This window comes from Lytechinus variegatus, chromosome 4 (assembly GCF_018143015.1).
Source record: "Lytechinus variegatus isolate NC3 chromosome 4, Lvar_3.0, whole genome shotgun sequence".
Taxonomy (NCBI): domain Eukaryota; kingdom Metazoa; phylum Echinodermata; class Echinoidea; order Temnopleuroida; family Toxopneustidae; genus Lytechinus; species Lytechinus variegatus.
Genome location: NC_054743.1, coordinates 50,478,171 through 50,550,259, shown reverse-complemented (window position 1 = coordinate 50,550,259; position 72,089 = coordinate 50,478,171). Strand labels below are relative to the sequence as shown.

At 36.0% G+C, this 72,089-nt stretch overlaps 2 protein-coding genes across 2 annotated transcripts in view; one reads left to right on the top strand and one right to left on the bottom strand.

The window, feature by feature from the left end:
• The window catches only part of LOC121413052, a 7,573-nt gene extending 5,440 nt beyond the window's left edge, over positions 1 to 2,133 (bottom strand). Inside the window, exon 1 of the mRNA XM_041605813.1 lies at positions 2,043 to 2,133. Within this exon, the coding sequence (XP_041461747.1) occupies positions 2,043 to 2,133 (91 nt within the window). The remainder of the gene's footprint in view (positions 1 to 2,042) is intronic.
• A 36,552-nt stretch (positions 2,134 to 38,685) lies between these two features.
• On the top strand, positions 38,686 to 48,085 carry LOC121414250 (beta-2 adrenergic receptor-like). The gene is made up of 2 exons (XM_041607366.1): positions 38,686 to 39,767; positions 47,872 to 48,085. The coding sequence occupies exons 1-2, from the start codon at positions 38,772 to 38,774 to the stop codon at positions 47,959 to 47,961; spliced, it is 1,086 nt and encodes a 361-aa protein (XP_041463300.1). The 5' UTR covers positions 38,686 to 38,771; the 3' UTR covers positions 47,962 to 48,085.
• Positions 48,086 to 72,089: the final 24,004 nt, after the last annotated feature.

Sequence of the window (72,089 nt, the reverse complement as noted above, 5' to 3'; positions counted from 1 at the left end):
ATTGACAAGTAAAAAAAAAGTTAAAAAGAGGGGACACACGTCGGTTTTCTTTGCATTTTTACTTCTCAAAAGGAGTGGTGGGGTGGGGGGACATCCCCTCCATCAGTTGTGACTCGTCAGGGAACGTAAATTGTATGCAAACTATTATTTGCTTTAGATAACTTTTCTAATTTGTTAAGCCTCGGGCACAACAGGATTCCGATTCCACATTGAGGAGAGTATAAATGTTTTCCCCGCTTTAGCAAGGATCGCTGCTTTTGCAAGGAACCTCCTTTACCAGAGGGCTATTCAAGTCTTACAAATAAGCCCTGATAGTCAGAGGCCACCACTATTCTGTCATATTATTATTACTATTACATTGTGAGGACTCTCATTTTAAGCATTTCACGCATGAGCTAAACATCACCAGTCAATCATTACAAGTCAACCCTCAAAACAATGAATTTTACCAACGTATACTGTACATTCTGGCATTGTCGCATATTGACCAAGACTGCGAATTCCATGAGAGTATGTTTAAAAAAATACCATAATAATGCTTGGTTTGAATGCCATGTATTTACATACGATTATGAAGTGGTGAGAAATTGATAACCTCCAACCTTGAGTTGGCGAATAATTTTGGAGGGGGTAATTTCTATAATTGAAACTTATTTTATATCGATAATATACAGCTCCTCCCTAACTTATAAAATTTTAATTCACAACATTATGATATAAATGTCAAAGGAACGACAGATATCAAATTTATGTTTTTCAAAACCAGATAAGTTTTTTTTACAGCCATTTGTTGATATACCGACCTGTTACAGTGTTACCAGTAACTTCAGTGACTTCATGGTTAATGCAATCGAAGCTATCCTCAGTCTCAACACATGAACTAGGATGAGGGCATGGATTTGGCATACAATCTGCAAAAGAATTTTAGTTCTGTTTTGCATCTCCATGTAAATTGTGAACTAAGTTATCTATCTTATACGTAGGCTTAAATATGCCGGGGACTAACGTTGTCAGCAGGGCAGGTATATTGGTGGTAAAAGAGGAACATCTTCACACTCACGCGCAACCTATTTCCCCTCGCGCATATTTACACGACACAATCTTGTTATTTGACTATTATAATAGTCAAAGTGAGGAAGAGTGTTGCCGTATCATGCACCCCCAAAATATAACTTTATTAATCCACTACCAAGACTTATTTCCGGCAAATATAAGCATGCTTTCCTGAAACCAGGGATGATTCATATCACTCTGCATACATCTTTTTTTCTAAATAATGCGTTAAACTAGATGAAACGGTTAAAAATATTTCATTTCATTTATTGGTTTCTGCAACACTTTTTCACAAACACATTAACAAAGAAAATAAAATAATGATGTACGTATAACTGTCAAGCAAAACATTGATCAAAATTGCATTTTCTATTAAAATATATCGATTTTTAGAAGGTTGCAGGGGCTGTCATTATAAGCTAAGCTTGACTGCGTGGCAACCCCATTGGCATTATTATCTGGACGGGGGACGTTCCCGGTTGATGGATATTTTTTTTTTAATAGAAGTAGCTCATTACAGAACTTACACACACGTGCAACAAAAAAGTGTAACCAGGCTAAACACACAAAAGCACGCACACACACATTATTATCCCTTATACCCTAAACACAACTCTCATCCTCATCAGCACCTATAACCTCCGTCTATCCCCTCTATAACGCACACACCCCCACACAAACTTACACGCACATACATACACACCCACACCCCACACACGCCCTTCTCATACTCCTACACCACAGCGAAGTTTATTATTCTATTGCAATGCAATTTGGCTGAAAAATCATTATTTTTAATTATTTTCGTTGATGGTTTAAATGTCTCCGTTAGTAAGTACCTGGAAAGCGGCATACAAATATTCTCAGATTGCTTGCTCGCCCTGGACAGGAAGTGATAGACGTCCATCTCTGGATCAATTTCAGAATAGTTTGGACTGATTGGCCGTCGGATGTCTGTATAACGGGACAGAGATTCATGTTGACATCACCTTCATCTACGCGTTGAAGTTTCCCTTCTCTGTAAAGGTTGATTGGTTTCGAACAGGTCTGAAGTTTCGAGCTGAGTGACGGTGGTATCATCGTAACTATGTTTTAATGGGATAAGAAAAGAAACAAGGATATTTTTGTTCCTCTATGGCGTAAAGCTATGCTCCGGCAACGGTGGGCACGTTGGTTTTCCAGGATTCAAACGCCCACTGAAAAAAATGGGTGAAGGGAAGATGAAGATATTATCATACATTTACAGGCACTTGCGTAAATCCGGTCCGAGGAGTGGAGGAGGGGGGGATTGGATGAAAGCAATATACTGCCCTGACATTTACAATTTGGGGGCCACCCCACACATATATAAGGCTATTTATACGGGGAACGTTCGTGTACATAATCCTTTAATCTTTCAGTTTGTAAAGGCCTCTCATGATTGTTTTTCCAATGGCTATAATTGGAATGAATTTGTTGTGCTATAAACTACTTGACTACAGTTATTATCCAAATGCGAGCGAGCAAATTTTCACTAGTTGAAAGACATGATGACCAAAATCGTCTTTCATGAGGTGTGATTAGTGAGTGGATAATGCGGCGAGTAAGCATAGCGAGCGAGCAATTTATCAATAGGTGGAAGAAAGACACATCACGGGCTACATGTATAAGGGTATATAACTGCGTGGGTAATACCATTCTGTACTTGAAGGACGATCAAGATGTCTTTTTTCGATGGCTATATTGTAATGTATTTGTTGTGACGCAAACTTCCGGATTACAATTATATCCAAATGCGAGTGAGCGTAGTGAACGAGCAAATTTCCACAGACTTTCGAAGACAGAATGATAACCAAATCGTATTTCAGAGAGTTTAATAACATGAATAATGGGAGAACTTGAGGCGGTGAGCTTATAGCGAGCCTTTAAAAAGTTATTTTAATCGTTTAAAATGATGATGATAAGGGTAATATCAATAACGTAAACCTTAGAACAATGTGAACCAGAAATATATAAAAAAGAGCAAATAGGGATTAAATACTCAAGTTTTGTTCAATGAAAATTCATTTGCTCACTGGTTAAAGTGACATGAGAATGAAAACAAAAATAGAATCACGATTGTCTGAAATAAGGGTGCCGTATGAAATGATTATAGGCCATCACAGGCCACAATATAAACTTAAAAATAGTGTTAATATCACAACGAAATTGTATATGAAAAGAAAAAAATTCGAATGAGAGGATGAAACATTCGATATTTTGAGCAAAACTAGTGTTTCATTAACGGCATTCTTTTGATAAATGTTATCAGTGACTCATCTAATCGTAGGGATTTATTATGGCAGGAATCGATTAAGCACGGGAGCGGAGCGATCGCGCGAGAAATTTTGCAATTTAAAATTCAAAATTAGGCCAATGTTAGCACTTTTATAGCATTTAAAGATGAATCCACACATTAACAGAAGTATTAACCATTTGATGATTAAACAAATATTTTTTTCTTGATTGAAAAGTGTGGAGGGTTATATGCCACCCCCTTCTCCGAAAAGTATGGGGATGTAATGTACAATTTACGCCCGTGTAATTCCAGGAGTAAATTCTCAATATTTTGATGCAAATTGATATATTTCTCACTATCGCTAACATTTCAATAATTCAATTTCATGAAACTCGTTTACGCACAAACAGTTCGTGACTTTTGTTTGTTGTTAACATGACAACGAACCTTATTTATTTATATTTATTTTGTTTTATTTATTTTATACTGCAGGGTAGGCCTGTTCAGTTCTTAAAACTGCTTTACAAAGGCGCCCTGCAGTTTAAAATACATGTCAAGATAACTATAAAATATATCATAAAAAAACAATCAACGTCAAAAATACAAACTATTTAACATCAGAAACAATTAACATAAAAAAAATTTAGAGTGGGAAGTGACAATCTAAACATACAAGTACATAGCATTGTATAAATCAATGGAATATTATTTCGCTCTTCATCAATTCGTATGAAAGGTTTAGCATAATTTTTATAAAAACTAACAAGGAGGTACTCGTACAGGCTTGTAAATTTGAAGGAAGTGCATTAAATAATTTGGGTCCGAAATATGCGAAAGATTTTCTTTTTATATTCAGTTCTAGCTTTAGGAAGCTGAAGGGGGCATCGCAAAGAAAACCGTGTCCTGTATTTCACAGGCCGTTTACATACTAAAGGTTTTAAATAATTTGGAACTAAAGTGTTCATTATTTTATATACAAAAACAAAATACTGATATTTTATACGCTGATCTACTGATTGCCACTTCAGTGACTGCAACAAAGAAATTTGTGATGTATTATAATCTTATTTCAAAAGCATCCTGGCATATTTATTTTGAAGTTTTTGTATCTTATCTAAATGTATTTTTGCTCTGCTTCCCCAAGATGTACTACAGTAATCAATGTAAGGTAAAAATCATAGAAAAGTACAGCTTCTTCATGATATCAAAGGACAGTAAATGCTTAATCCGCCTTATACAACCTATTGCTCGAGATATTTTACAAACGATATTAGTAATATGTTCACACCAAGTCAAGCCCGGATCGAGCATGACACGTATTTAATCTTTTTTACATTTTCTAATTGTATATTCCTGAATTTCACTGGCAAATGAGCACCCCTCAACTTTTTCTTTTGACCAAATACCATGGCTTTTGTTTTTGCGGGTGTAAATGCATATTATTTAAGTCTAACCATTTACATATTGAATCAAAATCATATTGCAAATACTTTTGTACCTCCTTAATTGATTCACCGTGATTAAAAAAATGGCGGTATCATCAGCATAAAGAGACATTTTAGAATGTACATGCAATTTCAAATTACACATGTCATTAATAAAAATACAAAATATCAATGGACCCAATATAGATCCTTGTGGAACACCTGATTTTATCTTTAAAAATTCACTGCGACAATTGTTAATCATTACAAATTGCCTTGTCTGTTAAATACGATTCCATCCAGTTGTATTCATTGCCAGTAATACCATAATAGTACTTAAGTTTTGCAAGTATAAAATTGTGAGGAATAACATCAAAAGCTTTGCGTAGGTCCAAGAAAATACCACCAGTAACATGTTTTCGGTCCATTTTATCATACAAAAAGTCTGTAATCTCAGTTAGACAAGTGGCAGTGGATTAAAGACGGTCTGAAGCCAGACTGACAATTTGCAAGTATATCATTTACATTTAAGTACTTATACAATTGATCATGTACTGCTCTCTCTAGCATTTTGGACAGGACTGGGAGCACAGAAATTGGTCTATAATTGTCAATATCAAAAGATCCTCCCTTATGTACAGGAGTAATTCTTGCTGTCTTAAAAATCTTCTGGAATAACACTAGTTTGTAAAGTTGCATTAAATAAATTGGTTAAAGGTCCAGCTATACTCTCTGCTGCCAGCTTAAGAAACTTAGGGTAAATGCCATCTACTCCGACCGCTTTCGAACAATCAGTATGTAATAGCTCTTTCAAAACATACTCCTTTTTTGATTGCACAAAATTTAAATTCACAATCTGGAATAAAAAGAGTTTGTAAATTGTTTAATAAATCTTTCGAGAAATTATTCGAAGGGGATTGCAACCTTGAGCCGACTTCATTAAAGGCTTTGTCTAGAACGTGAGCTATTTCATTGTAAGGTATTTGATCATCATCAATTGTTAACTTAACATCATGACTCGTGGTTTTATTTGCATAGGTTGGTGTTAATTATTTCGTGCATGTGTGTCAGTGTGTGAGGGTGAGTGAGTGTGTGTGAGTGAGTGTGTGTGTGAGTGGGTGTGTATGTGTGTGAAGGTTTGTGGGCGGGCAGTGATAGTTTATACTATAACGGTGATATGTTGATTTTGGTGCAGGCATGCGCGTCAGTGTATCGTTGTGCATGGGAAAGATCCAGAGAGAGAGAGAGAGAAAGAGAGAGAAATAGAAAGAAGGGAGGGGAGAGAGAGGAGGGTAATTAGTACTTTTTATAAGATGCTCATAAAACATGATGAATTTTCATATCTTATATTTAGTAGTATTACAAACTAATTAACAGGAAGGATACTCCATATCATTTGTTTTTGTCAAGGCGACAACACAACACCATTATATCCATTACATTTATAAATACACAGAGAAAAAATAATAAAACAATAAGTACCCATAAAAAACAACCTTCTAGGCCAATTAGGCGGCTATAAACCCTTGCCCGCCATAAGACTTGAAGGCGCCATCATTAAATAATTCCAGTTAGCGCAACGAGGCTTCCAGCAGGCTCTGAGCCAACTTATTTACACCCCATAGGCGTTAAGTACAAATATATCAAAACGCACACCCACGCATACACACACCCACAACAATATCTATGAAATTCCTCAACATTTCAGATTTATATTGCAACTCGTCATCAATTCCTGTCCTATATGAGTCATCATTTTTGCTATTAAGCTTACCCGAAACACGTGTAGCTTCCCTCATCATGCTCATGTTAATTCAATAGACAGATGTGGGATTTAGACAAGGTATTTGTATCGTTGATATCAATAGTTTCGACCCACGAAGAAATGTCTCATTTTGAAAAGATTGAAATACATTTACTGGATTTTTCCCAATGTAACATTTTGAAATTCCAAGAGGTTTGTGAAAACTAAAACTCAAGTGATTTATTTTCAGAAACAAGTACTTGCACAACAAAGCCAAAGGCAGAATGCAAATGAGGGAACCCATTAAGGTCACAAACTCCCTTTTTTGTATTTCATTACTAGTATATGATATTTGAAGAGCTTGGATTGCTTCCCTTTTAAAAAGAAAATGAAACGCCATGGTTCATTACACCATATACAAATAGAATGGTCATTAGTGTAACATATTGTTAGGGGTGGGCAAAAACATTTTTTTTCGAAACGGGTGGATTTTCTGGCGATTTTGGCTGATGAACACAAATCCGACAACAATTTTGACCTGCGATGTAGTTTTATAATGGTTATTATATTGGCATTTTTGCCCTTTTTTCACACCAAACGGCATAAAAAGGGATGTGCAATATGTCTTTTTATATACATGTATTCATGGGTGCTGAGTTATAATATTATTATATCTAAGAGATTAGAGGATCAAGCATTATTATGGTGATGTACCAAATAAAAACAAGATATTTAAGGAAAGATTATGCAGAAAATACATGATTTGAGCCTATAGCATGAATGTGAATGGTGATCATTATTTGACATGTTTACTGTTATGAATTACAGTTATGCACACGAGACCAATGATTTATCTATCTGCAAGCCGCAGCTATATTATCATCAGATATTTTATTAGTTAATGCAATATATTTTCACTTTCCCCTTCTTTTAAAAGCCAGGAAGTAGTATCAATGCCTAATGAAAAGTTATGTTAGAACAGAGCTTTCTTCCAGAACATGCATACACATGTACTTACAGAATTTTTACTTTAAACACAGACCCAAAGCATTTGCTTTTAACATATCTGGAGAAAGGTATTTTTGTTGTTTACAGATATCACTCTATATTTATATCTCTGCCGTCAGAAGGGGCATCAACCCTCCCCCTCCATGGGGAGGGGGGTGTTTTATCAACATTTTAATTCGACAAATTGTCAGGTCTGACAGTTATCCTTGAGAATGGTTGGCTGTTACCATGGTAACTATGGGATAAAGGGTACCTGTCGGATAAAACCGTCTGACAGGTCCTTAAAAAAAAATGTTTCCCTGGATGGCAGAAAATATTAATAATTCAGTACCAACGTTTGAAAGGGTTCCGAGCCAAAAGAGCTTATTAATGTTACGGCTTGATTAATCAAAATTTTCATTAATTTAGTTTTCTGACATGTATCACAGACTCTCTATATTCATTCATTCATTCGTGCTGCTTTTATAATCAAGACAATGATAGAACTCCGGGGCATGAATAAAAATGGGGGATCAGGAAACTGTAGACAAAACAAGAATAAGAATGAAGATTTTCCTTTATCCCACATCATTTTGTTGAGTTTAAGAAGATTTTTTTTATGAATAAGCAGTAAATAGGCAGATGACTAAGACTGACTACTTCAGAAAATCAGACAATGATCATGACAATGGCACAACGCTCTTACGTGTATTATAGCTTTTGATACGAGTCGTAATTTTTTTTAAAGGTACACTGCACTGTTAAAGTTACCGATGGACCTCTTTCCAGGAACCATGTGCTTGTAAGAAGTGCATTTGAAAGCCAGGAGATATGAGATCTAGAAATGCTTGACTCACTGTCCTGAAGCGGAGGATGCATTATGATTACCGGTAAATATTTTAAACCCATTTGTTTAAATTTGCCTTCCAGTAGTTTCCTTTCATTGTCATGACTGTGTTTTTTTTTATCCTTGTGCCTTCCTGCTCCATGTAATTTTCTCTTATTTCCTTTTCGTAGCGCCTTAAGCACATAATCAATGTGGATTTGGCGCTTGAAAATACTCTATAATATTATTATCATTATTATTATATAGAATCAGACTTTCTTACAACTCTACAGTTGAACATGTATTAACGAAATACATGCAGCACATAGCAGGCGCGGATCCAGGATTTCGTAGGGAGGGGGGCCCAAATTCGACCTGATTTTGGCGCCCCTGTGTACTTTTCTGAAAAATGGCGACCCCCCTCCCCCAGGCAATCATAAGTGCCTTAAATGCATGTTAGATTATCTTATTTCATAGGCACATGAATCAGGGACGGATCCAGCCTTCGCCAATAAAGGGGCCCAGAATTTTTTTTCAGCCATATTTTCCCCGATCGGCCGCTCGAAGATGTTTTTTTTTCGTTTATTTCTTTGAAGGGGGTAGTCCTATAAGTCACTTCTTAGCTTTATTCTTTAAATCAACATAAATGTATAATATCATAATCCTTATTTTATAATGCCTGCGCGAAGCGCGAGCAATTTTTTTTAAATTGTATGTATTTTTTCCTAAAATTTGAACATTCCGAAGATGTGCCTGCAATAATTACTGCGAACGCGAAGTGCGAGTAGAAATTTTTGATAAACGTTTGAACTGATCGGAAAAGTAGGCCTACCAGTCCTGTTAAAGACTACATACAGTTAGCCATGAAGACGTTATATATTTCAACAATCAAATAATGCGAGCGCGAAGCGCAAGCTGAAAAATTTTGACATTTCTACATAAAGAATGGAAAAATTTAATCAGTTTTTGTAATCATGTACAGGATAGCTATACAGTATAACTAAACAATTGATGCGAGCGCGAAGTGCGAGCGGAAAAATTCTAGATTTAGACCTAGAACGGGACACTCTATTCATGTTTCCTAAATCATGAAAAAGATGAGTAAGAGGGGATCTTCCTACATTAATAATGCGAGCGCAAAGCGCGAGCAGAAAATGTTTGTATACGTTTTGAACTGATCGAAAAGTGCCTTTTAAGGACTGCTTGCATTTAGCCATGAAGACATTACATATTTCATCAATCAAATAATGCGAGCGCGAAGCGCGAGCTGAAAATTTTTGACATTTCTACATAAAGAATGGAAAAATTTAATCAGTTTTTGTAATCATGTACAGGATAGCTATACAGTATAACTAAACAATTGATGCGAGCGCGAAGTGCGAGCGGAAAAATCCTAGATTTAGACCTAGAACGGGACACTCTATTCACGTTTCCTAAATCATGAAAAAGATGAGTAAGAGGGGATCTTCCTATATTAATAATGCGAGCGCAAAGCGCGAGAAGAAAATGTTTGTATACGTTTTGAACTGATCGAAAAGTGCCTTTTAAGGACTGCTTGCATTTAGCCATGAAGACATTACATATTTCATCAATCAAATAATACGAGCGCGAAGCGCGAGCTGAAAATTTTTGACATTTCTACATAAAGAATGGAAAACTTTAATCAGTTTTTGTAATCATGAACAAGATAGCTATATAACTAAACAATCGATGCGAGCGCGAAGTGCGAGCGGAAAATTCTAGTTTTAGACCTAGAACGGGACACTCTATTCATGTTTCCTAAATCATGAAAAAGATGAGTAAGAGGGGATCTTCCTACATTAATAATGCGAGCGCAAAGCGCGAGCAGAAAATATTTATATACGTTTTGAACTGATCGAAAAGTGCCTTTTAAGGACTGCTTGCATTTAGCCATGAAGACATTCCATATTTCACAATCAAATTATGCGAGCGCGAAGCGCGAGCGTAAAAAAAATCGAGATTTCGACCTTGAACGGGATACTCTATTCATGTTTTGTAAATCATGAAAAGGATGAGAAAAGGGATCTTCCGACATTAATAATACGAGCACAAAGGGCGAGCAGAATTTTTTGATATTGTGATCTGAAACTGGATAACTGAATGAAAATACGCTCGCGTGTTTCAGATTTAGACCTAGAATCTAGGCATTCTAAACAATCTTTTATCATGAAAATAAAAGCGAGCGCGAAGCGCGAGCTTAAAATATTTGATATTCCGATCTGATATTTCAAACATTGTGTAGGAAAATTGTAAGGTGGATATAAATCGCACTTAATAAAGAGCTGATATGCTTTATTTTGAGACATAGGACCTTGACATGTTATCATATGAATATGATGACTATATATCTTCCTATTCATCTTGCTAAGCGCGAGATAAAACAAAAGTGACAATTTAATCATTAAATTGATATCTTCGTATTAAAGCATAATGAGGGCGCGGAATCTGATGATATCATGGCCTGAACACTGAACATTCCAAGCATCTTTTTATTTATGAATAGGATGCATCATTAATTAGTTGATATATTTTTAACCATTAATGCGAGCGCAAATCGCGAGCCGAAATTTTTGATAAACTGTAATGAAAAGGGAATTTTAAGTAGTTTGTTATACAATCAATATTGAGACATACATAATCCGCCAATCAAAAATGCAAGCATAGCAGCGCTAGCTGATGCGTTTTGACAATCAGACCTGAAAAGGTATATTTTGAAAACTTTATGGAATACATGAAAATAATAGGTACCTGATAAATCAAAATTCGCGAACGCGCAGCGCAATTGGAAAATGTTAATATTCAGACCATAAAAATGACATTTTTACAGAGCACTTTTTAAAAATCAATATGTAAATCACAAAAATTAATGAAAGTTCGATTTCCAAGGAGAAATATGTTTTGTATACTGACTTCCAAACTTGATATTTAAGCTCCGTGTTGAACAAGATATGTGGATCGCTTAACAGGCAATGCGAGCGCGAAGCGCGAGCAAAAATTTTATATAGTGACATACAATATTTTGTCCAAGTCTTCCTCTCATCTAATTTTATTCATTCGTCTTCCTTCTTTTCTTTTTTTTCTTTTCTTTTCCTTCCTTTTTTGTTTCTTTCCCCCTTTTTTGCTCTACCAATAGGGGAGTCCGGGCCCCTCAGGTCCCCACCTGGATCCGCCTATGCATGAAGAAGAGGCAATTGAATAATGGTTTTATAATGATGTATTCATGAATAAATGTAAAATCACTTTAAAAAATAATCAATGCGAGCGGGAAACTCGAGCGATTTCTATTTTAACCATTTGATGCTTTCAATTTCGTTTAACTTCTCATCAGAATAGGCCCTGCTAGAATTATGTGAGCGGGAGCCAGGCGCGGAGCCAGGATTTCTTAGGGGGCCCTAATTTCAAGTCAAGTAATAATCGTGCCGAAATATTGACTCCCATTGCCGAATGGGTAATGTCTAGTTCAGTTACTTCTCACAGAAACCTCTAGGCATTCTTCGTTCTTGTGGGTACTCCAATTTTTTTTTCTTTTCTACTTTTTGCTTCAGGGGTTGCAAAATTTTACGGGGATGACGCCTCTGTATCGCCGCGTATGAAAACTGGTTGTGCAATAACTAAATTGCATATTCTGCATGAAAGAAAATTAATATTTTATTTTGGGTAAGATATTCTTGGAAAGATATACATTTACATTCTTTTTATTATATAGTTGAGGTAGACTCAGTAGTCAGCATTTACTAATTGGGAGTGCACTGCCTACTTAGATCTGTAAGTGTTTGGATATATTATATAATATTTTGTTATTCGCTTGAAATCCATTCAAAAGAGTGAGTTGTCTTGTCAATCCTTATCAACAAACATTGGCTCTTCCGCTCTTGCAACAATCATATAAAGTATCAAAAGGTTATGTATCTTATAATCTTGCTCAAATTTTATATACTCCAAATAGATTTTCAAAAGAAACAGAATGCGTGTAAACGGTGTATATAAAAGAATATAAGATACTAAAGATAAATGTACTGTAAAAATATACTTTATTGTCAGTGTCTTTATAAATATGAAAACAATGCTCTTAAGTTCGCATCATTTTGGACGATAAGTTCTTATCTCTCTCTTTCATACAATACTAGTGAAACATGAATTCCAAGGTCCCATGTATCTTGTATACATCAACTATTTCAAGATGTAACAATAAATGTAAATGATAGCAATGCAGTTTAGGCCTGAGTAAATCCAGGTAATAGTTTGAGTGGAATTCGTTTAAAAAAATAAAACGTGATTTCCCACTGTAGGTTGGAAACGAAAAGGTGTCGTATCATCGACTGTATATAGCTGTCTTTTACGCATTGCTACATGAAACAAAAATATAGGAACGATATAAACCATAGAGTTATGTCAGTTATTTGAGTATCTGACGATTCGTCAAAAAATAAAAAACGCATCCGAAACTTTCACCATTACAATGAAAGTTTCATTTATTCTATTACATATTGCACACTAAGAAATAAAGGTTCAAAATTGAACCCCGCAAGCTCCATGCAAAATCAGCACCCTATGAGTTTAAAAATTGAACCCCTGATTTGGGTACAAAAATTGAGCCCTGCGGTTGGGTTCATTTTTGCACCCTGCGGGTTCAAAACTGCACCCCTAAATTTCAAACTGAAGCCCTAGGGGTGCAATTTTGAACCCGTAGGGTGCAAAAATGAACCCCAATCGCAGGGTTCAATTTTTGAACCCATAGGGTGCTGATTTTGAATCAACCTTTCGGGGTTCAAATCTGAACATTTATTTCTTAGTGTGTGCAAGTAAACTTCAAAATTTCTGTAAATAATATATATCAATATATCCATCAGTGTTGTAGTCAAGGCTCAAACCTCCAAGGCCAAGGCTTTAATACCCAAGGCCAAGGCATGGAAACCCAAGGCCTAAAAACCTCAAGGCCAAGGCATTTCAAACTTATGGAACAATGAGCCAACAACAAGGTGGCAGTTCGAATATCAGTTCGGCGCCCCTACATGTAGGTCGATCATCAATTTGCCCCCCCCCCCGTTCGAACATAAATTCGGCCCCCAGTTCGGACATCATTTTGGCATCCCTTCGAATTCAATTTGTCTTCCCTAGTTCGAATATCATTCCCCCTCCCCCTAGCTCGAGTATCAATTTTGCGCCCCCTAGTTTGAACATCAATTCGGCGCCCCCTAGTTTGAGTATCAATTTGGCGCCCCCTACCTCGAACATCGATTCGGCCCCCCTCCCTAGTTCGAGTATCAATTTTGCGCCCCCATTTCGAACATCATTTCGGCGCCCCTACATGTAGGTCCAACATCAATTTGGCGCCCCTAGTTGAATATCTATTTGGCGCCCCTACATGTAGGTCGCTCATCAATTCGCCCCCCCCCCGTTCGAACATAAATTCGGCCCCCAGTTCGAACATCATTTTGACATCCCTTCGAATTCAATTTGTCTTCCCTAGTTCGAATATCATTCCCCCTCCCCCTAGCTCGAGTATCAATTTTGCGCCCCCCTAGTTTGAACATCAATTCGGCGCCCCCTAGTTTGAGTATCAATTTGGCGCCCCCTACCTCGAACATCGATTCGGCCCCCTCCCTAGTTCGAGTATCAATTTAGCGCCACCATTTCGAACATCATTTTGGCGCCCTCCTAGTTCGAATATCGATTCGGCGCCCCTACATGTAGGTCCAACATCAATTTGGCGCCCCTAGTTGAATATCTATTTGGCGCCCCTACATGTAGGTCGCTCATCAATTCGCCCCCCGTTCGAACATAAATTCGGCCCCCAGTTCGAACATCATTTTGGCATCCCTTCGAATTTAATTTGTCTTCCCTAGTTCAAATATCATTTCCCCTCCCCCTAGCTCGAGTATCAATTTTGCGCCCCCCTAGTTTGAACATCAATTCGGCGCCCCCTAGTTTGAGTATCAATTTGGCGCCCCCTACCTCGAACATCGATTCGGCCCCCCTCCCTAGTTCGAGTATCAATTTTGCACCCCCATTTCGAACATCATTTCGGCGCCCCTACATGTAGGTCCAACATCAATTTGGCGCCCCTAGTTGAATATCTATTTGGCGCCCCTACATGTAGGTCGCTCATCAATTCGCCCCCCCCCCGTTCGAACATAAATTCGGCCCCCAGTTCGAACATCATTTTGGCATCCCTTCGAATTCAATTTGTCTTCCCTAGTTCAAATATCATTTCCCCTCCCCCTAGCTCGAGTATCAATTTTGCGCCCTCCTAGTTTGAACATCAATTCGGCGCCCCTAGTTTGAGTATCAATTTGGCGCCCCCTACCTCGAACATCGATTCGGCCCCCCTCCCTAGTTCGAGTATCAATTTTGCACCCCCATTTCGAACATCATTTCGGCGCCCCTACATGTAGGTCCAACATCAATTTGGCGCCCCTAGTTGAATATCTATTTGGCGCCCCTACATGTAGGTCGCTCATCAATTCGCCCCCCCCCCGTTCGAACATAAATTCGGCCCCCAGTTCGAACATCATTTTGGCATCCCTTCGAATTCAATTTGTCTTCCCTAGTTCGAATATCATTCCCCCTCCCCCTAGCTCGAGTATCAATTTTGCGCCCCCCTAGTTTGAACATCAATTTGGCGCCCCCTACCTCGAACATCGATTCGGCCCCCTCCCTAGTTCGAGTATCAATTTAGCGCCCCCATTTCGAACATCATTTCGGCGCCCTCCTAGTTCGAATATCAATTCGGCGCCCCTACATGTAGGTCCAACATCAATTTGGCGCCCCTAGTTGAGTATCAATTTGGCGCCCCCTACCTCGAACATCGATTCGGCCCCCCTCCCTAGTTCGAGTATCAATTTAGCGCCCCCACTTCGAACACCATTTCGGCGCCCTCCTAGTTCGAATATCAATTCGGCGCCCCTACATGTAGGTCCAACATCAATCTGGCGCCCCTACATTTAGGTCGATCATCACTTCGGCCCCCCCGTTCGAACATCATTTTGGCATCATTTCGGCGCCCTCCTAGTTCGAATATCGATTCGGCGCCCCTTCATGTAGGTCCAACATCAATTTGGCGCCCCTAGTCCGAATACCATTTCGCCCCCCACTAGCTCGAGTATCAATTTGGCGCCCCCTAGTTCCAACATCAATATGGCGCCCCTACGTCGAACATCAATTCGCCCCCCCCCCACCGGTTAAAAAATTAATTCTGCCCCCAGTTCGAACAGCATTTTGACATTCCTTCGAACATCATTTCAGCGCCCTTTTGGTTCGAACATCATTTTCTTTCCTCCTCTTCCTCTTTTTTTTTCTTCTCGTCCTTCCCCTCTTCCTCTCCACTTTTCTTCTCTTCTTTCCCCCTTTCTCTCTTTCTTTTTTCTTCTCTTCTTTCTTCCCTCTTCCTCTTTCTCATTTTTTCCCCTCTTCCTCTCTCTTTTCACCCTCTTCCTCTGTTTTTCTCCCCTCCCCTCCCTTTTCTTCTCTTCATTCCCCTCTTCCTCTTTTTTCTCTTTCTTTCCCCTCTTCTTTTCCCCTTTTTTCTTTCCCCTCTTCTTTTTCTTCTCTTTCCCTTCTCTTTTTTTTCTTTCCTCCCTCTTCCTCTCTCTCCCTTTTCCCTTTTCTTTCCCCTCTTCCCTTTTCCCCCTCTCCCCTCCTTTTCTTGTCTTCCTTTCCCCTTTTCTTCTCTTTTTTTCTTTTCTTCCCCTTCTCTCTCTTTTTTCCTCTTCTTTCTTCCCTCTTCCTCTCTTTCCTTTTTTCTCCTTTTCCTCTCTCTTCCCCCTCTTCCTCTTTTTTCTTCTCCCTCCCCCTCCCTTTTTCTTCTCTTCCTTCCCCCTCTTCCTCTTTCTTTCCCCTCTTCTTCTCTTTTTTTTCTTTTTTTCTTTCCCTTCTTCTTTTCTTTCCCCTCTTTTTTTTCTTCTCTTCTTTCCTCCCTCTCCCTCCCCTTTTTTTTCTTCTCTTCCTCCTTTTCTTTCCTCTTTTTCCTCTCTCTCTTTTTCTTCTCTTCCTTTCCCCTCTTCCCCTCTCTCTCTTTTTTTTCTCCTTTTCCTTTCCCTCTCTTTTTCCTTCTCTTTCTTTCCCCTTTTCCTCTCTCTTTTCCTTCCCTTCCTCCCCCCTCTTTCCTTTTTCTTCTTTTCTTTCCCCCTTTCCTCTCTCTTTTCCCCCTCTTCTTCCTTCCCCCTCTTCCTCTCTCTTTTCCCCTCTTCTTTTCCCCCTCTCCTCTCTCTCTTTTCCTTTTTTCTTTCCCCCCTTTTCCTCTCTTTTTTCTTCTCTTCTTCCTTTCTTCTTTTTCTTCTTTTCTTTCCCCTCTTCCCCTCTTTTTCTCTTTCTTTCCCTCTCTCTTTTTTTTGCCGAAGGGGGGGGGGGCCAAGGCCCCTCGGCCCCCCCCATGGATCCGCGCCTGGCACATAGCACATGTAGAAGGAGGTATCTGATCATATGGCCCACTGACTAAAAATGTAAATATTGGCAGTTCTCTCACAACACGGTCCTTGGATGAAATTGTTAATCTTTTGCCCATGATACATGTAGCTCCATTATTATAAAGATAAGGAATGTGAAAGCTACTGATGAAATTCTGTTTAAAGGACAAGTCCACCACAACTAAATGTTGATTTCGAAAAAAGGAGAAAAATCCAACAAGCAAAACACTGAAAATTTCATTAAAATCGGAAGTAAAATAAGAAAGTTATGACATTTTAACCTTTCGCTTAATTTTACAAAACAGTTATATGCACATCCTGGTCAGTATGAAAATTGGCAGCATGATGACGTCACCCACTCACTATTTATTTTGTATTTTATCATATGAAACAGGAAAATTTCAATTTTTTTCTCCTTGCCTAGTGAAACAAAGTTTTGTTTCTCCCTGAACATGTGGAATTAACATTATTTTAACAGTTTATGTTTTTTAATGTTGGTCCTTATTGTCAAATCTGAAAAAAATGGATTTTGGTATTATTCAACAAAAAAAAAAAACAAAAACCCAAAGAAATAGGGAGTGATGGACATCAACGACCCTCTCATTTGCATATCGCTCAGTTGTGCATTTAACTGTTTTGGGAAAAATAAGCGAAACTTTAAAAATGTCATAACTTTCTTATTTGACATCCGATTTCGATGAAATGTCTGTTTGATTTTTCTCTTCCGATTCAAATCGACAATTTTCTCGGGTGGACTTGGCCTTTAAAGTAAAAAAAAGAATCTTTGAAGGGGCTGAAAGGTTCACCAAGAAACACACCTATATCAAAAGATAGTATCACTGAAGACATCAGTGCCTTGCTACTATAATGCGTACCAAATCATGAGTAAGCCTACAAATAGAATTATGGCAAAACTGAAATTTATTAAAACCCTTAAGTAATTCAACAGAATCAATGAAAATGTAAATTGTTTTCCCTAAAGTTTGACATGAAACACCCTCTGATATTTTGTGTTATTATTCATTGTTTTTATAATATGGGGATAATTTTCGAAGCACTGAAAATATCCTATACGTACAGCGATTTGAGTAATAGTTTCAAGACCTATCTGAAATCCTGCATAGAAATTTTTCTCTTTTTTTTCCTTTTTTTTTGGGGGGGGGGGGAAATATTTGGCAAAAAAATCCAGTCAAATACAGATTCTTTTAGTTCAGACAGCACAACTGATATATTTGAAGTTTGCCAGAAAGGACATTGTTGGAACAATTACAAGCCGTAGTTGCATGAATATTTTTAGTCTATTTTCAGTCATTTTTACCAAATATTGTGATTTTTCACAGAAAATAGACAGTAAATATGACCAAACATATTTGTATTTTTCTATTGTTGGATTCAGCAGCCATGAAATCATATATTAAGACATAAACAGACTACAGAAGAATAAGTATTAAAGGTTTTATGTACAAACATTGCGATTTGGGGGCAATTTTTACCAATAATGACCCCAAATGCTGTTTTTCATTTTAAAAGACTTACTTATCTGATTCATGTATTTTGTGTGCTTAGTGACCATGAAAACATATAGTTAGACACATTGCAAGCCTTATTTGTATAGTTATTCAAGGATTTACCTGTGAAAACACTGATTTGGGAGGAATTTGGCGGCCATTTCAAACAGTCGCTCGGAAACAATATCAGACGTATTATAAAACAAAAATACTTATTAAATTGGTATTTAGCAGCCCAAAAGGCAACATAATCGACTCGTTTGAAATTGAATTTCCCCAAAAAGATTTAATATGCCACCCCTAATATTTTAAATAAATCAGTGTATTCTCTAGCGTAAAAAGAAAATAGTTTTCACTATTTTACATCTTTAAATACATAAGTGAGTGTGTGACATCTTCGACTCTCTAATTGCATATAAAACCAAGATGTGCATAGTTTTTTAAAGGGAAAATGTAGAATATTTCATTTTTCCTATACTTATGATTTTTTTCATTGATATGCTTATTTGATGTTTTTATTCATGTTCACTTGTTGTTGAATTTGACTCGATCATTAATATTTTGTTAAAATTTATGTTGATTGCTGCTTCATCATCCTATACCTGTACATGCTGCATGCGGAATAATTATCAACATTTTAAAACCGTGAAACTAGTGTCAATCTAAGTTTGATTTGATTTTGATTTGATTTTATTTCTGCATTCACATCAATTTCAGAATTACAAAATATATATATATACAATATTTACAAAGGTAATACATGATTATAACAAAATAATAGTCGCATAGTATAAACATTGTAAATAAATATTAACAAAAAAAAAGATCTGTTATATATTTTTTCAAAACAAGGTTATAAATGAATGCAGGAGACCGCCATCGTGAGCGATTAGGCTTGATGATGATGGAGGCCTCATAAAAGGTACGTAATAGTTCTTCATTGATCAAGTGGGTGCTGTCCAGGTGTAGGTGCAGGTGCGGCAGAGAGCAGTTGAAATATTAAGTTTAAGAGGGGGCTGCGTAAGATGTAATAATGTTACGTTTAATATTAGCTTTCAAGGAGTAGATTGTTGAACATGATTTGATATTGTCTGGAAGATTGTTCCAAATATCGGGACCGTAATGTCGAATGGATTTGTGGGTTATTAATAATTTGGGGTTAGTGAGGTGGAGGTTTCCAGATATGCGGGTTGGGTAGGAATGGACAGACCTGTTGAATCTAAACATATTATTAAAAGACTGAGGAAGTTGATTATTAAAATACTTAAACATAAATATAGCAATTTGAATCTTATTAATATCAAAGATTTTTAATGTTTTGAGTTTGTGAAACAATGGGTCAGTATGAGCCAAGTAATGTGAGCCTGTACACATACGGATAGCTCTTTTTTGTAGTTTAAATAAAGAGTTTAGTTTAGAAGAGCCACAGTTTGCCCAAACGATATTGCAGTATGATATATATGGAAGAACTAACGAATTGTATAATAAGAATAAAGTTTTATGAGGAAGAAGGAATTTTAACTTTGAAATGATTCCAATATTTTTTGAAACGCACATTGTAACATGGTGTATGTGTTGGTTCCAAGACAGAAATTCATCCATAATTACACCCAAAAATTTTGAATTGGTTTTCTGTTCTAAAGGCGTACCGTCAATGTTAATGTAAATCGGTGTGTTGATATTATGAGATTGATGTCTGAAATACATAAAATGAGTCTTTTTTGTATTTAAAGAAAGTTTGTTGGCCTTAAACCAGTTAGACACCTTGTAAATTTCACGATTTACTACATAGTTTAATGAATTAAGGTCTTGATGAGAATAAAATATATTTGTATCGTCAGCAAATAAGACAGATGACAAAATAGAGGAGGTTTTTATAATATCATTAATATAGAGTAAAAATAAAAGAGGACCTAAAATCGAACCCTGTGGAACACCACATTGAACTAAAAGAGAATCAGAGTCATTATTATTAAAAGTGACATATTGCCTTCTATTATTCAAGTAATCTTTGAACCATAAGAGAGATTGGCCTCGTATTCCATAATGATTGAGTTTGGAGAGTAAAATATCGTGGTTAAGAGTATCAAATGCGTTACTTAAATCACAAAAAATACGAATTACGTGTTCTTTATTTGCTATGGCATTACTTATTTTGTCATAAATTTGAGGTAAAGCCGAGTCTGTTGAATAATATTTCCTAAAACCATATTGATTCGAATTTAGAATATTGTGTTTGTTGATAAATTTGTAAAGTCTTGTGTATACTATTTTTTCTAGAATTTTTGATATTGTTGGAAGTAAAGAGATGGGACGGTAATTACTTATTTCGTGAGGATTGTCTTTCTTAAAAATTTGATTGACTTTAGCTATCTTAAATAAATCTGGGAAAACGCCTTGAGATAAGGAGTTATTAAATATGTGAGCCAAGGGGCTAGCAAGAGGGTGAATTATTTGCTTAAGTAAAAACATACTGATGCCATCAGACCCAGAAGATCTAGAACTGTGAAGGGTACGGGCAATGTTGACAATTTCAGAAGGGTTCGTTGGGGTTAGAAAAAGAGACTCCTCCTGATTTGGATCTGACAGATAATCTGCAAAATGTGCATTGGGAGTATTTATTTTATTTGCTAATTCGGGTCTGATATTCGTAAAAAAGAATTGAATGAGTTTACATAAAGACTGGGATGAAGTATTTTAGATCCATTAAGAGTAATGTTATCATTAGGTGGAGGGTGGGTTTTTGTACCCAAGACTTCTTTAATGATTTTCCAAGTTATATTTGTATTACCACTGGCATTATTTATTTTGTTAGTATAGTGGAATTTTCGGGATATTCGAATCAATTTAGTTAGTTTATTACGATATATTTTATATGTTTTTAAAGAATTATCAGTTGGATTGCGCAAATGGGACTTATAGAGTCGATTGCGTGTCTGTATTGACTTCAGTAGACCTTTTGTTATCCAAGGATTTTGGGGTTTATTACGTTTGGTTTTAGCTTTACCTAAAGGGATATTTTTTTCATAATAATGTTTTAATTTATTATTAAAGTGATTGTAGGCAATATTGGGATTTACTTCATCGTAAACGTCTTCCCAATCTTCTAAAAATAAATCTTGCTTTAAAAGTTCAATATTTTGTTTAGATTCTTTACGATAGAAATATTCTTTTTTGGATTTTGGGTAAGATAGTTTACATTTACAAGTTAAAAATATAGGTAGGTGGTCCGAAACTTCAGAACAGAGGATCCCTCCGATAGCTTTGCTTTTATGGATGTTCGAAAAAATGTTATCAATTTGATTTGATGAATTTAAATTAATTCTGGTGGGTTTATTAATGATAGAAAGGAAGCCAAATGAGTACATCAATTTCATGAAATTAGTTGCATTATTATTATCGATTGATGGCAAGAAGTTAATATTAAAATCACCGAGTAGAAAAATATGTTTGTTTTCATCCCCTATTTTATAAAGAAATTGTTCTAATTCATCATGAAAGAGGTCTGTATTTGAATTAGGGGGTCTATAAACCAATCCTATGATAATGTTTTTGGAACTAGTATTTTCGATCTCTATGAACAAAGACTCTGCATGAGATAATTTTGCATCAGAACGAACTGTGAATTTAAGATTATGTGAAATATAAAAGGCAACACCACCACCTCTTCTTTCTTTACGGTCAGTCCTTATTAAATTATAATTAGGTAGATTAAAAATATCAGGGGAATTTTCATGTAACCATGTTTCGGTTAAGCCAATTACGGAAAAGGGAAAGTTGTTTAATGAGTGTAAGAGGTTAACTAAATATTCAAAGTTTTTATTTATACTTCGTATGTTTGCATGAAAAAGTGAAATATTGTCTGAAGTATTATTAAATTTGTTATTAAATTCTTGGGGAGTGTAATATTTGCTATCTTGCGAATTCTCAATAATAATGTCCGGGGTAAAGGTATGTGATTCAGACAGGGGGGCGTGAAAATGTAAAGTACCGGAGGTTTGGAGAGAGGTCAACTGCAAGTGTGCAAGTGGTGCAGGTGATTGTGTGTGTGCGTGAAGGTGTGTTCATGTTTGAAAGTGGTGCTCGTGTATCAGCAATTGGAACATAATATACAAGTACAAAATGAATAAGACCCATCTTGGTCAATGATGAATAGGCAGAAGAGCAAAGCCCGACCACCAAAAAAAATACAATAAAACAATTTCAGCAGCAATACTTAGAATTAACAAAGGGGGATCGAGACAAGACATAATTAACAAACAGAGCCTAAATTCAGCTATATCGAACATTTGATTATTTACAGTGGTTTCTATCAGTAAAAAAAAAATTCTGTTTTGAAAGCACATGAATTGGTATGCTTGAGAGATGAATATCAAGAAAAATGAAAAGGGAAAAAGCAAACATGATGTCAGATCCATTAGCCAGAAACGATTAGGTTTCTCACATCTTAGAAAAACAAAATACTGCTAAGACAGTCATAAACGAACATAAAAGTTTGTTTAAGTTTGCGATCACTTAGAGTAGCTGAAGTAAATGTTGAAGTACAAAAACAAACAAACAAACAATTGATTTAAAGAATGATAAGCACTGTCAAAAAGACTGGTGGGGACGACAAGGTCAGTGACTACACGAACCCGCCAACTATTGTTTAATCGAAAGTATTGAGGAGTGGGAAGTGATCAGTGGTGCATAACCACGCCTTAGTGATTGAAACCTGGGGATGAGATAATGCAAATTGATTACATTGAGTTTACATGAAATGAAGGTACAGTACAAACTTTTAGCATATCTTCACCAGCAGACCGTTTACAAGTCAAATAATGAATTTGGTTATCCGCTTTGAGACAATGCTTAATTGGATAGAGACATTGAGCGTTTGGTACACAAAAAGGTTCGTGTAAATATAGGGATGAATTCGAGGAGTGGCGGGAAAAATACTATATGGAAAAATGTTAAGTACGTGACTAAAGATAATGGTACAACCATGTAGTAGAAAGGACATATAATGCACAGTTTATACACTTGTATCAGCGTAATCAACATGCATAAAAGGGTAGATTTTTCCCCTTCTGTCTCCCTTTCTTTTAATCAAAGGATAAAAGCAATTGAATTAACAAATTTTCGTCTAATAACAATATAAACAATAAAAGGTTGTTTTATGAATACCGTTGAAGAATGTAATTAATTAGTTAGCAACATAATACAGATATGTCAATATTCACAAAACTAGGAGAACAGAGATGATCATATTTACCAACTACCATCATGGCCAATGATATCCCCAGTCGACTCATTTTGGGTTGAACCTGTAATTTGTTAAAATGAAAATCAGACCGATATTTATTTACACATTGTAGATAGTTCCATCATGGCCTTTGAAAGTGGGTATGCTGAATGTGCTGCTACTAAGATTTGAGAGCAATAAACCCCGTTTTTTGCTTGTCATTTGCTTTTCTGACGACAACCCACAGAGCAAATCCCCCCGCGCTATTTGAAAGCAGTGTTGTAGTCAAGGCATAAACCTCCAAGGCCAAGGCGAAGGCTTTAATAACCAATGCCAAGGCTTCAATACCCAAGGCTGAGGCCAAGGCATGGAAACCCAAGGCCAAGGCCAAGGCCAAGGCCTGAAAACCTCAAGGCCAAGGCCAAGGCATTTCAAACTTTAATAGGTGAGAGCGAGCGAACTGAAAGAGCCAAAATTTTGACTTTTGTAAATGAAAAACAAAAATAATTTCATGGTAGATTTAGACATTGTATTAAAATAATAATATAGTTACCTTTGTACACATAATTATCATTATTATTTCATTACTAAATTATTATTATAATTTATCTTTATAATTATGTGATTTTAAAACATTGCAATATTTTTTATTACCACGGTCATCTGATCCTGGCATGCCCATTCTCAACGTATGTTTTTCTGCACTCCCTGGGACAGGGGCGGCAGAACGTATTTTGTTTGGGGGGGGGGGGGGGTCAAAGCCAAAGAGGGCACTTATATGTCAAAATTGGCATTTGGTGCAAACAGATGTTTTCAAAATAAGATTGATATCAACTACGTGAAATAGTTATGTATTTTGTGGAAATTGAGTTGACCAAAGCCTTTTTAGTGATTTCTCATTGATAAGATAGATATTTTGATTCAGTGGTTTAAAAAAAAATCAATTTTGAAGTTGAAAAACGTGATGTTTGGTCAATTACAGGGCTAATCACTTTTAAAAGGACATCCTTGCAAGATGTTGCCAGCGCGAATCATAAGCAAAAAAATTTTGACATTGAGACATAAAAATTAAATATTCCGGGCTGTTTTTGTAATCATGAAAAAGATGTGTATCCAACTAAGAATTAAGCGCGATCTGAAATTTTTAATATACTGACAGGTCTGCAAAGTAAGCTGTTAAGGACTGTATTTAGCATGTTTAGTGATACATAAATATGATACATAACTCACCGATCAAATAATGCGAGCGCAGAGCGTGAGCTGAAAAACCTGTGATATTCCAACCTGAAAATTGGACATTCCAAACAAATTTTTGTAAACAGGAACATATTGAGTACCTTACATGTACCTAACAATAATTGATGCAAGTGCAGATCATGAACCAAAAATTTGTGATATTCTAACCTGAAAATTCTAAACCTTTTTATAACCATGAATAGGATTAATGCTGTACGAAACAATAAATAATGCAAGCGCGATCCAAAATTTGGCGATTTTCGAACCTAAAATGTATTATTATTTACAATTAAAAAAAGGTATTTCATTTTAAAAGGGCACATTCATTTGGAAAAAAGAGTATTTTCGATTTCGGAAAAGGGGCATTTTTCCTACAATGATTTTTTCGGGAGGGGGGGGGGGTGAGGCAAGAGAGCACAAGTTGAAATTTTTAAATGCTGCCCTGAAAATGAGTCACTTTTAGGACTCGTGTCCGTTTTCATGTTTTTTTTCCTGCTCACAAACCCTTTTAAATTTTCAATTTTCATTTCTTGTATCTTCTACACTTATTTTACCTCAAAAAGCGGAATAAAGAATACTAACAAAATAAATTTATATTCCCTCTTTCTCACCTCTTTACAAATATCAGACCCCCCCCTCCTCAATAAAGAGAGAGAAGTTCCATCACCAAGAATAAACTTAGAAAAGGAAATATAAAGGAGTAAATTTGATGTTATTTTCTTCTCATATTGTCACAATCTATCACAAAAATTAGCTTTTCTTATAGTAAGAGGGTGAAAACTTTTGCTCGCTCGCTCACTTCAATCGCTTTCAACTTTTTTTTTGCAGAAATATTGCTCTATATATATGCCATGCTTGGCCCCTCAAAACCATAGTTCATCATGCCATTGACATAACCCATTTGGATATGACAAAATTGAAGATTGTGTTCAAGTTTACCAAATCTTTTCAGAATATCGTTAATGCTTAAACATTCTTCTTGGCCAAAGGAAATAATACAAGGAAAGTCCTTGTTATTATTCTTTATGAAAATTGTTGTCAAGATTAGCTCTCAGATCTGTCAGAATTATTCTTGTCATCAAATCACTGTAATTTTTATCATAATGATTATTACAATCATTATCATCATTAGTCATGATTACAACACGTTACCAATAGATATTGCTATTTTTCATCATTACTGTTTTCTTTGTCACATACATGAATATGATGATAATTCTTGATGATGGTGATAATCACAATTTATGGTACTGCTAGTACACTTACTACTTCTGACTGGAAGTAGTGCCATTGAATATACAGAACAATTACTAATAACATAGTAACATTTATAATTACTTAGGCCTATATAAAAACAAATGAAAGTGCAAAAAACAAAATGCCTTGAAAAAGCCTTGAAAATGCCTTGAAATTCCATGGCTCAAAATCCTCAAGGCCAAGGCTTTGAAAGAGTAGGCCTTAAGGCGCCTTAAGGCCAAGGCCGAACATCAAGGCACTACAACACTGTTTGAAAGTCGTTCTCAGGACCCTGGATATTTCAGTCACTAACTATGGAATAATAGGTTTCTTTGACACGCATTGTGATAAGTTATCGAATTCTCTCGGTTGAGCATCATTAATGAAATCATCGACAGAAATTTGTTTGTCAGAGTTGTAACTTTGTACTCGGTTGCGGGTCAACTAATTATTATCATCATTGAAAATGTTATTTTATGAAATTCCAAAATTTCGTCTTGATTATATTTATCCTATTAAACATAAATATTATAATTGTTTTTCATCATGATTTGTTTATTGTAAATAGATATGTAAATAAATTCCCTCATACACTGTAAAAACTGTGGTGTTAAAACTGACACCAATTGGTGTTAATAGAGGACCACACCCTGAGGTGTTAAAATAACACACTAGAGATTGAATATAACACCAAAGAGTGTAAATGTAACAACCATAGGTGTTGTAATAGCACCTATAGGTGTAAACCTAACACAACAAATTTAACACCGGTGTGAAATAACTGGCGCGGTCCTCTATGTACACCGGTTAACACAAGATTTTTGCTGTGTAAGAGGTTCAAAGAAAAACAAAGAAATCATTATTATTCGTTACCATACACAAGAATTCGTTATTATCTTTCTCTTCTATTTTATGTCATACAATTTGTTATATAATGGTGCAAAAAAACACACGTGGTGATTATATTTTCATGACTATCCTTACTCGTGGCATTTCATCATGGACACAAATTGGGAACTCATTATGTTATCAGGGGTGGTAATACGGGGGGGGGGGGCAAGGGTGTGACCATTGCTGATAATTTTTTTTCTTTGCCTAAGTTTTTCAAGTAGTGAAATAATGGTGGAAAAGAAAACAAAATACATTAAGCAGAGGAGTTACAATTCTTTGAATCTCCACTTTATTTCTTTTAATAAAAAAGCCGTGCTGCCCCACCCATCAAAATGCCCTGGTGTCTATGGTAGGTCTTAGCTTATAATCAGACAAGAAGCACACCGGGAGATGAAAGGGAACTATAATATTTTTCGTGATGCTACACCTATTACATTGAATCAACAATGCCAATTTAAGAAACACCATAAAAAGTAAGTTAAGACTTTTTACACTTTTATAAATTTGTCACTTCGTAATCGATTTTGATGGAAGCTATTAGACATGTTATAGACAGCTTCTTACTTTACCCTTTTTCCATTTAACTTGATATCTGCCTTTGGTTTTCATCTCCTTCAAGGTTGCAGATATCATACCCCTTCATAAGAAAATATTATGTAACAAATTATACACATGCAGAATTACCGAGTAATAAGCTTAGAATTTTCGGTTAAATGTATTGATGTATGGAAGCTTAAAAGTACCACGTAGATGTTCATAATCATCTCGTCATGTCTACATCTCGTGGGAGAGATGATCAGATGACAAGATCTTAGATCTCGTCAAGTCTACATCCCGTGGGAGAGATGATCACATGACAAGGTCTTAGATCCCGTCATGTCTACATCCCGTGGGAGAGATGATCAGATGACAAGATCTTGGATCTCGTCATGTCTACATCCTGTGGGAGAGATAATCAGATGGCAAGATCTGAGATCTCGTCATGTCTACGTCATGTGGGAGAGATGATCAGATGACAAGGTTTGTGATCCCGTCATGTCTTCATCATGTGGGAGAGATGATCAGGTGACAAGATCTGTGATCTCGTCACGACTATATCTTTTAGAAGAGATGATCAGATGGCAAGAGCTGAGATCTCGTCATGTCTACGTCATATGGGAGAGATGATCAGATGACAAGATCTTGGATCTCGTCATGTCTACATCATGGAGAGGAGATGATCAGATGGCAAGATCTTGGATCTCGTCATGTCTACATCATATGGGAGAGATGATCAGATGACAAGATCTTGGATCTCGTCATGTCTATATCTTTTAGAAGAGATGATCAGATAAAAGGATCTTGGATTTCATCCTGTCTACATCTTTTAGAAGAGATGATCAGATGGCAAGATCTTGGATCTCGTCATGTCTACATCATGGAGAGGAGATGATCAGATGGCAAGATCTTGGATCTCGTCATGTCTACATCATATGGGAGAGATGTGTCTATATCTTTTAGAAGAGATGATCAGATAAAAGGATCTTGGATTTCATCCTGTCAACATCTTTTAGAAGAGATGATCAGATGACAAGATCTTGGATCTCGTCATGTCTACGTCATGTGGGAGAGATGATCACATGACAAGATCTGTGATCTTGTCATGTCTATATCTTTTAGAAGAGATGTTGGGTATTGGGTATGTAAATATTACTGACTCAATTATAACAAATTGTTTGTTATGACAGTGTCGTTATGGAAAGCAGCTTTGAAACTGACAATGCCATCCTGTATGAATAAACTACAAATAAATAATCAGAAGAAACATGGTAAATTTCATTCATTCATTTTCATAAAGGGTTACGTAAAAGTACATGCAAAGTAAACATTTTTAAGATCGACATTGCAAGACAAGCAAATTAACTTTATAGTACATGTAATGTAACCTGTCTACAATATGTAAAACCGGATGTATACTTAAGGCCACCGCACACCTTACGACTGTTCGTGATCCGATTTTGGAACAAATCGCTTTTTGATCATTTTCTGAAAAATGTGAATGGAACATATCATTTTATTTGAGGTTAAAATTGATTGAAACAATAATAATATAACCATTTTGAAAGATTGCAAGCCTTTATTTTGGAGTAAAGGCCAAATTAGTTTCAAATCGTAGCCAATCGTACGACTGCTATGACGTCATTACAACTAGATATCAAATTTTCTTTTGTTATAAGAAGGATGATAGCATAGTCACAGATTTGAATATAGGTATTCGTACGATGATTTCGAGCATTACACAGTAAGATAATCCATGTCTCAATATTAGCATCAAATTCTACTACATTTTTTTTTTCAAAATTGAGTCGCAGACCAATCGTAAGGTGTGCGGTCGCCTTTAGATAATAAATAACGTAATCGACATGGTAATCGAGCAAAGTGGTATTCAAACAATACCAGTGTAATTACAATATTAAAATAATATTTAGCAAAAATAGAAAAAAAAACAAAAGTAAGTGAAAATGTCAGTCAGCTAGTCATCCTGGAAATACGACAAATTATTTCATTATAATTGGTGAGGATCTTCAAAATAAAACACCATATTCTTTGTAATGCCTGTCCACGATTCTATGTATTCCAGGACACTACAAACATGCCGAATGTAAAAGAATATTCTGCAATATAATCTTATCATTAATATAATAATCCAGTTATTAGTAGATTGTAAGTATACCTACCATGTTGCAAGGGGCTTCAGACGAGTATGCAAAGTAAAATATAACGGTTTGTTCAAGCACCTAATCTGTGCTTCGTCATTTGGTGTATATTTCTGAATACCGACGCAAACTCTCTGTGTATGCGTTGCCAACGTTATTCAAGAGATAATCACGACTGCGCTCTTTTGTTGAAGTATTTTTTTATTTGCTTATACCATACCCCACTGATGAAATACCGAGTTAACGCACACGCGCACACTCCCTCCCTTACACCTACCATCCTCCCTCTGACACACACACCCACACACGCACGAACTCACACGCCATGCATACACCTACTTTTTTCAACATAATATACGCGCACAAGTGCACCCTCGCGCACACCCTCACACCACACACACACACTCACACACCCACACTGTGAATAAGTTCACTACGTTTTGCCATGGACCTACTACACATGGTTTAGTCGAGCATGTATAACTTATGACAGAGCTAATAGGATTACAGGTGATCAAGTTCATGTGTTGTTCTAAATTCGGTTAGGTGTACTTTCTGAGCAGATTTTTTATTTATTTTTTTACTTCTGCTGCTATGATAAAAAAGTGTTGTTTCCACTCACTCGCATTTCTCACTTATATTAAGATATATTTTATTTAAATTACGTCACAATACACAAAGAATAATGAGTCCTAAACGGTGGACCTATCATCCAAAGATTGGCTTTGGATTTTTTCATTTTTTTTGTTTTGTTTTCTTTTTGTTTCACACTTTAGGCCCACATAATTATTGTCGTTAAACAATATTATGTTTTATACATAATTCTAGCAGAACGGAATAGATAAATAAAAAAGAAGAAATATCATAATCTGCAACTCCGTGTCAATGCTGCAATCTAAAAAAAATTACCCAATATTGGGTAGAAAGGGAACATGCATGTTTGCTCGGTAATTATTTCTCCCAATATTAGGCAAAATGCATGTTTGAAGGGCAAATTTCAACGCAACATTGTGTAAAATTCACAAAATATTTAGTATCTTTTTACTCAACCAACATGCATGTTCCCATTTTCCTTAATATTGGGCAAATTTTTTTAACTCTGTAATTAAATCCATTTAGATGAGAAAGTTTTAGGAACTCAACGTGATCAGTTCAGATTATTTGTTTCAGGCGTGACATTGATAAATATAGAGATTATATTCTCATGAATTTTGGAAGGCGAGTGGGACAAAGGAATGTCATTGGAAGTTAACTTCTCAAGAATTGCTCTTCAACATATAACATGAAAAAGTAGATTCTACAGGTTGTTAATCCTTCAGAATATTGATGAAGGTCTGTTCTTTCCTCTTAAAACCCCATAAAATCAAGGAAAATTACCAGATAGGACATCTCGATAGGCAGTTATTTGATGGAACGCTTTTTTGTGTCTCATTTAGGGCAAGACGACGATCGTGGTTTTGTAGATAAAAGTGTTAGTTTACGTGAAAGATATCGTTTATCTCTCATACCTATTAATCATTTTATTTCCTAAAATGCACTTAAAAGAAACTATATATACTGAAATATGTCACATTCTTCCCTTCCCCGATTTTTACCAATACCAAGATAGAGAATTAAATGATTAATTCAATGTTGAGTACTACCGGTAGTCATGGTTACTGTTAAGTATTTGATTTAATAATGGTAAAAACTAACACCTCCCTAGAACACAAACACACCAGACGTTATGGGAAGAAAATCCATTAGGAGATTGAATAAATATACGCTGTTATGGTCGAATGTGAAAAAACATAAAGCTGGTGGGCTTTTGCGAAATGAAGTGGCCCTTGATTGCAAATGATTCCACCGAATCACGCACAAGTGTATTATCCCCGTATGAAGGAAACACTTAACTTTACATTTCACTCTCTTCAGCCGCTTCCACACGGCTTGGAAGTGAATAATGATTGCAAGTCTGATCTGCAAAAGTCAGAAAATATTGAAAAACTTCTCTGAAACAGCGGATTTATTAGTCTACCATTCACCTTACCTGGGTTGAATGCACAAGGTGGATAAATTTCTAGCTGAAGGAAAAACGCCATTGCTGATGTCCGAAATTGATGATCATGTGGCTTATAATATAGTTGTATCCTACATAAATATCTGAATTGGACACGACAAGACCCATTATAAGGAAAATATGAGTTCTAGAAGCATTTTGGGGTAAAAGTTAGAAACCGATATATTTCACCTAATTTGAATGTGCTGAATCTGATGAGACTGTTCCCCATGCTGATTCCTCATGTTTTGACCACCTAATTTGCATAAACTGGCTGCCAAATTGACCATTCAAAATCTTATTTCTACAATATTCTTTTACAATATTCGCTTTCACAGATATGGATACTGCAAAATCTTGCATACATAACGTGTCCTACTCGGGGAAAAAATGTTATTACTGTTTGTGGTAAAAAAAATATGAAAATTTTTACATATTTTGCAATGTTTTGCTATAATTTCATAATTCCACCTAAAAAATATTATTTTTAGTACAAATGGCATTTGTATCCTTATGAATATTTATATAGCCCTTAATTATAATATCATCGTCAATTTTTATGTATTTTATTGTTCTTTGAATTTGTTTTTGGCCGCTAACCTTCTTTGCCACAACTGTCAATTGTACTCGAGAGCAGGCATATAGAAAGTTATATGCTTGCAAGGTACATTAAGCATGCCCAACATACGAGCATACTGATGCTGATTCTATTACCAAATTCAATGAACCCGTAATTCCAAAACACGTAAATTGCATTTACCTCGATGTTTGTTAATCCGAAAACGAAGAAGTGTCTGTTAATCCAAACATTTGTGGTGTTATTCCGAAAGTTCGATAATCCGTTTACGAAAGAAGGTTCGTTGTTCCGAAGGTTCGATAATCCGAAAACGAAATAAGGTTCGTTGTTCCAAAGATTCGTTAATCCGAAAACGAAATCAGATTCGTTTTTCCGAAGGTTCGTTAATCCGAAAACGAAATAAGGTTTTTTATTCCGAAGGTTCGTTAATCCGAAAAATGAAAACCGGGGAAGCAGAGGAAGGGCAAGTGTGTGTGTGGGGGGGGGGGGCGAAACACCGTTGCTTTTAAATTGTTATGAGGATGGGAAGGCAAGGGCGGCCGAACGAATTTTCGTAAGGGGGAAAAGCCAAGAATGACACTCATACGTCAAAATGGGGACTTTGGTGATATTTTCACCATGAGATTATCATCTGCGTGAAGTCATTGTGTGTTTTTTTTTAGTAATCCCCCTATTGGCGAAAGCTGGATTCGCCCCTTGTTTTATCTACCTGCCCTACCAATCAAGCCATCTAGTGGAACACCCAATCGAGGATAAATGACATTGATCATTCAAGACCCCGAATGTAAAGGTGTATCAAGCTGGGAAAGCTGGATATAAGATCGATGGAGTGGCAGTCTTTGAGAGGGCAAATGCAGAACTGCATTTGTAAAGATACTATATGGAGAAACACGTGTAATCTGTTAATGAAGTCCAATGATCAAAATTTATTGTTAGAAAATGGAGTAAATTAATTGCTCGTTATGGAAATCCAGGGGGGGGGGCAGGGGGACGTGTCCCCCTACTAAAAATAGTAGGGGGACATGGAGTAAATTAATTACTCGTTATGGAAATCCAGGGGGGGGGGCAGGGGGACGTGTCCCCCCTACTCAAAATAGTAGGGGGACACAATGTCAAATGTCCCCCTACTATTTTTGGACTTTTATGATGGTAAGAAGTACATCATTCAAAATCAAAATAAAAAATGTATTCTAGGACCTGGGACCCGTTGCAGAATGTGTTGCGTTTAAAAGCAAGTCAAAAAATCAATCGCAAGTCAGTCGCTGTTGATTGGTTGAAAATCAAGTTGCGCGTGATTTTTAGAGTTGCGTTTGATTGCAACTCTTTCTGCAACAGGCCCCTGATGACCTTACTTTTTGGATGACAACCCTCTTTTTTTGCTTGTCATTTCTTTTTCGTCGAAGTGACCTAAAAATTTGGGATGATAACCTTTTTTTCTTTGTTTTTTTTTGCTTGTAAAATTTTCCAGCCCTTGTCCCCCCACCTATTGGGAGAGATTTCTGCCCCTGGATAGGCAGAATCATAAATTAGATGGTTAGTATGTGGGTTTAGTTCTGAGAAGTTTTACAAATTGGGACGATTTTACCAGCATAATGGAGAAACACACAGGACATCTCATTTTCAGCAGAATGTTTTCACTTTATTTTGCCAAAAAATAAAACCCCCCAAAAAAAAAAAACAAACACTAAATACATATATATGTGATCAGATTTTGTTGGGCGGGGAACATAACTACTCCAAAGGATATTAAATGCAACTGATTTGAAAAAAAAATAAAGGAATGGAGAATTACACAGTATTATTATGATTTAAATTTAATGATTCATCATGCAAATTTGTAAATATAAATGAATTGAATAATTTCATAATTCAAGAAATCATTTTATAATTGAAATTGAAGCAATCAATTAACACATTTGCTTTGAATACAGAAAGGTTCATGAAATTCGTTGGATCACCACTAGTGTGCTTTTAAATGGGAACGCCCTCCCTGCAAGCATTTTTTTTCGTAGGCGGGCGTGGGTGTTGGTGCATGAGTGTATGCCCATGGATATATACGAATTAAAAAACTATAAAAATCGTGTTTATACATTTAAATTATTTTTTGTCTTTGATAATCAATACTTTGATAGATTCCATAACAAAACATGCAAGTACAAAACAAATGGTACAAAATACAAAGAAAAACATAAGAATTAAAAAAAATATAATACATTATTAATGACTGTGATATTATATTTCAAGGGCCGTGCAATTATTCATAATGATGCGAATGCTATTTGTACCAGAAGTTATAAATATTTGAGCTGAAATTATCAAATTAAAGCATATTTTCCAAAATATGCATAAATTTGCATGATTAATTAGCCGCAAACGGAAATGAAAAATTTTCCCGAATGGTGCACATTGCAGGATTTTGCAGTATTCATGTCCATGAAAGCGAATTTGATAACAGAACATTGTAGAAATAATATTCTGAATGGTCAATTTAATCACATCATTTCAGCATATTTGAAATGTGTAAAATATTCCGGTTTCCAACTTTTACCCCGAAATGCTTCTAGAAGTTTATGTAGGCCTCTTTTTCAAGAATGGCTCTATAGTCAACATGTATCATAATGATGATAGCAGACGTTGTGAGAAGACATTTCTACCATGGGATAAAAATTTGCTTTATAACTGACAGTACATGTAAGAAACATAAAGATCTTATCTTCTAATGAAATGTGTGTGTGTGTTGAAGTTTGTACAGACGTGTATCAATAAAATATGGTTATTTAGTCTGGGACCAACCTTTATTGTCACCATCGGAAAGACGTGGCCAAGTAAAGCTCAAACCTCTCCATCAGTTCGTAACTTCCCCATGGAGCTTTGATTGCAGGCGCCAGCAACAAACTTCGTCTTGATAAACGAACGTAGAGGGGGTTAACACTGTGCAATTTGTTTACACCATAGAGGTAAACAACATTTTATCCACCTGTACGGTTTACAGGGGTGGGTCTTATTTGTATTTGGCAACCAGTCATTTTTACTATATAGTTTGACTACATTCGTTAGTTCGTTGATTTAAAGTCACTTTTATTCTACTTTGTTCAAAATATGAAAAGGAGAGCCTCATTATGTTAAATAAACTGAATAAAAATAACCTGAACCTTGTGTTCTCCGGGCTGTAGATAAGCTTACCTAAATATATAGAGTAAATTTCACCCGGCATAATGCTGAAAATATCATAAAAATCTGATAACAAATAACGAAGCTATTGAAATTTGAAATTCAGCCATATTTTGTGAAACGGTTAATGCACAGCGTGATGAATATTTATGGGTGTGACTGCCACAATGAGGTTGCTTTTTGGGCTCACTTTAGCGCAAAATAAGTTAATACTCTCAGCTTATTTTCCTTTTTATTCTAGGCAAATGAAGATACTTATGATGGCATGAAGCATGTCAATATTCTCGTTGATACATCCTCTTTCATATCGAATGTTAAGATTGTGCATTTACTACTGCTATTCATAATAAATCTGATCAATAACAGTGCATGTGCAATTTTTTTTTACCAAAAACATGAAAATTTTGGCCAAAAGTCTTATTTCTTTCAAAATCTATATCAACCGAAGTTAAATTGAAGAATAAAGGGATTGTCGTTAATTCTACCAACAAAATAATAGACAATTTCGCATTTTATTAAGGCCTATTTCCATTTTTCTGGAATGAAAATGTGACAATATACATTAGTATATCCAAGTCTGCGATATGCAGTAAAAAAGCTAAATTTCTGAAAATTGAATTTTCAAGTTTGAGAAATCATTACTTTTTGAAAAAAATTATGTCGATTTGGAATTTTGTCCACTTATGAAAGTTTTCTGAAAATTTCCAAGTCAATCCCTTCATTTTCATTAGATTTATGGTAAATCATGTATTTCTCAAATGTTCATTTTTTTGAGAAAAAATCACAAAATTGCAATTTTCTTATTGAAATCTCAGCCGACTTACCTTTTCATCACCTATGAATAATGTCAACTTGTAGAAAATTTATTTATCTTTCATACGACATTAATTTTGTGGCAAATGAATGTTTGTGTCGGAATCTATGTACGAAAATCCAAATTCCATGAATATGGAGGCCATTTTGGACGCCATCTTGGATTTGAACCCCATGGGACAATATTTTGTTTAGCGAACATCAAAAATCATTCACTAGACATCTTAAGGATTACAAAAATGTAGGTGAAAAAATATATCAATCGGGTACATGGGAACCCTACTGTCTCCCCTAATACTGGGCGATTTTTAGCCGTTGCACTTTTCCACTAGTCGTCTTCTCATGTTGAGGGGCGCTGTGCACAAACAAGCTGAAAGTTTTACACGAGGAATGACGAGGTTCATAAAGGGCCCCAGATGCATGGGTGGATAACCGAGATGACGAGATCCAAGATCTTGCCATCTGATCATCTCTTCTATAAGATGTAGACAGGATGACATCCAAGATCTTGCATCTGATCATCTCTTCTATAAGATGTAGACGGGATGACATCCAAGATCTTGCCATCTGATCATCTCTTCATAAGATGTAGACGGGATGACATCCAATATCTTGCCATCTGATCATCTCTTCTATAAGATGTAGACGGGATGACATCCAAGATCTTGCCATCGGATCATCTCTTCTAAGAGATGTAGACAGGATGACATCCAAGATCTTGCCATATGATCATCTCTTCTAAGAGATGTAGACAGGATGACATCCAAGATCTTGCCATCTGATCATCTCTTCTTTAAGATGTAGACAGGATGATCCAAAATCTTGCCATCTGATCATCTCTTCTATAAGATGTAGACAGGATGATATCCAAGATCTTGCCATCTGATCATCTCTTCTATAAGATGTAGACAGGATGACATCCAAGATCTTGCCATCTGATCGTCTCTTCTATAAGATGTAGACAGGATGACATCCAAGATCTTGCCATCTGATCGTCTCTTCTATAAGATGTAGACAGGAAGATATCCAAGATCTTGCCATCTGATCATCTCTTCTATAAGATGTAGACAGGATGACATCCAAGATCTTGCCATCTGATCGTCTCTTCTATAAGATGTAGACAGGATGACATCCATGATCTTGCCATCTTATCATCTCTTCTATAAGATGTAGACGGGATGACATCCAAGATCTTGCCATCTGATCGTCTCTTCTATAAGATGTAGACAGGATGACATCCAAGATCTTCCCATCTTATCATCTCTTCTATAAGATATAGACATGACGAGATCCAAGATCTTGTCATCTGATCATCTCTCCATATGATGTAGACATGACGAGATCCAAGATCTTGCCATCTGATCATCTCTTCTAAGAGATGTAGACAGGATGACATCCAAGATCTTGCCATCTGATCATTTCTTCTAAGAGGTGTAGATTTGACGAAATCCATCTGATCATCTCTTCTGAAAGATGCACGTCTAGACATGACGAGATCACAAATCTTGTCACCTGATCATCTCTCCCATTGGATGTAGACATGATGATATCCAAAATCTTGTCATCTGATCATCTCTCACAAGGGATGAATGACGAGATCCGAGATCTCGCCATCTTATCCTTTTCCCTAAGAAATGTAGACATCACGAGATGATTATATAATTATCTGGGTGGCACTTTTAAGCTTCCATACCAATCACCAAGCTAGTGTGGGGGCGAAATGGGAATTTTTTCTTGTATTTTTAATACAAATATTTATTCTTTATGTTCATCTATTTATTTATTTACTTATTGATTAATTAATTAATTTATTATTGATAATAGTATTATCACTATTTTTGTATTGATTTGAAAACGGAATATTCTCAAGTCCCACGTAATGATGTTTGGCAGGTTCACGTATTTCATCAAACGGGCGAAAAAAATCTTTATTCTTACGTAATTACTTAAAAATTACCTGTAAATACCTGTTTTTTCCCTGGCCTCCCTTTATTTTGTTCACTCATTCCTTTTTTTAATTTTCCTCTCTTTTCCCTAATCCTTCTTTTTTTTGCGCCCCGAACAATTCTGACCTTTTCCCGAGATTTTGGCAGGATTTTATTTTGAAGTCTCTGATTGTCATTCCGACAATATCAGCATTATCCAAAAAATCTCCTCTTTTTAGCGTTTGATTAACCTTCATCCATGCGCTAATTACGATTGCTTTATAATACATTAATTAGCTTCACCACGTTAATCGAGGTTACAACGATTTGCGATTTATTACGAAGTCAAATCATCAACAAGATCCTTGACGGTGCTCAACCCCGACCCGTTATATTCGATTCATTAAATCGGGTCTGAATCGTCTGATCGGTGTAGATGATGAATGAGGATGGCAAATACGTCATGTACAAAGAGAGCAGAAAAGAAAAAAATGGACCAGGAAAGAGAGACAAAGAAAGAGAGAGAGAGAGAGAGAAGAGGGGGGGGGGGGCATTTAAACTGCTCAGAAGATAGAGACAGGCTTATTATGGATTACGTGTAATAAATAGAACGGCAAATAATATTTCATTTTCGACATGTTCAATTAAGTGTAGACAGCTTAACAAAGCAGTGGGTATACAACTCGAGGACGAAACGGTGTTAGATGCTGCCTGGCGAGACCATATTCACTGAAGTCAAATGGTAAACATGGCTTTACCAAAAAGCAACTGCATCGTCCTAAGTGACAACTCTACGGACATGACGGAAGGTGTTTTTGGGCAGGACGCATTGTCCTACACTTACGCGGCTTTCATGGCACTCTTCTGTCTTCTCTGCTTTATAGGAAACATTCTAAATTTGGTGGTGCTTCGAAAGCTGACCAACTTAACTGCACCTCGTAAAGTAGTGTTCTTCTTCCTATCCTTATCCGACTTTTGTACGGGTATTGGTTGGGTACCTTCGGTTCCGGCAGCGGTTCTGAAGGCATTTCCATTCGGTCGAGGATTCTGCGTGTTCTGCTTTTACCTGATAATCACGAATCTGGGTATATCCATATTCCTTCTTCTCCTCGTCACATTCGATTGCTTCATTGCTGTGGTATACCCCTACAGATATGCATCTATGATCACCACGTTCAGGGTCACAGCAGTGTCTGTCGTTGTTACCGTCGGTTACTACCTAGGAATGCCCATTCTGATGGGAGTAGGGAGTTCTGGAGCGTTCTCAGATATCGAATTTTACCCAAGCGTTGGCATTTGCTTCGTAAGCTACCGTTCAAAAGGACTCCTAACTTACAGCGTTTACGTATTTTCATACGTCCTTATTTTGTTCGCTATTCTGATGACCATCATGCAAGGCATGGTTGCCAATGTTTCCAGGAAACAGGCACGTCGCATTGCGGAATCCGAAGGTCGGTTCCGGGAAAGCGCCCTCACCGATGTCAAGGACTCAAACCATGGCACTGAGCGCAACGGTGCTCAAGGTCCACTTCAAATACCGCGTCGCCGTCAACAATCAGAGCTAAAAGGCGTCCTCGTCTGTATCGCACTTTCTGCATCGTTCTTCGTTTCGTGGTTACCGACGGCTGTGTGGCAAATTTACACAATTCAGAAAGGAGGATGTGTAAATCCTGCGATTCTGATCGTCATAACTTCGTTCGCATCTTCGCAATGTTGGATTAATCCCTTTATATACATTTGATTTGATTTGATTTGAATTTATTTTTCCACTTTCGTTTACAATAACAAATCAAATATGACAATACATATCAATCAAGAAATAGTTACACAAAATCGAAAAATTAACAATAATTTGTCAAAAAAAGATAACAAAAGTGGGGGAACCTAAATTAAAAGCAAAGCTTGTATTGCTTAGGACCCAGTGAAATAACATTTTTTATTTATACAACATTAACAAAAAAATAAAAACAAATTTGTTGGTTGAAAAATACTTGATTTTGTAAGAAAAAGAGAAAAAAAAAAAATGATAACGGTGACAATATTTATAATAGCAATTATTATGCTATAGTAACTATAATCCTGCGAAGACGGACATGTAAAATAGAATATAGGACAGACAAAATTACAAAACACAAACATATAACAAGAACAAAAAATTATAGCACAAAAATTAAACGAAAATTAAATATTTCATACCCTGAAGAATTACTGTCGAAACAAAATTGTCATAGCATCAGATAAAACATTTTAAAATTTAAATATTTAAATAAGGTAACACTGCGCGTATGGAATAAATAATAAAAGAAAGCAAGAGTGATAATGCAAAATCATTCAGATGATCAGGACAGATAATGTATGGGTGCGCGCGTAGCAGGAACAATAACTTAATCTTTGTATTTTAAGAGTAACGATAATTTCAATCTTTTTTTAAATACATGTAAAGAAGGAGAATTTTTTAAGTAATCAGAAAAGGAATTCCAGAGGTTTGGACCTTCATATATAAACGTATTTTTAGCGAAGAGAGTTCTAAGCAAAGGCAAATGAAACTCTTCTGATCGTCTCGTTGGGTAATAATGAATTGCGCGATTTCTTAAAAACATATTCTCGAAAGAATTTGGCAACAAATCGTTAGTATACTTAAACATAAATTGACCTAATTGAAGCAGATATAAATCTTTTACTTTCAGAATACTACTATCATAGAAAAGTGGATCAGTATGAGCACGAAAATCTACTTGATTAATAATTCTAACCGCTCTTTTTTGCAACATTAAAAGTTTGTCTAAGATAGTTTGGTGAGCGTTGCCCCAAGCAAGTAAGCCGTAATTCAAATACGGTAATGTTAGAGAAAAATATAATGTTAGTAAGGCAGAAGGTGGAAGTTGGATCTTTAGTCTATTTAGTATACCTATGTTGCGTGAAATCTTTTTAGAAATATTATCGATATGAATCTTCCATGAAAGCTTATTGTCAATTATTACACCAAGAAACTTAGAATATAATACCTTTTCTAAGGGAGTGTCATCAAAAACTATATCAGCTGGTAAGGCATCAATTGAATTACTAAAAAGGATATATTTGGTCTTTTCTAAATTTAGAGATAATCTATTTGCTCGAATCCACTGAGTAATGTTTTTTAGTTCAGTATTCACAATTTCAACAAGGGTGTTTGGATTTGAATGAGAGAAAAACAAGTTTGTATCGTCAGCAAATAATATAAAAGATGCCATATCTGATGATCTATAAAAATCGTTGATATAGATAATAAACAATAGAGGGCCTAGCAAACTCCCTTGAGGGACACCACAAGTAATATCCCGCAATTCAGAGGAACAGCCATTCAGAAAAATATATTGTTTTCTATTGGAAAGATAACTCCTGAACCACTCCAAAGCCTTCCCACGTATACCATAATGTGAAAGTTTATGAAGTAAAATGTTGTGGTTGATAGTGTCGAAGGCCTTGGAGAAGTCCAGGAGTATTCCAACCATATGAGAAGATGAATCGAGAGCATGGGCTACCTTTTCAACAAGTGATAATAACGCATGATTTGTACTATGTTTTGCTCTAAACCCATATTGATTTTCACAAAAAATATCATGATCATTTAAAAAAGCAATTGTTCTTTTATATATCAATTTTTCTAAAACTTTTGAGAGGGATGACAATAAAGATATAGGGCGATAATTGTTCACATCTTGATTGTCGCCTTTTTTAAACAATGGAATGACCTTTGCTATCTTCATCGTATTTGGCACTATCCCATCTAAAAAAGACAAATTAAATATATGTACGAGTGGATCAACAATAAAAGGTATTATCCCCTTTAATATAACATTGTTGATACTATCAAAACCAGAACTCTTTTTGTTATTTAAATGAGAAACAATATCCATTACCTCATTCCTGTGAGTTGGAACAAAGAAAATAGAGCTTGAATTTGGAGGATTTAAAAAATCTCTAAAAGATTTATTTGATGTAGGTATTTTTTGTGCTAACTTCTCACCAATTAAGGAAAAATGTGTATTAAACAGGTTAGCAATTAGGTTGGGATTATCGATTACATCATTATCTCTTTTTATCTTAGTAATTTCATTTTTGTTTTTGGTTAAATTCATAGCTTGTTTGAGGACTTTCCAGGTATTCTGCATGTCGCGTTTATACAACTCTAAGCGACTTGTAAAATATTTCTTCTTTTCAAAACGCAAAATTCTGGTTAAAGCATTCTTATATGAAGTATATTTTTGTTTTGTTCTATCTGTAAATTCGGATTTGTATTTGTAGTACAATTTATTCTTTTTATTTATACACTTTAAAAGAGATTTCGATATCCAGGGAAGTCTAGGAGTAATTTTATAATTTGTTTGACATTTTTGAAGGGGAATACACGCATCTAGTTCTTTATTCAGAATATCTAAAAATATGTTGTACGAACTATTAACATTATCAGTGTTGTAGACATTTGACCAGTCTACGTGTTCTAAACTCGCTCCGAGTCTAGCTATGTTTTCAGGGGAAGCTTGACGTCTTAATTTGGGAGGCTGTCCACCACTACTTAAATTAGAAAGAGTAAACTGAGAGAAAATTGGGTAATGATCAGATATATCAGACAGTATGACATATGAATTGGGATGCGGAATAATGTTACTGAAGATATTATCAATCAATGTTGCCGATACATTAGTGACACGAGTTGGCTTAGTAACAAGAGGAAAGAATGCATTTGATAAAAATGTTTCTAAAAAATCATGACATGAACTTTCATTATTATATTTTAGTAAGTTGATATTGAAGTCGCCCATTATACAACAATCTTTATTATTCATTACTGGATTATGCAAAATATTCCTGAGGGATGACAGGAAGTCAATGTTATTGCTATTTGGAGGGCGGTAAATTACACCAATTATCATATTTCTCCGGCCTGGCAATTGGATTTCAATAAAAAGGGATTCTAAGATATCATTCATTATAGTAACATCCTTGCAAATGTTGAAAGAATATTTTTTTGAAACGTATAGGCCAACACCGCCCCCAGACTTTTCTATCCGACTATTGAAAATAAAATCGTGTTCATATAAGGCAAAAGGTGGGTTAGGATTCGTGGACAACCAAGTCTCAGTGAGCCCAATTACAGAGGGAAGACATTGAGATGAATTATCTAAGAGCAATTGAAAATCATCAAAGTGTCTATTAATGCTTCTAATATTCAAATGAAATAAAGAAAATATATTTTTATCGTTATTATTGCACAAAATGTTTTTAAATTGCTCGTTAGAAATATACTCAGTTAAGGAATTGGCTATAGCATCGTCGTATTGATCATCTGGAAGAGAATTAAACGCTAAATGATTATGTAATGTATCCATTTAAACCATTGATAATACGAGCGTTTTGTGACGGGTAGAAAATACAACAAATATGATAAAGCACAGTATCCTGGAGAGGTGATTCAGAGTATAGACCTACTATTCCGGCGAGGGTATGAAAGAAAAAGGTAAGACAAAACAAAACATGTAAATGTGAACAGATACAAACGGAATACAAACACATAACATTTACAAAAACATATGAATTAAAAAAGATCTTCGCAGGATTGAAAAACACATGACTCAGGTATGAGAAATCGTAATACATCATTACAAAAAACACGAAATTTGAGCTCCCTGGTAGTAAACGAAGTTTAAGAAATATATTTTCAATAAAGCAGACAGAAAAAAAAATGAGATTTTTGTAGATGTAAAGGAAACACATTATGAATTAATACTTAATGTAGGAAACAAAGGAAGGGGAGAGAGAGAGGAGATTGCAAGTGAAAGGGGAGAAACAAAATTGTATCTTCTTCAACGTCATAGTGAAACAAATATATGACAACTTTGCACTAACTACAATATATACACTATCAATATACTCATATCAACTGACTCTTACGAACATAAGAACAGAACAAGAACAAAGTTAATTTTTTATAACATGCAACAATTATTGGAAAAATTATCACGACAACTAAGAACTGTCGAAAAAAAAATCTAAGAATGATTTGATCTGTTAAAGATAGTTTTCTTCTATTTTTTTTTTTATTGAAAACGAGATTTGTTTATAAAAGAAATCAACAGAAAAAAAAGGATAAGGATAGTTAAGATAATTTCAAACAGTAAAAAGTAAAACTGAGTGTCTTAAGAGAACGCAACCCGCTAAATTTATTAAACAATTACGCCATCCATAAAGGACGAATACATTTAATTTGTGCTACCTAGATGAAAATCTAATTAAGTATTCCGTAATGGCCAACAAATCTGCCATACAACAGATGCATTTAGCATGCCACGAAGAAATGAAAACAGATGGAAATAAATAAGCGAACAAATAAAAAAATAAAAATACATAGATGCATATAGGGAGGTTCATATACAGCTTTCAGAGTATAGGAGTAAATACATCAATAATTATACTTCATTAAGTAGGCGTGACGATATAATGAATACTTGCCAACATTTATGAAGCTTGTCATTAGAGCTGTGATAGAACATGAATTATCAAAAGGTAAGGTAACGGTCATTGCCTTGGTAAATCAGTAAGGTATTCAATTTTGTCTCCCTGATCGTTTGCACCGGAGATGCCAACCATTCCGGAACACTCATGAGAATAAAAATAAAATACGACGAGCCGAAGAGCCAAACAAAATAGTTTTAATCCTAAGAAATCATGAAGTGCAGCCAGACTCCTTTGCCTAGCCATCAATTTAAGAAGAACCGTACCTACATGAGAATAAATTGTATTAAGTGTTCCACATGCCTAGCGAATCTGTGTATATGAGCATGCCATAATAAAGGGATATTCACAAACGTAACAGACACCTACAAAGAATTAAACTAATCAAAATAAACAAATGCACAACAAAACGCATACCACTTACGAAGTCATTCTGTGCAACGAGAATGAATGTTACGTAATAGCACGTGTGGGAAGAGAAAAACAAAAACGAAAGAATAATTCAGTACGACCTCATCATTAGACCTTGAACAGGCCAAAAGGATGAATTAACAAATGGTCATTGCTTGAGTATTTGTATTCAGCTTGAGTATTTTCACTGCGAGCAGTGAAAAGCTGATCAAAAGGTTTGCACATGCAAACAATGACAAGATCAATTCCTTCACCCGTCATCAATTCAGGAAGAGCGTAATAGAACATTTTGGATCTAAAATAAAGTATGCCGCAAAGGTCGGCAAATCTTTATCATAATTTCATTTTGCGAAAAGAGTTCAACCGAGGAACCTTGTTTGCATGAACTGAAAATAAGCAAACAACGAAATTAATCGAAATAAGAACAATTTTTTGGTTGTCCAATGAGTGAAATTTTTAGTCGGAAAAAAGGTTTTTATTTAAGAATGATTTGCAATTTTTGGTCGGAAAAAAATTAATTTCGTAAAATATTTATTATTTTGAAACCTTTTTTTTTTTTTGGGGGGGGGGTGGCAGAAATAACTGTCAAAAACCTTCCAAAGTAGTTTTTTAAAGCTATAATTCATAGTTCCATTTTCAGAGGGTCTGTCGGTTGAGGACAACAACCAAAAAATAATCTTATTTTTGCCTAAATACGGGGAAAGCAAAACCTTTTCAAGATATCTAGGATACATGCATTAACAATGGCATTAACACGACGTATTTGAACACATGGAAACAAATGAAACAAAATAAATAAAAAAAAATGAAAACAAATGACCATGCATTGAATGTCAATTGGAATGATCAACAAATATTAACACAACTCATAGTTGAAAAAAAAAACATATAAACTGCATCATTGAATACTTAAATCATGACAATTTGTGATCCCATGTATAGAATATAAAGTAAAATTGAACTGCAAATGGAAACATTGGTAGAATTACATGTTGGCAATTCATCGAATTTCAAATAGAGTAATTCAGAAATCCTGAAAAAGTTAATATATTATAATGACCTGAACATTTTTATATTGTTCTGTTCATGATTTCAACAGTTTTGACCAGTTCAATAAAATAGTTCGGCATTTAAAACTGAGATTTCTTCGAAAATAAGTTGTGGAGAAATTATGTATGACAGACAGATTACTTGACTTCACAGGTCTTGTCAATGTTCAGATGCAGTGGTTGCCATGTTTGAAGGAAATCTCTTCGTTCTGTTTATGCGGATTCCTGTAGACAGATTTTCCTCGCTGTGGAGCTTGAATGCAGCTACAGCAAGATAGACGTCCGCGTTCCTCGGGGATCGTGGCCATTTGCAATTCCATGTAGATAGTGTGAATGTACAGCAAATGAAACATTGGTAGGCCTATATAAAAACATGACACTCAAACACTCTCAGATCGGTTGTCATTTCATCAAATTTGAAAAAGGTAATTTATAAATCCTGAGAAGTGAATACATTATAATGATCTGAAAATCCAGTGTTCTGTTTATGATTTCGATAACTTTGATCAGGTTGGTAGACTAGTTCGGCATACAGTATAAAACGGAATTTCTTCGAAAATAATTTGTGAAGAAAATTCAATAATTTTTAGCAGTTTAAAGTTTGGCATATAAAACTGGAAATTCTTCGAAAATAATTTGTGAAGAAGTTATTACATAATTATTAAAGACAAGATTACTTAACTTCGAAGTTGGTCCACTTTCCGGGTCGAGTCGATGTCCCAGATGCTGGTTGCCTAGTTTGAAGGAAAATCTTCGTTCCGTTTATGCGGATTCTTGTAGACAAACGTTCCTCTCTGCGGAGCTTGAATGCAGCTGCAGCGAGGCGTCCACGTTCCCTTTTCATGGCGGGTGGGAGATCCGTTCTGATGGTGACACGGGAGAATTGTTCATCGGGTGTGGTCATCTGATCGGACGTCCCTGGCGTGGTCGCGGCCTGGGGGATGTTTCGAGTAGGGTCCTGGCTCGTAGAAGGCATGTCATCAGCCTGCTTGGGGCGTTGCCTTGAAGACTGCTCATACGCGTTCAATAAGCGATCGCGATCCGCCATTCTGACGAATCGTATGATAATTGGTCGAATCGTGGGCTGGTTACTAGCTCGTTGGGGGGCAGGCAGACGATGTGAATTTACGAGGGGAATCCGGACAGCTTCAGTTCTCGAGATTTTCATAAAATGAACAAAGATGTCATAAACAGTTTCATACACATTCTCATTAATGCCCCGCTCCCCGACTCCATACACCAAAAGATTTTGCTTTCTTTCGTGAATTTCTAAGAGAGTTATCTTTTCCTCCAATAGTTTAGTTTTTGAATCAATCTCCTCTTTCAACCTGGGCAATTTTTCTTTTTCTACTTGATCAATCCTACCCGAATTGAAGTCTACCGACTCTCTCAGCCCCTCAATCGCCTTCCTAGACTCAGCAATGTCAGCCGAAACAGAATCGAAGCGTTGGCTCATATCGGCAGAAAGTTTGGCGAATAATCCCTTCATTTCGGTGATAAGATTGCTCCCAGTTGAGTCGCTTTGCTTATGTTGATCCGAATTGGGCGGGATCGCGGGATCTGCGGTCACGTGACTATTCCCGCCAAGGTCGTCGGCGTTTGCGTGTAGTTGCGTTAAGGCACCCTCATTGGTATGAAGAATTTGAGGTTCAAGTACTTTTTCTGAAGCAGAATTCGATGTAGAATCCATTTTTTTCTTCGCTTTCTTGGTCACTTTCTGGTGATGATGAAGTCTTGGTGGGTGTCTAAGGTTGTAGGACCTGTTGCTCATCTCAGATCTATTTCATATCTTTAAAGCGGTACAATGTTCGGGAGCTCAAAAATACGCGTGTGTCACCTACGAGAGCATGTTGTCGTTCATTACATGATAATGTTGTCGTTCATTACATGATAATGAAGCGGAGCTACAGGGAACAAGTTAACAAGATACTAGATGGGATGGTCAAGCGATGTCAAAAACAACATGATCAATTCTAATTTACATATCTTAGTAAATGTGGGCTTCCTTCCTAGAGGGATTCAATGCTAAAAGCATTATGGAATCTTGTCGCAAAGACTGGCTGACTCTGCATAATGACAAAAAAATAATAACACTGGTAACACATCTAAATAATGTCAACTATGCCAGCAGTGAGGTTGTTTATAGTTTTCTCTTATGAAAAGAAAATTAAATATACTGGTAAACCTGATTAATAAAAATTCAACTTTACTGCAAGCCTTGTGGTCAGATTAAAGTCTGTCACTAATTAACTTTGAAAGTCAGTGCATGTTTTGAATAATAAAAATGTTTTTATAATGGGAGACTTTAATTTGAACTTGTTAGATCATAATACCCCATGTAATCAAGAATTTATAGATATGATGTTATCCAACTTTTTAAAAATTTCATTCGTAACAAAACCCACACGGATTACAGATACGTCGTCAACCTTAAATGCTTAATTTATAATATTTTTGTTAACGATTTTTCCCATATACATGTATCATCTGGCATCTTGGTATCGGATATATCCGACCATTTCCCAATATTTATTGAAATTGTATTTGATAGACTCTCTAATGATAGCAATATTAAACATGCATTTCGTGACTTATCGGATGGCAGTATTATTAGACTTCGGGAGAGATTGGCATTGGTTGACTCGAGTGAAATATACAATATACACGACGTAAATGTTTGTTTTGACAAGATTATAGACATATTTATGTCGATTTATTAAGAAACCATACCACTAAGAACATTTTCCCTATCTAGTTATAAAAAAATACCAGACTTCCATGGGTTTCTAAATCTCTCCTGAAGTCAATAAATCGTAAAAAACGATTTATATTGTAAATACAAAAAGAATCCTGAAAATAGTAATTTAAAACGAAAATATATTCGTTATCGGAACGTTCTTACATCCCTGTTACGTTAAGCCCCAAAACAGTATTTTGCTAATCAATTTAGTAAGCATTAGAATAATGCATCGATTACGTGGAAAGTGATGAAAAATGTTTTACACACAAAGAAATAGAAGAAGTTCACTAAAGAAATTGTAATTAATAATGTAGCGGTTGTTAATCCTGCAGATATAGCTGACGTGTTTAACAACTATTTTTTTCATATTGGTGCCACTCTTTGCCATAATTTCCTTGAACCTGACAAAAGATTCCAATACTTTCTAAAAAAAATTCTCAACCCTAATACCATTTTCCTTACTCTGATCAGGGAAGTGTTAACACTTCCCTGCTCCGATCACTGAATTTGAAATTAAAAATATTGTATACAATTTAAATCCTAAAAAAATTCCTGGATGTGACGAACTTACGAATTGTGTCATAAAACATGTCTTTAATGAAATTTTAACTCCCTTGACTTTTATATTCAACCAATCTTTGGTAACTGGTCTGGTTCCTCAAAATATGACAGTAGCCAAGGTTGTTCGAGCGTTTAAAAAAGGCCATAGACGGATAGTCAGCAACTATTGTCCAATACATGTACTTTGTCACTACGCTCTGGCTGAGTAATGAGTAATAAATAATAGTGATTAGTGATAAAGAGTGGTAGACTATTTTTTATTTATAATTTTGGATTCCTTACTTATCCACAATCGTCACATTTTGGCATTACTTTGTTATAATCAATTTACTTACCTGTCCTCTCCTCATTAAGACTGATATTTTTTTCTGGATCCTGCAGACTTAACAAGCTTTGCTTTTTTATGCAGGCTCCCTCATATTTCACTCTTTTAAATGTTCTTTAATTCCAAATCGCTATTTTCTTTAATTTGAATTGTTATGCGTTGTCTGATTTGTATTCTCATGAGTTTTCTGATATTTTCTCATGTTGTTGTTGTTGTCAGGGTGACCAGATTTCACACAATGAAATACGGGACAATCGACAAAGCACGCTGCACGAGCGGATCGACCGGGCCAGGTCATAATAATAATATAAAAATCAACAAATAAGGATACACAGTGTTAGACTTGCAAAAAAATACAAAGAAAAGGAAGAGAAGGTGCATGAAAGAATGAAGGAGAGAAAGAAAAGATATATTGTGAGGAAAAAAAAGAAAAAATGAAGTAAAGAAAATTAAGGAAACAAGAAAAAAAGGGAAAAGAAATAAAGTTAGAATAAGAGAAGGATGAAAGAAAGAATAAAAGAAAGAAAAAAGGTTTCCGTCTTTCCTTGAAAGAAAGAAACAATGAAAGAAAGAAGAAAACTGGAGGTGAGGAAAGAAAGAATAAGGGAAAAGAATTGAAAGGGAAAAATAGAAAAAAAGAATGAATGAATGAAAGAAAGAAAGGATGAATAAAAGAGAGGGAGGAAAGAATGAAGGGATGAGAGAATGAAAAAAGAAAGAAAATAATGGAAGGGGAGAAATAACAAAAAGAAAAAGAGGAGGAAAGCGGAGAAGGAAGCAAAAAAGTTTAAAGGACAAGTCCACCCCAACAAAAAGCTGATTTTAATAAAAAGAGAAAAATCCAAAAAGAATAACACTGAAATTTCATCAAAATCGGATGTAAAATAAGAAAGTTATATTTTTAAGTTTTGCTTTATTTCACAAAACTGTTATATGCACATCCTGGTGGATATTCAAATGAGGAGACTGATGACATCATCCACTCACTATTTCATTTGTATTTTATGTTATGAAATAGGGAATATTCTCTTTTTCTCCTCATTGTCAAGTGAAACAACGATTGATTCCAGCCTGAACATTCGGAATGAGTATTGTTAAATACTATATGATTCAGTCAAGTTGGTCGTTATTGTCAAATCTATAAAAAATGAAATATTGTATAATTCACACAATAAAAACAAAAGAAATAGTGAGTGAGGGACGTCATCGACTGTCTCATTTGAGTTGTGCATATCACTGTTTTGTGAAAGATAAGCAAAACTTTAAAATGTCATAACTTTCTTAGTTTACATCCAATTTTGATGAAATCTTCAGCGTTTTGCTAGTTTGATTTTTCTCTATTTATTGAAATCAACATTTTTTTCTGGGGTGGACTTTAACTTTAAGGAAAGAGAGAATGAAGGAAATAAAAACAAGGAACTTCTAAAAAAGGAAAGTAAGAGATAGAAGGAAAGACAAACAGTGAACAGAGAGAAAGGATCAGAAAAAGAAAGATAGGAAAGATTGGAAATAAACATAAATGGAACTAAAAGGCAAGCAGGGAGGATAGAAGGATGAAGAAAGAAGGATAGAAAAGAAAGGAAACGAAAAAAAGGAAGGGGAAATAGTTCAAACTTCAAGCAAACAAAAGAAATCCAATCATTTTAACAAAAATCTATGATGATATTTTTGGTTTTAAATATATTTTAAAAAGTTCAAAAAACTAAAATGTTTTAGAAATGAACAAAGTTCAAAACAAAACATTGTCAAACTTCACAGCATCACTCACAGGCATCTCTCATCCCATTACGAGTTCGCACCGATCCGGGGACCGATCACAACAAGACTCGAAACGAAAACTGAAACAACTAGTTAGTAAACTATAAAAAGCCTCTTAATTTACTATCTATTGTCCACGGCGGACGGCATTTGAATAGTAATGAGTCAGAAAGAAGAGGATCGAGGGTATTTGAATTCCAGTTCATCGTGGCTTAGCCGTGAACCAGAATAGCCTGGTGGTTGAGTCGCTGCCCGGAAAGCAGTAGATGGCAGGTTCGAATCCCACTGGTTCCAATTTTTTCTGACTTATGATTTTCATACAGATCGAGCATACTGATCTTATGATTTTCATTACAGATCGAGCATACTGATCTTAAACAAATAGGAGTAATGCCGAAAATTTGTTAAGCAAACTAGTTAGTAGTTATGAAAACTCAATAATTTTCTCCTCCGACATAATTATACAAATTTCCTGCCGATTTTGTGATATTTTGGGTGGAAAAACTGTTTATCATGTGGGATTTTTTGGAACCATTGAGAATCTGCTCTGATCTAACATGCCTAGCTATAGTAACCTGCCACACACAGGCAAGAGGCCAGTTCGTTTGCAATGTATTGGGTAGCAAGAAAATCACCGCAGAACTTCCAAAAGTTAACAGGTATCGATTTTATTGTTATCTCTGCTTCGTAATCTGTTGGTTATTTGATGAAAATTCTTCACTTTTCTACGTATGAATTATAGTATACTTTGTTCAATATTCTGATATACGGGACAAATAGGCGTCCCGGGAAGGGTTTGTCGGGACGCCGGGACACAGGAGGAAAATACGGGACGATCCCGGGAAATACGGGACGCCTGGTCACCCTGGTTGTTGTACTTGTGAAATATGTAAAATAAAGTCAAATCAAATCCAATTAAATCATCTTTATCATCATCCTCATCATAATTGATATCATAATCAATTCAGTTTTATGTATCTATTTATTTGTGTATTTATTTGTACTTTTTTGTTCGGGGGAGGGGGGATCTTTTTATAATGAACTTATTTTGTGTAATAAAGCTCTCTCTACTCAGTTAAGGTGGGGAAAAGGGACATTTCTAACAATGTGTGCATAAATTTTCTACTTTATCAAAGTCTATTGTGGACTAATTAGTGCACGTGTGTGTATAACGAGGGGTAATAACGCCCGTCTGTGCGTTGTGTGTTGGTTTTAGTTGATGCGCGTGAGTGGGTGAGGGTGTGTGCTCGCGTAGGTATACATGAATGTGACTGCTTATGTGTGTATGTGCAGTGGCGAAATTAGTCACAAATTTTGAGTAGTGCAAAGCATAGCAATGTATCAAAACGCAAGATAAGCAGGAGAAGTAGATGCAATGATTACATTGTGCGATTTTATTTAAGTCTTTTTTTAGTCTATCCCCAATTCTGCGTTCACACGTTTCTAGTTTAAAAAAGGGTCTTATCATATATTATTTTCAACCCCAAATCATTCCTATCGACAGAGTGGTCAGGTATTTATTCGATTTTTTTACTAGCTATTTGTTACCCCATTGAGGTGTCAAACACTCTTCGTTATATTACCAATTGATTTAACACTCACTGTTTAATGCACTGTGAAAAAATTGGGCAATATTTTACCCAATATTTTGCCCAACGTTGGGCCGATAGTCAACCCTACCAACTACTGGGCAATATTTTACCCAACGTTGTTGGGGCATTAATGTGCCCAACTGTTGGGTAATATTTTGAACTACATTTTGGGGGACATTAATTTGCCCAACTTTTTAATAAAGTTATTAACCCAACATCTGGGCAAGGCCTACACTCACTTCGTGTACCTGGTCCGTGTCGATCCGGAGACCTTATCCGAAAGTGCTTTGCATGCACAATAACGCTGCATACAAGTGCAAGTGCATATCTCAAGTGAGTGAAGCAAAAACAAAACAGCGTCAGATATATGTCATGTATGTAGGCCTATTCTGACAAATTCCTTACAAATTATGCTTAACGTAAAGTCCAAAATAAAAAAATTAAAAAAACGTTTAAGCAACTCATCTATGAAAGATTCAGCGAGGCTCCCCAGCCCCCAGTCATCTAGAAGCTCCTCCATATCTTATCGACCGTGTGTAGCATGCTGCAAGCGCAACTCGTGATCGTAAAGTTTCGCAACATTTACCACTCAGCAGGGCAATTACTAGCCCAACAATTGGACATCTGTATTTTGGCAGCGGCAGAGTAAAAATTTGCCTAAGTATTGGGCACATAATGCCCAACAAAACAATAACCAACGTATATATTACCCAACAAAAAAATGACCAACGTAAATTTACTTTTTTTTTTCACAGTGTGCATATTTCAAAATTACGTATATTGCCAGACATTTCATCTTATAAGCGTCTTGAGCAGCTATCATCTATTATAACAATACCGTATATGGATAAAGAAAGGACCAGCAAGGTTCTCACAAAGGCACGCCCCTCGAAAGAAGTAATGTCACTCCTTTTTTCTCGATTTTCTCGTTGATTCTCCTGTCTAGCGAACAATAATGAAAAGAAGACGCAAAACAAAAAAACATCACCTTGATGCTAGAGTGGGAACAATTATTAACTTCCATTTCTATCGTCATTTCCTTTTATTAATTTTTATTCTAAAAATCTGTGATTTGCGACTGTCGTACTGAAAATCAAGAATCAAATAATTAAGGGAAACATGGGTCTGTTGGATGGAATCATAAGCCATGAACTCAATAACCAATGAAAATGATGTGTCAGATATACTCAGTAAATCTGACACACCATTTTCCATTACTTATAGAAAAACAATCAACTCATTCATTTCCAAAGGTAAAAGAGCCTAGCTAGGCACAAACAGGAAGACAAGGACACAGAAAATAAATATTTAGGCGCTTTTATGAAAAGGGTTGTCGATGACGTCGATATATTCCGGAGAGTCAATTGAGTAAAAACATTATTTTTTTATAAAGGATACTCCATTCAAAACTCACACTCCTGAAATCATTATGATGTGGAAGCTGAGTCAATGGACTTGTCATCGGTTTAATGGATACGTGAGAAGCTATAAAAGGCCTCTTTTTAGGAGTCACCAATCCATTATTTCGTTGTGACAGCCTTAATTACGAGATAATTACGAGATAATTATCTTAAAACTCCCTGAAATTATAGTAACCACGCCAACACCACGTAGGCCTAAAATCCGTGTGTATTAGATCAACGTTGACGCCACTTTAAAATGGCGGATGATGATGCATTATTCGATATGTCTCTTGCTCCTTCCCTTCTCCCTTCTATCCCTACCTCACTCTCTAACACCCCACTCTTTCTGTTCAATCTCTGCATCTCTCTCCCTCCTCTGTGCGTTTTTAACTCCCATCCCCTCCCTTTCATACCATATATTTCGATTTACTCCTCTGATAACTCTATTTGTCTCACTTCTTTTTTTTCATGGAGATGGTCGAAATGTATTTGTCCACATGATTCTAAAAAAAAGTGTTTGGAGGACCACACTCGCATGATTGCGAATAGAAAAGAAGGATCTCCGGCAAAAGATGTCTCTTTTTGTTAATAACCATCAATTACGCTAATGCAGCATTTCCATGTATACCAAGTTCATCCCAATTTGACAATGAGAGAAAAGGGACTTCTAAGGCAAAGTGCCATCTTTGATTTGAGCGTTGTAGCTCCTAATAATGCAGTAATTGAATGGGGGTCAATCGAGCCCAAGCTTATTAGATTTATAAGTTATTGCAAGAAGGCAAACGGATCTAAAATTGTCAATGCGAGAAAGGCGAGTTCGACACAGCATCTGATTAAAAAGCAAAATTTTTTTTGATAAGGGCAAAATGTCATTATATAGAGGAATTAAGAAGGAAGGGTCTTTGCATGAAACCTTTGAGGAAAAATATGACTTTCAAAAATTCACTGTTCAATGGTGTCGCTTATATTTTTATGATTTCCTAAAGTATGAGGGGTTCGTAATGAAATTATCAAAGGGAAACAATAAATCTCAGCTATAAATATTTACATATTTTTCAAGAGATGAGAGGATCTTCATTCAATGGATTGAAATGAATTTCATTGTGTTAATTTATCGATTCATTTAAGCATACTTCATGTTTAAGTTTTTATTTTTTTACATAAATTAGGCTTGAAAGGGTAGATGTCCGATTGTGAGATTTAAATTTTTCATAAATACAGTGTTTTACATTTCTATACTACCCTGCATGTTTACATTTAGCAGTTTTAAAGAAAGTAATAACAATATTATACAATCATGTCTAACTTATTGAAGATTAGATATAAATTCTCCTTTTTGGGTTCCTACGAAGAGTACATCGCTAAAAACAATGTAAAAGAGTTTTAAACAGCGTTTATTGTTACTGTACTGGACCTACTCACAGGGAGGTAAGAGCCTCTGCATCCTTACGCATCTTTCTGAGCAGAACTCGAATTAATTGACAATCATGGTAGGAGAGTGCACGTACAATTTTCATAGTCCTACGCGATTGCTGCCTATTGTGGTTTCAACAGTGGAAACGAATAATCTACATTAAAGCATCAGTAAATCATACCCCCTGAAGGTCACATGCCTTCTCTCTCATCATGCTCATAGATTTAATTGTGAACAATACTCGGAGGGAGCTGGTAATTACGAGGCTTTTAAATCAAATATTTAGACAGTATCATCACGAGGAGTCATTGTCGATTAGAGGAACGAAAAGGAATCGTATCATCACTTGTTATTGCCTGTTTTCCCTTGGAAACAATGACCTATATTAATTTTGATTCATATTTTGAGCTAGCATCACGAAGCTTTATCGCGTTATTCTAAAGATTGTTGGAGATGAGATAAAGAGCAATTATCACCACTCTTATTTCAACGTCATCACATCGGATGAGGATGATACAGATATCTATTCAGGTGATAACCGGAAGCTGAAAACCATCCTTTCAGGTTAACGATTGGAGAACATGTTGTGAATACTCATTAAGAAGGTTACATTGTCAAGTGCTCGTTGAAATAAAGACATAATCAACATGATCAACAAGAAAATTAGAGGCTTGGCAAAAAACGATTTTTAAACTAGAGATAATAACAATGACCAGGGGAATGTGTTCGTGACCTGAAATATACAACGTCAAAGGGATAAACTCTTAAAGAATACCTCTAAAGTAAAATATATCTTTGTCATCTCCCATTAACATTATCCCATAAAAAAGAATCGAACTAAGACCGACAATGTCCGTGATACTACCGAGAGTGAATGGGTCATTCGATGAGACCTCACCCGCGCCCATCGGTGTCTTATATTTCGAAGCAATCGTCATATCCGTAGCTTCTGTTGCAGGAATTCTGACCAACCTCTGCAACATCATCATCTTACCCTGTCTACCAGGAACCAGCCTTGCGAGCAAGGTATTCTACAACATGGCATTTGTAACCGACATATGCAGTTCCTTGACGGCATTCTTCACCTTCCCGGGGTTCTTCCTGCTTCGATGGGTATTCGGGGAAACATTTTGCTTGATTTTTACCTTAGTATGGAATACATATCCAAGGATTACAAGTACTTGTTTGTTTCTTCTTGCCATTGATAGGCATATCTACGTGACTCGACCTCTCAGGTATGAGCAAATCGTAACTAAAACCCGTTTGGTTATTGTCACAGCATCAACTCTGGGTCAGATTATTTTTGAGGGCCCCGTGTCGCTGTTGTTTTCATCCAGGAAGCCTAATATCACCTTTGATCTGTACACTGGAGCGTGTGACTGGGCGCCATCAAAGTATGGCGGCAACGTGTCAAACGATCTAATAGTCACGTCCTGTTGGTTGGCCCTCTTCCTTGTGACGATCATCTGCCTACACTCACATATTGCCTGCATCACACGACGTCACTCGAAGACCATCAAAACCCGCCAGAGCATGGCTTCCCCGGCAACAGTCACATCTAACTTGATGACGAGAGTAACGCAGAACAGATCTTCAGGTGTGTCAGACCTAACAATGACGTCACTGGACCAGCCGAATGTCATGAATGTGCTTACCTCTCAGGTGAACCATTTCCAAGAGGGCACGTCAGTCAATACCTCAAGCAAAAGTTTTCAGACGGACCAACAAAACGCATCCACCCAGCCATCATCTTTGGTCGGTGTCTCTGACCAGCGTTCTCTTAACTATATTGACACCAAGCCTGGAGTTCTCCAATCCCCAACCAAAGGAACTCTTCCGAAAGCAGACATCGAACCATTCCAAGGAAACGTGGCGACAGTTCCCCAGCGTCAACCCACCGAGTGGAAGGCAGTCAAACTGGCTATTCTGTTGTCAGGTGCGTTCTTTCTCGGATTCTTACCAGAAGCCTTCTACAAAGCCATGCAAATAACTGGATACCTGGAAAATTATAAACTCTATATTACATTCCACCTTTTGTACATGAATCGAGTTTGGTGGAATGCGTTGATATTCTATTACAGCAGAGAAACCTATCGAGTCCAAGTTCGCAGACTGTTCCGTTGTCTAAAACCAAATAGGGTGGATAATTTTTGAATACTAATTTACAAATAAATAACTGAGTAAATAATCGGAAATTTGACTCGATTTGACTATAACGCAGGTGTACATCATTTACCGTTAGAAGTGTTTTAACATAGGTTTATTGCTTTACTGCAATGCCTGTGTATGATGGATTGGATACGTTCGTTTATAAATATTTTCAATATTTACAAATGTTTTATCGTACCTTTTTTCACTAAACGATTCAAAGAACAAGTAATGATGGAATGTTTAGATCACCAAACTGAGGACTACCAAATTTGCACTTAAGACTGTAAGAAAACGGACAACCAGGGATCCTTAGTAGTGAGAGTATGGCTATCAAACATCTACTAAAGGGCAGCTCTTGGTCACGTGGGTGACCGAATGTATGACAAATCTGGACTTTAATTGTTTATAACTCTAAAACAATCAGCGATTTAGTCATTCAAAGGTTATATCACAGTAACATGTTTAGTCAGCTATAATTTGGAAATATTTGTTGCTGTCTGAAATGTGCAGGTTGAAGGTCAGAGTTTAAAATAGGGGGGTCACGCGTGTGACTTCACACAGAAGCATGATTTTGAAAGTTTAATTTCATTTTGAAATTCCTGTTATTGCTGCTTATGATGTATGAATCATGGAAATCTAATTAAGAAATACCACTGAATAGGAATAATCGCTCTATTTTGTTTTATGATCTACTATTTTATATCATGATGTCAGGTCACGTGTGTGGCATTTGGGTTAGTCAAGTGCGTAACATACATGTACAACCAAGGTTAAGTTTTTGAAATGCCATAACTTAAAGTATATAGATCTAGATGTAACTTGGACATACTGAGGGTAATCAAGTGATCATCAACGGTATATCGGTGTACCTCTTAAATTCCTGCCTGAGTTTATGGTCACATGGTCAAGGTCAAACTTCCTGTTATCCTTTCAGTCATTCACCTCACTTGTTTACAAACTCCCCAATGTCATCTAAGAATCCCAAACCCCCAATACCATTTAACTCCTAATCCTTGACCATAAAAATACCAACCCTCAGTGACGTCAGCTAACTTCATGGAAGAAATATGAATCATACTTCCAGCCCAAGTCACTTGCACAAAGCGTCACCACACCCCTTATACTAGAGAAAGTTTGATAGACCAATCAGATCAGACCGGTATACCAATTAGATCAAGTTAAGATCACTCCCTCCTTAAATAGTTACACCCCAAAAACAAATGATATAAATAAGAATTCTTGATCATTAGAGATATAGACAATACAGAAGAATTACAAGAGATAACCCACACTGATCCTGACTGACTGACTTCAAGACTTAGACGTCCATCAGATATTATCTGAACTTCACAATATCATACTTCTAAATTATTTTACATTCATCGTCTCCTATTATATCTGAATCTTCATGTACTTCATATTGTGAACTGTAAACTGTAACTGATGATTAATTACCCAGTGATTTGAACTGTATAACTTTCCCCAAAGTTTCCTCATTACGCTTCCCTTAATATAATTACCGATCCCAACACGCCATTATGTCAATAAACTTTGGAAATGTTGGGGGTAATTGTTGAATTGCCATAACTTTGCCAGTTTATGGATCTAGTTCATAAAACATGGACATAAATAGGGTAATCAAGTATCAAGTGATCGTCTTGCAAAAGCTTTAGGTCACATGATCAAGGGCAAAGTTAATTTTTAGGCTCAATGAACTTATAGTTCATGATCATATCAATGGTGTTTATTGTGAATAATTATTCAAAAGTTGTTTTCAAGGTCAGCACCGCTGCTATATAGAATCTAAAATGCAGGCGAGACTACCATTAGCATTCAAATTGTTAAAAGTCAACATCTGTAAAAAAGTCCTTGGCAAAACAATCATTAACATTTAATATTACACTGTAATATGTTCATCAATAAGGCAACATAACCCTATTGGGGCTAGTCAGCCAGTCTTGACATGCTTACCAGTACCAGTTACATGCCAAAAATTAAACAAAGTTGAAAGTGCAAAATCCTCATCTCCTTTTTCTTTTTCATGATGCAAAATTTATTTTACTTCCCCCATCTTCTCGTCCAATTTACAGCCATCATTTATGAGTGGATAATGGTAAAGCCCAACCCGAACTGTTCAATTACAAAGTATCAGCTATTCATAGTATACAGGATCTAGATTGGATGTAAATTTCCTTATTTCCACTTCAAGATGTTCAAGGATAGGCATAGGCGGGCCCTCGGTCTCGCGGACCTTCGGTCAAGTGGTCGGACCCTTTAAGGTGACAGTTTTTTTTTCAAATTAGCATTTATTAGCTCTTAATGAGTATTCACGTATTTCTTTTTTAAATAAGGCGTTAATTAATCGAAGCAAGCTAGCAATACATGAATTTTCCTAAATGTATATTGAACCCAAATAAATCAAGTAAATAAAGTTAATTAAAAGACAAGTTGAATCTACTGAAAAAAAGATAAATAATTTCAAATAATAAATTTTACTTAATGTTAACTACTAATTCAGAGAATTTTGTTACAGTGTAGGGGATACCAAAACAAAAGTACGTTGTATCTTCGCAGGATATGTGAACCGAGAATCTGTATTAAATACAGATCCTTCATTTCAGGTCAACTGTGAAGTTCTCCAAAGTAGCAGATCCATATCCATTTATTGCTAATTATGCTTATGATGGGCAATTCAGAGTTTTAATGGTACAAGAAATTTGTTAATTGTTGATTCATTATGATATAGAATAATATGTTTTTCTCCCGTGTGAAGGCGATCTCGAGTCTTTTTTTTATTGGTGCCTCGTTGGCACTTTGATACTTGCATGGGAGCGTGATTCAAAAGAGTGATAGAATTCGTCGGAGTAGGAGTTGAATTCATGATGGCACTCTTCAATCTACCCGCATTTTACGTGGTAGTCATTTTGGTAAGTAGGACTTCGGCTATTCAAGACATGCCATTTGTTGAATTCATTAGTATTTATTCGCCAGATATCCAACTATTAATAGGCCATACAGGTTTCCATAATTAAAGGACAAGTCCACCCCAACAAAAACTTGATTTGAATAAAAAGAGAACAATTCAACATGCATAACACTGAAAATTTCATCAAAACCAGATGTAAAATAAGAAAGTTATGACATTTTAAAGTTTCGCTTCATTTCACAAAACAGTTACATGCACATCTCGGTCGGTATGCAAATGAGGGAACTGATAACATCACTCACTATTTCTTTTGTATTTTATTATATGAAATATGAAATGTTTTGATTTTCACGTCATTGTCATGTGAAGTGAAGTTTCATTCCTCCTTGAACATGTGGAATTCCATAATTTTAATATTTTGTGGTTCAGGCAAGGAGGTCCTATTCGTCAAATTCGTAAAAATTGAAATATTGTATAATTCAAACAATAAAAAAACAAAATGAATTGTGAGTGACATCATCAAATCTCTCATTTGGATGGAACTGGCTCGTTCATACAACTATTTTCTTAAAAATAAGCGAAACTTTGAAATGTAATAATTTTCTTATTTTACATCCGATTTTGATGAAATTTTCAGCATTGTGCTTGTCTGATCTTTCTCTATTGATTCAAATCAACATTTTTCTGAGGTGGACTTGACCTTTAACCTATATCTTCGCAAAATTAGCAAATTCCATACGTGACCAGCAACCCCTAAACCAACAATAAGTCACCTGGAAAGGTTCTCTGCAAATAGCCAAAATAATGATTTGGTCTTCAAACATTAAAAAACAAAACCAAAATTAACTTATTCTTCATACTGTCAAATTTTCATATTGTACAGTTGTATAAAAAAACAAAATACAAGAGTTTCTTTGAAACAAGTTTTTGAAGATTGGTTGGAAGTTTCACTTCCAAGGTCCATGATTTGAACAGGGTGCACTCTCATGCTCGATTGAACCCTGAACTGCAAACATTGTTGTCTCCTTTTTCTTTGAAGCTATCGCTAAGTTTCTTCTGCATTCATTCAAGTATACCCAGTTGTTGTGTATCAGGACGGGTTGTGTGTCCGGACGATCAATTTTAGAATGTAATTTGGAAAAATTCACCAGCGAAGTTTCATCAATTTTTAGTACAAAATGTTAGGAAATATTATAAAGAACAAAATAGAAAATGATTACAAGTAATGGATTCATATTTTAGTGTAATCCACAGACAAAAAAAAAGTGTCCGGACACCCGACCCCCCATCCTACTTTTGTAGGTTATTGTTGATCAATTTTGACAAGGTATATATCAGTTTAAAGCGTAGGACATGCCTTTTCAAACTCAATAAAAATAAAAAAAAATTATTTAAGGCGATTTATTGCTGGTTTTGGGTTGGCTGTTCACATGCATATAAAATTACATAATTGACAAAGAAAGCAAGATTGCCGGAAAGGCAAGCTAACCAAAACGTTTAGTTGCATGAATTTAAAACATAATAATTCGTGTGTGAAATCAAGGTAGTTAACAGTGCTCAAAGAGGTACTCCAGGCTAGAAATAATAGGATTTGGACATATAAAGAAAATCAAACAAACAAAACAGTGAAAATTTCATCAACATCGGACAAGGATTGACACAGTTCTTACATTTTAAAGATTTCCTTTATTTCGTTGAAACAGTTCCGTGCGTACCGTCATGGATATTCATTGAGAAAATCGATGATGTCACATCTTTACGTGTTCTTTTCTATTTTATCATTTTGTCCACCAAGAATTAAAAAATTGAATTGACAACCGATAAATGCAATAGATACATTATTGCACCCTGTTTTAAGGAGACATCATCAAACGCACTTATCATACATGTATGAAAAATATAAGATATTCATGATTTCATGTAATAACACACGAAAAAGGAAAGTCGGGATATGAAATCATAATTATCTTTGCCTATTTGGGGTTAGATTTACTCAATCGAAGCAAGCTAGCAATACGTGAATTTTTGTAAATGTATATTGGACCCAAATAAATCAAGTAAATTAAAATACAAGTTAAATCTACTGAAAAAGGAGAAATGATTACAAATAGTAAATCCTACTTCTACGCATTAAGTGTTAACTATTATACAACTCATACAAAGATTCTTGTAATTTGATTGGTTGAAAGCCATTCAATATTTGATCCATTTTGTGTTTCATGCAAATTTTATTTCCATTGCACAGCAATCGTGCATTTTTTATTTTTTCATTGCACGGTTGAGCTCTCTCCTTCAGTGTGTACAACTAACCATGTGTGTACGTACATTTTGTACGTGTGTTTGCGCGCATCAAAGTAAGGGCAGCAAAGATGCTGACTGTGCGCACTCAGATTCATGAATCAAATTCAAAGTGCGTCACAAAAGTACAAAAAAATAACTGCTTTCATACACGGGGAAAATAATGATATTTTTCAGACAAAATGAATCGTCGGACATAGGCGAAATATGTCTTCATTCCATCTGCTTTTGATGGTTTTTCTTCTCTATAGCCAAATAATATACGAATAATGAATGTGTATGCGTGCAATGGGAAGAATATTTTCATGAGATGAAAGATGTAAGGTTCCATTTAACGAGGCGTTAGCCGAGTTGAATGGAACTTTTAATCTTTCATCGAATGTAAATATTCTTTCCATTGCACAATTATTTACATTCATTAATTGTTTTATATAACTCATATAAGTTACAAAGTTTTTGAAAATGTAAAAAAGGAATAAAAAGGATAAAAATTAGGTTGGCCTATTTCCATCAACTCCTTTTCTCTCTGATAATTGCTAGTCGGTGAATTACACCATGTATCGACAGCTCATCAGCCCTTTGCTTTCATTGTTTTGTGACGCGCATTGCTACGTGGATCTGAGTCGAGTGCGCGCAGTCATTTCTATTTGCCCTAACTTCATGCGCGCAAACACACACAGATAAGTAGACATACATAATTATGATTATAATGCGGGAGCTGCAATGGAAAAAATAAAAAAAATGCAAGGTCACCTTGCAATGGAAAACTACAAAATGCACGCAGTCAAGAATGGACCAAATATTGAACACCTTTCAACAAATCAGATGGCAAGAATCTCCATTTGAGTTATATAACAAAATTCATACAACACATAGATAGAACCTTGACAGCTGAATGGATGAATGCGCGTCACATGACTTTCAGAGGAATCAGCCACAGCACGGTAAGATATGATAACCGTGCTATAGTCGACTATTGCACGCTCGTGCTATAGTCGACTATAGCACACGGAAGTAAATGAGCCAGCACTGCAAGATCCAGAGCACACTAACTAAACCCATGGACATGCCCCCGTACACATGTATTAGCTGTATACGCGCATCTCTACCAGGGTGCCGTTTCATGAAGCTGTTCGTAAGTTAAGAGCGACTTTAAGAACGACTGGTGATCCTTTCTTACGCCCCAAACCGTCGCCAATTCAATAGACATCTTACCGCAAGAAGGGATCACCAGTCGCTCTTAACTTACGAACAGCTTTATGAAACGGCCCCCAGATCTTGACCGATCCAACAACGACTGTATGCGGCACTGCGCATATATGCACGTTGCTAAGCTAGCTTAACATAATGTACGTACGTACCTTCTCATTGCTTATCATTCATTTGGCTACCCCAAACTTTGTTATTGTTCGATTGAATAAAATGATACTGCAAAATTACATTTATAAACGGAGAGTGTCAAAAGGGGCCTAAGCTTTCGATCCTAGCAGAATCTTTTTCGGAGACAAAATGACAAACATATAAAGTGGAACAACCATAATATAGACCACAGACATTCAACAGCAACAGACAAAAGGGGCATTAGTGAGAAGAGATGACCAATCAGGTAAATGAAGGGGATGAAAGAAAAGGAGTGGGCAGACACAAAGGGTAGTTAGTGTGAGTAAGGCCAAAGAAAGACCTCAAGTGGGGAGGGATTAAGATATGAGGCAGGCAACATCAAACAGGATCTAGAACAAAACAGTGATGGGGGGTATGAGGAAGAGAAGATTAACAAGAGAATTAGTGAGAGGTGGGTCAAACAGATAACAAAGAAAAGCATAATAAACTGGTACGTAAGAGTGGGGAAAAGGGGAAAGAAAAGGGAACTGATAAGGTGGAAAAGACATAAGTATGTATGATAGAGCATTAAACAAACTAAGAGAAAAAAGTGAGTCTAAATAATAAATCTATAAGTATAAAAGTATATAAATATATCCAAAAGGAAAAAAATATATATGTATATATATACAAATGGTGTAACTGATATGGTAATCCACTGGGTGTGAGGGGAGATAAGGAAGGGAAGCAAATTGCCTGAAAGGGTTAAAGCAAATAAAGAAGCTGATGCTGTATGAGAAAGGGGGTGTAAATGAGAGAAAAAACAAACACAGTTAACATGAAAAAAAAGCAAAATAAATAACTTGTAAATCTGAGAGGTGAAGGGAGAGAAAAAAAAAAGTATATAATAATAGTTATATTGCCTGAATAAGGGAGGAAAAAAAAGGAGCTGAGCTTGTATGAGATATGGGAGTAAAGTAGAGGCAGAAACTAAAATGTAACTAATCTAAAAGAGCTGAGGGGGAAAAAAAGATATATATATATACATGTATATATATATATATATATGTGAATAAAAATGGAAAGTGGATAAGAAGGATTAATCAGTCGTTCCCCTCTTGGATGTTCAGGCCATGAGGTTGGATGGTGCGAAGTCGTCTCATCCAGAACTTCTCTCTGCTAGTACGGACTGAGTCAGGACGGGTACCTAAAGATTCGATGCCTTGTAGCATCATGTCAGTGATGGAGTGGTTGGGAAGGTTAAAATGGCGGCCAACTGGAGTGTCCAGCTTTGCTGTGTTGACGGTGGATCTGTGCCCGTAGAATCGTTTCTTGAGTGTGGTCTTGGTTTCCCCTACATATTGTACCCTACAAACGGAATAAGGCTGTTGTTAGGGTGTGTGCGTGTATTTGTGAGTGTGGGTGATTGCGGGTGTGTGTGTGTGTTATGCACACGTTGTGCATAGGCTTATAGGCGTCGACTGATTAATAAAAACCCTATTCCGTTTTTTAATGAAATTTTACCAAAAGGGCACAGTCGTAAAATATAACTTAACGTGATTTACAAAGAAGCCAGACGTTGAGTTTAAAGTGCCGCTTTATCCCTATTCAGTTCATTAATGTAATTTTAACAAAAGGGCACAGTCGTAAAATATATCTTGACATGATTCGAAAAGAAGCAAAACGCTGCGTTAAAGTGCCGCTTTTATCTTTCAAGAAAATAATTAAGTTAATACATCACAACGGTTAGGCATAGATCCGTGTTTGTGCATGAGGCAGTCATTGCAATTTACTGTCTCACGCATTTCTGGAGTAGGTTCCAATAAGGTAAGTGCACTGACGATCTACTGATGATTCGGTTAAGAGTAAAATTATATTGTAGAACATTGGTTTATATTCGACATGTTTGAAGATCCTTAATTCAGAAATATCAACCCAGTCAACTTTTTTGCCCACAATCAAAGGATACTCTCTCTGAAATACGAGTAAAGTCCAAACTTTTTGGTGATAGAGCTTTTGGGAAAATGGTACCAAAAATTGTGGAACAATAATATAAGATCAATAACAGATTTCAAGATATTGAAATCTGTGTTAAAAACATATCTTTTTAAGAAACACATGTATTAGTCCTTTATAAAACAATAATTCTTCTACACGCATGGAGACTGCTTACATGGTATTATATAAAGTTGAGGCCTGACGTTTACATACACCCAGAAAATCCAAAGAAAAGTTGACACTTGCCGGGCATCATAAGGCTTACTGTATCTTATATAATATTTGTGCTATCGTGACGAATTTGGTATCAAACGAATTGGTATGCCATGTTCCTTCATCACATTGCTATGTCACCAGGAGCTAAAAAATTGTTTAGGTGTCATTTTCCCCAAAAAATCTTCATATTTGAGACAAAATAAAAACATTACAAAAACATTTCAGATTTGTGCTAGATACTTCTCAACGCGAACATTTCAGATTTCTTTTTTTTGTTCAGTGGTGACATGTCATGATAGGAAATGTAATATAAATCAAAGATTTGAAATTTATATTATTTTCATGAAACGATTTTTGAAAATATGAAAACAAACAATATAATTCATTTGGCACGAATAATGCTTTGAATATATATATATATATATACACACATTGTATACTCCTGAAGAAGACGGAGGACCGTCGAAAATTCGAGTGAACAATAAAAACTTTATTGGCAATGAAAGTATTATATATATATGTATATATATATATACACAAAAAAAAACGAAACCGATATTTATCATAACTTAATCACAAATAAAATAGTTAATGACCTACCATTGTAAAGCTTAGAATATCCTCTTTCATCTGAAGTTACTGAGATTATTTATCATTCACGCATGAGTGAGCAAAAACAATTTGAAGAAAGGATACCAAAAACTCATTTGACGGGGGGTATCTGAATTAAAAAAAGAAAATCACATTCCTAAAATAGGCCTATTTGCTCTTTTACTTGATACCTAATTCACAGAAAATGGTCACGAAGTAAAGCAGTTCTGTTCCATCGAACAATGCTTGTATTTTCATAATTTCACTAAATAAACTTGTTTTCACCGGTTTCCCACAGAAGCTATCGCACGGTTAGCAAAAGACTAAATGCATGGCTGATCGTCAACAAAACGGAGTGTCGAGTTCCTCGAAACGCTAGCCTGTAAAACCTCTTCACTTTGTGAAATTATTGAAATTCAAGCTTTATTTCAAATAAGCAGAACTTTGTTATTTCTTTCCATTGTCATTTTGGCCACAACTTGGATAAAATTTCCGCCTTCAATTCTCCACATGTTACTCTGATGATGCAAGTCATCCAGATCTGCAGGTGGGGTGCTGTGCACTTTTGACTTCATTCACATAAAATACTTCTTCTCTATTTGTCGACTGATTTTGATTTAGACACTTCGCACAGCCAAGGTAATAATATCCAAGTCCTTTGGAAGCGTTTAGAGACGTTATTAATGATGTGTTATGCGCTATACAAGAACTGACAATTATTATTATCATTATCATTATTATTATCTTGATTATTACTATTATTATTATCATTATCATTATTATCATTATTATTATGGTTATTTTTGTTATTTTTATTGTTATTAATATCAATATTATTATTGTTATTATTATCATTATATTAACATTATTAATTCAAACTAAAAAAAATAATTTAAGGCGACTTATTGTTGGTTTTGGGTTAGCTGTTCACATACATATAAAATTACATAATTGACACAGAAAGCAAGATTGCCGGAAAGGCAAGCTAACCAAAACGTTTAGTTGCATGAATTTAATCCTTAATAATTTGTGTGTGTAATCAAGGTAGTTAACAGTGCGCACTCAGATTTATTAATAAAATTTAAAGTGCGTCACAAAATAACAAAAGAAATTAACTGCTTTCATACACGGGGGGAAATAATGATATTTTCAGACAAAATGAATCGTCGGACAAAGGCGAAATATGTCTTAATTCCATCTGCTTTTGATGTTTTTTCTTCTCTATAGCCAAATAACTAAATTTATACAACACATAGATAGAACCTTGACAGCTGATTGGATGAATGCGCGTCATATGACATTCAGAGGAATCAGCTACAGCACACAAAGATATGATAACCGTGCTATAGTCGACTATTGCACGCTCGTGCTATAGTCGACTATAGCACACTGAAGTTAATGAGCCAGCACTGCAAGATCCAGAGCACACTAACTAAACCCATGGACATGCATGCCCCCGTACACATAAGTGAATTAGCTGTATACGCGCATCTCGACCAGATCTTGACCTATCCAACATCGACTGTATGCGGCACTGCGCATATTACACGTTGCTAAGCTAGCTTAACATAATGCGCGTACGTACGTTGCTCATTGCTTATCATTCATTTGGCTACCCAAAACTTTGTTATTGTTCGATTGAATAAAATGATACTGCAACATTACATTTATAAACGGAATAGGGTTGTTGTTAGGGTGTGTGCGTGTATTTATGAGTGTGGGTGATTGCGAGTGTGTGTGTGCACACGTTCTGCATAGGCCTATAGGCGTCTACTGATTATTAAAAACCCTATTCCGTTTATTAGTGAAATTTTACCAAAAGGGCACAGTCGTAAAATATAACTTAACGTGATTTACAAAGAAGCCAGACGTTAAGTTTAAAGTGCCGCTTTATCCCTTTTCAGTTTATTAATGCAAATTTTATCAAAAGGGCACAGTCGTAAAATATATCTTAACGAGTTTCGAAAAGAAGCAAAACGCTGCGTTAAAAGTGCCGCTTTTATCTTTCAAGAAAATAATTGTTGACGCTAGTGCTCACAAATATACATCACTACGGTTAGGCATAGATCCGTGTTTGTGCATGAGGCAGTCATTACAATTTACTGTCTCACGCATTTCTGGAGTGGGTTCCAATAAGGTAAGTGCACTGACGATCTACTGATGATTCGGTTAAGAGTAAAATTATATTTTAGAACATTGGTTTATATTCGAAGATCCTTATGTTTACCCTTAAGTTTGAAGATCCTTGATTCAGAAATATCAACCCAGTCAACTTCTTTGTTCACAATCAAAGGATACTCTCTCTGAAATACGAGTAAAGTCCAAACTTTTTGGTGATAGAGCTTTTGGGAAAATGGTACCAAAAATTGTGGAACAATCTGCCTCATAATATAACATCAATAATAATGATAATAATAATGATAATAATTAGACTTATATCGCGCCAAATCCACTCTGTAGAGTGCTCAAGGCGCTTTTTATGAAATCATAAAAGAAATTTAGAAGAATTGAACTGAATTTTTTTGAGGTTATTTTTGAAAGTTTCAGAAGTCAAGCACTGTTTGATGTTATGAAGGAGGCTATTCCATAGCTTAGATGATGAGTAAACAAATGATCTTTCATCCCAGGTTTTCGAAACTTTGGGGGTAACAAGAGAATTGGAAAAGGAGGTACGTAAGGATCTTGAAGGGGTATAACTCTTGATCAGTGAAATAAGGTACTGGGGGGATGAGCCATGAACACAATGGAAAGTTAACAACAAAATCTTGAACATAATACGCTGTTTTACAGGGAGCCAATGTAAGGATCTTAAAATAGGAGTAATGTGAGTGCGCCTGGTGGATAGAGAAACGATGCGAGCGGCAGCATTTTGAAGTTTCTGAACTTTGACTAACTGATTCTGGGGTAGATTAAACAAAAGGGAGTTTCCAAAATCGAGACGGGACGAAATTAAAGCGTGAACCAATTTTTCTGTGGCCGGTCGAGACAAGTATTTCCTGATAAAACCAACATTTCGCAATTGGTAGCGAACTGATCTACAAATAAAAGAAATGTGATTCGATATTGTCGTGTGAGAATAAAAAACTATACCGAGATTGCGACAAGAACTTGACAAATTTACAGTGAGGCCAGAAAATGAGATGGAGTCGATGTGGATTTTACTAAGCTGTACTTTGGAGCCAAAAGGAAGAAAGTCACATTTGGCGTGATTCAACTTAAGAGAGTGAGAAGTCAGCCAATTGTGAACATCAACCATGCAACATTAAAGAAAATGGATGGAACTTTCTGCAGCTAGTTGATCCGAATTAAAGGAAATCATGAGTTGGATGTCGTCTGCATAAATATGGTATCTTATGTCGTGTTTCAACAGAACCTGTCGCAATCCAGATAAATAAATCGAAAAAAGAGTTGGCCCGCCCACGGAACCCTGTGGTACTCCACAAGAGAGAGGCAAAGCATCAGATTTATAACCGTTAATGCAAACAATCTGAGAGTGGAATGACAGATAAGACTGAAACCACTTGTAGGCCTCACCCTTAACACCGAATGAACTAAGTACTAAGGCGGAGGACAAGACTAACGGCAAAAGAACTGTGGTCAGTAGCGGACCGTGACCCGGAGGAGACAAAGCATGGGGGGCACTGCATTGTTTGTGAACAATGCCGTGCCCCCATGCTTTGTCTCCTCGGGGTCACGGTCCGCCACTGGCTGTGGTGTTCCCTTTATCCATGCCTTGTAGGATATAATTAGACGCGTCAAGAAGTAGTATTTCTACACTATGATTAGACATGTTAGACCTATAACCTGACTGGAAAGGATCGAGCAAATCATCCGAAAGGTATTCAGACAATTGAGAGAACACAATCCTTTCAAGAATCTTGAACAAAAATGGTAAGTTTGAAACTGGGCGGTAGTTTTGGTCCAGAGAGGTTTTTTTAACAGTGGGGGTAATGAGAGCAACTTTCAGAGAGAGAGGAACGTATGCCTGTTCTATACTCATATTAATAAGATGTGAGAGTATTGGAGCAACAGAAGGGGAACAATCCTTAAGTAATCTAGTGGGAATGGGATCTGACTGACATGATTTGGGAGGAAGTTTACGTAAAAGTAACATGATCTCGTCAGGAGTGGTAGGTTGGATAGTTTCAAAGGAAGAGGAAGTGAGCTGGCTGTGTGGAGACTCATCTGGTGTTAAACTATCGCAGATCTTCTTGACTTTGGTCTGGAAGAAATGAAGGAAAGTAGACGCCATTTACGAGCTGTCCGAGTGGAAAGGAAGAGGTGATGATTGTCGACGGTTCAGTAGCCGACTAGCCACAGAGAAGAGTTTTTTTAGAGTCGTCGTGACAGTCTTCAATGACAAGGTCACGCTGGGCAGAGAAGAGTTCCCGGTGGATTATGAAGTGAAGACTGCCGCCATTGCCTCTCCAGCCTTCTTCGTTTTTTCTTCTGAGAGCGGATGTTGTCATTATACCATGGAGAGTCAACATGAATCCAGACTTTCCTTTCTTTCGTGGGTGCATGAATATCGAGAATCCTTCCCAGTTCAGAGTTATAACGATGTGCGGCGGTGTCGACACAAAAGTCTGCACTCTCTAGGAGCAATGATGTCACATTCAGTGATGTCGTTCGCAAAAGTCACCCTGTCGATGTTGTTGATGTTGCGACTGATCATAGTGGACTGGGACCGACTCGGCTTGGGAAAGTTGACCTTCCATAAGATGGCAGAGTGGTCTGAGATGCCAGGTATGACTCGAGGCTTCGATAAGAGAGCTCGATCATCAGAGTCCCTAACCATGACAACATCAAGGA

Excerpts from the sequence above, each read along its gene's own strand:
- LOC121414250 (XM_041607366.1), top strand. The coding sequence starts at position 38,772 with ATGGTAAACATGGCTTTACCAAAAAGCAACTGCATCGTCCTAAGTGAC. Across the intron at positions 39,768-47,871 it reads GGATTAATCCCTTTATATAC|ATGATAATGAAGCGGAGCTA; the intron begins ATTTGATTTGAT and ends GTCGTTCATTAC.